General features: G+C 30.9%; 7 protein-coding genes and 1 non-coding gene across 11 annotated transcripts in view; 7 read left to right on the top strand and 1 right to left on the bottom strand.

Moving 5' to 3' along the window:
• LOC106776669 (CDK5RAP1-like protein) overlaps window positions 1–3,879 on the bottom strand; it is a gene marked incomplete at its 5' end in the record, with an annotated part of 7,214 nt that extends 3,335 nt beyond the window's left edge. The window contains 2 exons of the mRNA XM_014664146.1: window positions 2,213–3,270; window positions 3,596–3,879. Of these exons, the coding sequence (XP_014519632.1) occupies window positions 2,213–3,270; window positions 3,596–3,879 (1,342 nt within the window). The remainder of the gene's footprint in view (window positions 1–2,212; window positions 3,271–3,595) is intronic.
• Window positions 3,880–7,128: 3,249 nt separating this feature from the next.
• Window positions 7,129–13,996, top strand: LOC106777951 (D-2-hydroxyglutarate dehydrogenase, mitochondrial). The gene is made up of 14 exons (XM_014665793.2): window positions 7,129–7,709; window positions 7,834–7,935; window positions 8,049–8,096; window positions 8,611–8,681; window positions 9,076–9,194; window positions 9,448–9,543; window positions 9,619–9,728; window positions 10,355–10,435; window positions 11,474–11,574; window positions 12,119–12,227; window positions 13,052–13,157; window positions 13,339–13,424; window positions 13,502–13,627; window positions 13,736–13,996. Exons 1-14 carry the CDS (start codon window positions 7,263–7,265, stop codon window positions 13,823–13,825), a joined length of 1,692 nt encoding a protein of 563 aa, XP_014521279.1. The 5' UTR covers window positions 7,129–7,262; the 3' UTR covers window positions 13,826–13,996.
• A 3,050-nt stretch (window positions 13,997–17,046) lies between these two features.
• LOC106776419 (probable ubiquitin-conjugating enzyme E2 16) lies at window positions 17,047–21,465 on the top strand. Of its 2 annotated transcripts, XM_014663873.2 has the most exons (6): window positions 17,047–17,150; window positions 17,241–17,344; window positions 17,490–17,592; window positions 17,691–17,754; window positions 20,703–20,791; window positions 21,025–21,465. In XM_014663873.2, exons 1-6 carry the CDS (start codon window positions 17,121–17,123, stop codon window positions 21,118–21,120), a joined length of 486 nt encoding a protein of 161 aa, XP_014519359.1. In that variant the 5' UTR covers window positions 17,047–17,120; the 3' UTR covers window positions 21,121–21,465. The 2 variants fall into 2 exon arrangements, with proteins under 2 accessions (XP_014519359.1, XP_022631336.1); XM_022775615.1 differs by lacking the exons at window positions 20,703–20,791; window positions 21,025–21,465 and adding an exon at window positions 18,288–19,149.
• A 5,408-nt stretch (window positions 21,466–26,873) lies between these two features.
• On the top strand, window positions 26,874–29,549 carry LOC106776935 (floral homeotic protein DEFICIENS). Of its 3 annotated transcripts, none has more exons than XM_014664414.2 (7): window positions 26,874–27,374; window positions 27,493–27,562; window positions 27,666–27,727; window positions 27,827–27,932; window positions 28,755–28,796; window positions 28,909–28,953; window positions 29,081–29,549. In XM_014664414.2, exons 1-7 carry the CDS (start codon window positions 27,187–27,189, stop codon window positions 29,273–29,275), a joined length of 708 nt encoding a protein of 235 aa, XP_014519900.1. In that variant the 5' UTR covers window positions 26,874–27,186; the 3' UTR covers window positions 29,276–29,549. The 3 variants fall into 3 exon arrangements, with proteins under 3 accessions (XP_014519900.1, XP_014519902.1, XP_014519899.1); XM_014664416.2 differs by having other exon boundaries at window positions 29,124–29,549; XM_014664413.2 differs by having other exon boundaries at window positions 26,876–27,374; window positions 29,078–29,549.
• Window positions 29,550–32,152: 2,603 nt separating this feature from the next.
• On the top strand, window positions 32,153–33,772 carry LOC106777137 (probable LRR receptor-like serine/threonine-protein kinase At1g34110). Its single transcript, XM_014664664.2, has one exon. It carries the CDS (start codon window positions 32,510–32,512, stop codon window positions 33,752–33,754), a length of 1,245 nt encoding a protein of 414 aa, XP_014520150.1. The 5' UTR covers window positions 32,153–32,509; the 3' UTR covers window positions 33,755–33,772.
• Window positions 33,773–34,349: 577 nt separating this feature from the next.
• On the top strand, window positions 34,350–34,420 carry TRNAG-GCC. Its single transcript has one exon. It is a non-coding gene; the product is annotated as a tRNA-Gly (tRNA).
• A 7,374-nt stretch (window positions 34,421–41,794) lies between these two features.
• LOC106776972 (GATA transcription factor 5) lies at window positions 41,795–43,457 on the top strand. Its single transcript, XM_014664458.2, has 3 exons — window positions 41,795–42,065; window positions 42,196–42,488; window positions 42,574–43,457. The coding sequence occupies exons 1-3, from the start codon at window positions 41,951–41,953 to the stop codon at window positions 43,246–43,248; spliced, it is 1,083 nt and encodes a 360-aa protein (XP_014519944.1). The 5' UTR covers window positions 41,795–41,950; the 3' UTR covers window positions 43,249–43,457.
• A 22,779-nt stretch (window positions 43,458–66,236) lies between these two features.
• Window positions 66,237–70,083, top strand: LOC106776378 (cytochrome P450 84A1). The gene is made up of 2 exons (XM_014663819.2): window positions 66,237–67,275; window positions 68,855–70,083. Exons 1-2 carry the CDS (start codon window positions 66,331–66,333, stop codon window positions 69,476–69,478), a joined length of 1,569 nt encoding a protein of 522 aa, XP_014519305.1. The 5' UTR covers window positions 66,237–66,330; the 3' UTR covers window positions 69,479–70,083.
• Window positions 70,084–72,089: the final 2,006 nt, after the last annotated feature.

A 72,089-nucleotide genomic window follows, 5' to 3' on the forward strand; every position in this document is an offset into this window, starting at 1 on the left:
ATTGGATCCTCCTTTCAGGTAGGAGGGCCTTTCTCATCAAATTTTTGTGGAACTTGTCAGATGCAATTTTAGATATGAACTTGATCTGGTCATAATTCAACACCATATTTTCTTCTTTGATTATAATTACCATAATTGCCTTGACGACCTTGATTTCCCACATAATTCACCTTTTCCTTAGTATTTGATTGAACAACACATTGTCCATTTGGGTGATCACAACCACATAATTCACAACCTTGCACAACTAATTGATGTTGAGCCTGAGATACATTTTTAAGTTCTTTTGGTAGTTGGGAAAGTTTCTTCATAATGACTCCAACTGTTGAGTCATTATCTTATTCTAAGCCAATAATGCATCTTGGGATTGAAGCTCAAACATACCTTTCTTTTGAGTTTGACTTCTCTCACTTTGCACATCATTATCACGAGAAGCCATATTTTCAATTAATTCATGGCCTTCATCAGGTGTCTTCCAACTAATATTACTTCCAACTAAGGCATCTAGCATTAATTTTGTATGAGATTTCAATCCTCCTAGGAAAAGGTTAAGTTGAGTAGGGATATCAAACCCATGTATAGGTTTTCTTTCTTAACAAACCCTTAAATCTATCCCAAGTTTGGCTCCATGACTCATCCGGTTCTTGTTGAAAAGATGAGATCTCTTGTTTTCCCTTATTGATTTTAGATTGAAGAAAATACTTATGCAGGAATTTTGCTAAAACATCCTCCCAAACAGTTAGACTCCCTTCTGAAAAAGAATTTAACCAGAGTTTGGCATTGCCAGCCAAAGAGAAGGGAAAAAGGCTAAGTCTTATTTCCTCATCTCGCACATGAAGAATTTTTACCGTATTGCAAAACTCTAGAAAATTGGCCAAATGGGTATAAGGATTTTCATGTGACAAACCATTGAATTGATTACTTTGGACAAGATGAATCAAAGCTGACTTCATTTCCATATAAGCAGCATTAACCACGGGTCGGGCTATACTATTAAAATTAGAAGGTATTGAAACCGAAGCATAATCCTCCAAAGTCTGTCGACCTCTATCTTGTCTTTCATTTTGATTTCATGCCATTTCCTTGTCCTCTTGATCAGAAGAAGAAAGAGTGTTTGAGGTAGAACTCAAGCTAGCTTCCCTACTATACCATTTTGTTGTGGACTGATGTAAAATTCCTTAAGACAAGAATGAATGAAACACAACAGAAGAATTTCCTTAGCTTTGTCACTTACAATAATTTTAATTGTATTCTCAAATTGGTTCTTAATTTCATTGAAGACATAAATATGGATAATGAGTTGTGCTCCTTGAGGCAAACCTAAGCCTAACTTCCAATGGAATGAAGATGGCGATGATGGTGACAGAGAACAATGGTGATGTCAATGATGATGCCTGTGACAATGGCAAACATTACCAACAACAATGAAGGACAAGACAGAGCACAATTGTACCCACTGCGACACCTACTTGAATCAATAAGATGGAGGGAAAGTACTGTGTTTAACCTACATTGTTGTGTTTTTATTGATGTAAATGTAGTAGTTACAAAATAAGGTAAAACACTTACCTTAAACCCTACCCTAAAGCTGGGTACATACAAAAGAAATAATAATAATAAAATAACATTACATTTTAATACACCTCTAGCAGATGAACACTAGATGGGCTTATGAAAACAACGAGTAAATTGTGTATTCTAACACAAACAAAGCTACTCCCCAATTTGACAGAATATTGTGGCAAATAGTGCAAGTTCCCAATGCACTATAGGAAAAAATTTTAAAATGGGTAAATGAACAAAAATGCTACTTCTCAAAAACAACAATAAATTGGCAAAAGTTTGCAAATAAAGATTTATTAGCTCCTTTCATTTTGTTAAGAACAAACTATTGAAGGAATGCTCAATTATATGAGAGGTGCAAATTTTACAACTCCCGAAGATGAACACCAGATGGGTTTATAAAAATTCGAGTAATTTGTGTATTCTGAAGCTGAAGTGCTAGAGAAAATAAACTAGATTTCCTAAGAATAAAAGATCATCAAATACAACAAGATTATAAAATGAAAGGAACTATAAATGAGAAACTCTAGCACTCATCTGCTGAAATTAAGGTTCTCCAATTGTAAATGGTCAAATTAATGAATAACAAAAGAAAGTAAAAAAAAAAAAAAGGCAGGGAAAATAAATTAAAAAAAATAAAACATATTACCACAAATGAAATCACTGCTCAAAGCCACATCTGGAATAATACTCCGGATCTTTTGTACAAGTTCCAAGTAAGCCTCTCGGGTATATCCTCTTCTCATTCTCTCCAGCACTTTGCTACTTCCAGTTTGTGCAGGTAAATGTATCAGTTTGCATATATTATGTCTGTCTCGCATTAGATAAAGCAACTCATCTGGAAAATCCTTAGGGTGTGGAGAAGTGAATCTGAATCGAATCTCAGGAAATTCTGACGACAATCGATCCAGTAGATCAGAAAATCTTAAGCCCATTTTTTTTACCTTAGCCATACTAGAAAACCCTTCACTAAGTTGCCAATTGGACCCCGATTCAACCTCTCTCTCACTCCCAGATGCATCGTTGTAGCTGTTCACATTTTGCCCAAGAAGCGTTACCTCCTTAACACCCTCTTTCGAAAGCTCCGCTACCTCTCTCACAATGGACTCCACCGGACGTGACCTCTCTCTGCCTCTGGTGAAAGGAACAATACAAAACGAGCACATATTATTGCAACCTCTCATCACTGAGACAAATGCAGTAACCGAGTTCTTGGAGATTCTAACAGGATTAATATCAGCATAAGTCTCCTCAAGTGAAAGGAGAGTATTGATCCCTTTCTGACCATAGTCAACCTCCTCAAGTAAGCGCGGCAAATCCCTATAAGCATCAGGCCCGCATACCACATCAACCATTTTATCTGAATCAAGTATCTTCTCCTTTAACCTCTCAGCCATACATCCCAAAACCACTACTTTGGGAGGGCGCAGAGACTCTGCTCTTCCAGTAGCAACATTGCTCTTCCAATGCCTCTTAAGAAACCAAAAGTAATTAAGCCTCTGCCATACTTTCTGTTCTGCGTTTTCTCTAATGGCACAGGTATTGATGAATATTATTTCTGCACTCTCGGGAACACTCACAACTTCACTGTAACCGGCTTTTTTCATTATAGAAAGAACGATCTCCATATCATTAACGTTCATTTGACATCCATAAGTCTCATGATATATTCGACCAGTGGGAGGAACTTCAGCATCAGGCACAAGGCTACCCACACAAAAAAACAAATAACGAGTAAATAGATTTCATCCCTAAACCCCAATCCATCCAATCTAAAATTTGCAATTCTGCAAAGATGATAAGGGACAAAAATCGCGTCTTTCCCATGAACATTCTCATGTCATTCTTCCCCAGGTGACGACTAGTAATATTAAAAATGAAAAAAAAAAAATCGTCTTTTCATTCAATTCATCGAAACTGAAGTGAATCCAAAATACCCATCAAACAAAATAAAATAAAATTCCAGAAATAATGATATAAAAAAACAAGATAAAGTGGTGGCGCTGTTTGCAATCGCATCAAAAAAACTCACCGGGGTTGAGCTTCGGAAGCAGTGAGCGTGGCTTGAGGGATGAAATGGTGGCGGAGAGTGGTGGAATGAGAGAAGGTTCTGGAAGCGATGATGAGATTGAGAGGGCGAGAGCGTGGCGAAGATGTATATGGGTGTGGAGAAAAAACATTGTACTGGTGTTTGTGTTTGCGTTTGTGGTGGAAGATTGTGAAAGTGGCAAAAGAAGATGGGCGATGAAGTTTGAAGCGCTGAGCTATGTGAGGTTGGTTGATGACGGAGGATAGTGAAGAAGCCATTTCTCTCTTTCACTCTCAGTTGGGTTCTCTGCTGAATTCGCCCTGTTATTGGGTCGGATAGGGTCCTTGCGGTCACAAAACCATTTCCATTTTCATTTTTCGCCCTATCATCCAAAACCATGAAAATGTGATATTAGATTTCATATACTATTTAAAATTATCTTAAAACGTGTTTAACATTGTCTTGCCATTATATTTATAATTAATCATTTTTCCCTTCATTATTCCTCGCAAAATTAAACTATATTTAAAAATAGAATAATGATTATATAATTTACAACTACTCATATTCTCTTATATTAATGAAAAAGAGAAAGATGTTTTCTGCTTCGATCTTTATATTTGTTACTTCTCTGGTTTCATATGCAATTTTAGATTTTGAAAAAATTCTGATTCACTAATCTTGTCATTTTTCCATGAAGATTTAACTTTTAATTTCTTATTTATCTATAAATTAATTGCTCTCTGTTTCTCTCCCAGATTAATCTATGCCATATCTAAATACAAGTAATGCAATTACGGAGGATACAAATATTTCAGTAAATTATTTAAAAAATAATAATATATTTAATGTTATTACCCGTCTGAAAAAACTCAAAGCTTGAATCATTTAGGACGGAGAAAGTATTTCTTACTGAAAAATGTTTATTAATTATGAACAGTTTAGGGAAAATACATTTTCTTTAAAGAATATGAAGACAACATAAAATGAAATATAATATATTTGTATTGGTTAATTAGACGAGTTTTGCTTCCCACACCCATAATTGCTACTGCACCCCCAAAAAAGATCAAAATACCCTTAATTATAATTTACTCTAACTACTGGTTTTGTGCGTTTGCATGAGGGAGCTGCTCTCCACCATTGCTTCCGCTGAGTCGCGAATCGCCGCCGCCACCCACCGCTGAATCGCCACTTCTACCACTGCACTGTTCTTACCCAAAAACAGGTGAGTTCGTATTTCTTTTAAGTTCAGAAATGTATTTTCCGGAAACTTTCCGTGTTGATTATTAAGGAAGAACAATTGGAACATCATAGAACTTTAAAAGTGCAGTTAGCAATTAGGGAGGTGTAGAAAGAAAACGCTTAGACTTGATTTACCTAATTCCATCACCAAGTATAATTCAAATATTATAGTGAGTATTTTTTAAAATATTTTTTGTCTTGAATAAATAAAATATATATATATAATGATATTTTAATCCAAAAATCCACATGTGTGATTATAATGATTATTGTTATAATGTACTATGATTTTATATAGTTTATTTTTACATTTCAAAAAAAAACATTTTATCAAAAATTAAATTTAAAATATAACTACAAATTTATAAATATTAAAAGAAATTGTGTTAAATCAAATATTCATAAAATATATATATGACTGTAATTACCTATTTTATTCAAATTTAATTATTTAATATTATCGTTAATCAAACTAACTTGATCTTGCACTCAACATATATAAAAAAATGTGTGCTTTAAGGCAAATAGAGAGGTTGATATCAACATATTTGAAAAAAGAGGTTGTCTGAAACATGTTTTATAAAGAAAATATTTTAAAGAAAGAAAAAATCACTTAAATATATTTATTTAAAAAGACATTGTAATTTACTATTTTTAATGTTCTATATTTTTATTAATATAGAACATTACATTATTTTCCACCCTATCAATAGGAATAGTATATTCTAATCAAACTCATAATTTACATAGTTGATGTCTTGAGAGAATAAGTTTTTAAAAGGATAAGATCCTTCAAAAAAAATCAATAAAACTTGAGTTAGATTAGAATATATGTTATAAGGAACATAAAATCAACTTATTGTTATGTTTGATTTATAAGTAAAACTAACGAAAACATGTAAGTCAGCGAAAATAAAATCAACTTATAATGGCTTCCTAAGTTTTGCAACATGCAAACAATAGTTAGAAATAGTTTTATAAATATAATATTTAAAGTCATGTATTATTTTGTATATGAGCTTACTTTCGTATAGTCTAAGAGTATATTTAATTAACTAATTAAATATAAAATTTAAAAATTAATTATTACAAAAATTAATAAAAATTTTATTTATTAATTTATAAATAAATTATAATGTGATTTTCTTATTAAATATTATATTTTACTTAAGTGTATATATATATATATATATATATATATATATTATTAATTTAATAGAAGAGAGGGTTATAAACTCTAAGTTCCAGTTGTTGTTGACTTTATTAATATTATTCTTTTATTTATCTATATTTTACATCTCTTATTTATTTGATTATCTATTATTTACATTTTTATTTATATATTTGTTTATCTATTTGTGCGGCAACATAATCTGGATGGTAGAATCCAACCATTTCAACCATACAATTCTATGTTAAATTACAAGCGAGAGATTGTCACTGTACATATTTAAAAAAATATATATATTATTTTTACCTGTTTTTTTGTTCTGAGTGGGTGGAGTAACAGTTGTAGTTTGTGAACTGTGATGAATCCACTTTATTATACTTAAACATGTTTATTATTTTCTATATCCATCATATACTTAAATTTATTATTTTATTTTAAATTTTTATTTATATTTATATTATCACTATTTAAATATAACTTTTTTATCGTTAAAAAAATAGTTACATAATTGTTAAAAAAAGGTAATTATCAACAAATAATTCTTATTTCCAAGTGACTCTTCTTCATTCTATTGTAGAGAAAAAGGGAGTATTCAAACACAATTATCATAAAAAAAAATTAAAAAGTATAGTTGAAGTTTCAATATTTTATTCAATGCTTTATAAAAATTATTACTATTAATATTTTAACATTTGAATCCATATCTATATATAAAGAGGGTTTATGTTTTATGTCTATATTTTTTTTCAAATTTAATTTTTAAATATTTTTTAAACTAAAATAATTATTTTATTTTATTAGTAGTTATTATTTTTTATTTTAAAAAATAATTACCTTTTAAAAAATATATAATAATAATAATAATATATATATATATATATATATATATATATATATATATATATATTTATTAAACCATCAATTGAATTTAAAGTATGTTGTTTTAATAGGAAATTTTTTTAACTTAAAACTTGATATATTTTATTAAAATATAGCAAGTAAAAGAAAAGTCTTTCTAAAATTAGATATATATATATATATATATATATATATATATATATATATATATATATATATTACTTATTTATTTATTTATTTATATTAACATTATCACAACCCTCACTTCCCATAATCATCATCATCATGGTGTCGGTGTCATCTTTTTCACTCCAGTTTCATAGTAGCTAAACGTAACTAACTTGTTTTGACCCTTTCAAGTGCAGTTGTTCATCGCAAGCCACCAAACCCCAAACAATGGCTAAGCACAATAGCAGAGCCACACTTCAGTTCCTCTTACGCTGCTTCCCCCACCGCTCAAGGAACCCACCTCTTCTCCCTTCTGCAGGGTTGTCTACTCGCTTTATTTCGGGCTTTGATGAAAAAAACGGGCTTTTACAGCGCAATATCGTTCTCGGGGATCGGCGACTTTTGTCCCTTTTCAACCCTGTAAGAAATTTCGTTCAAACCAAACAATGGGGTGTTGGAATTCAGCGCAAATGCTATGGTTCATTGGCGGGGTTGGTTCAAAGGAACCCCAGATTCTCAAAGTTTAACGATGATGATGTTAGATACTTCGAGGGTATATTGGGTAGTAAAAATGTTGTTCAGGATGAGGACAGGCTTGTCACTTCAAACACTGATTGGATGCATAAATACAAAGGCTCCAGTAAGCTCCTCCTACAGCCTAGGACCACTGACGAGGTTCTTTTATTTATTTTTTTTGTCTCTATTGTATAGAATGAACAATTACCCTTCAGGAACTTGGTGCAGTAGCATTTGGAGTTTGGTTTGTTTACTTCTTTTTTTCGAGTGTTTCGTTTTGCAGGTTGCTCAGATTCTTAAATATTGTAATTCCAGATGCTTGGCTGTTGTTCCCCAAGGTGGAAACACTGGTCTTGTAGGAGGAAGTGTGCCCGTCTTTGATGAAGTATACTCCTCGATTCATTCTCTTGCGTGACAAGGGGTCAACCTTGAATATACTAGAAAACAAAGTCGTTATTATGTGAATACTGACAACTTTCTTATAATCTGATTTTGCAGGTCATTATCAGCCTTAGTTCCATGAATAAGATCATATCTTTCGACAAGGTAGACCATCTACTGCTTGAAAGGCATATTTGTTATGACTTATAAACTACCTCTTTCCTCTCTGTGTGTATCTTCTTGCGTTACTTGTTTTGAGAACGTTATTTTTGTTGAGTACTGTATAGCATATGCGTCATTTAAAAACTAGAATCCATCTATCTTAAACCATATCAACAATTCAGTGCCTCTCCCTTTCCTACAGTCTTTTGTTTTGTAAAAATATAAATGTGTTCGGATATTGGATAGAATTGGCTTGTAACCATTAAAAAAAAAAAAACGTTTCTGCATAAAAGCAAAGCCATGTGAGTCATCATTAACAATGGCCATATGCAGCACATTTCAATGCAGCAGTTTCTCCTCTTAAGAGGAAACAACATATAACTGTGCTAGTTACCTTGCAACAACCATTTGTATAAGAATTTTATTAATTATCTCCCTAGAATTAAAGTCAATGTCAAACATTAAAAAGACAGGTTTGTATACTTAATTCTGAAGTTTCTGCCATTGTCTTCTTTAGGTTAGTGGAATATTGGTATGTGAAGCTGGGTGCATATTGGAAAATATAATCTCATTCCTGGACAATGAAGGGTAATCCTTTTAATTTTATCAAGTTATTGTAATTTGGGTCAATTTCATCTAACTGTAACTTTAGGCTTTTTACTTTAAATTTGGATAATCTTATATACTTGCTATTTCTAGAAGAAAATTAACAATGGTCTTCTTTTCTTCCATATTGTGTATGAGTAATTCTGAGACAGAACTGTTTGGGTTCTGCACTTAAAAAATTATATTGATGTTAGAAAAAGGTTTGCTCTTTGGTTTGTTCTTTTCTTGAAGTTCTATGTAGTGCACCTGCGGTGTTATGACTAATGTCTTGAACATTTTATATCATCAGGTGCCCTTTCCATACGCATATTAGTTCTAAAACTCACAATTTTAATGTAGGCTCTCTGTATTTAAACTGTCTGCACTTTTCATTCAGATTTATTATGCCACTAGACTTAGGTGCAAAAGGGAGTTGCCAGATCGGTGGAAATGTTTCAACTAATGCTGGTGGTTTGCGTCTTGTCCGCTATGGATCCCTTCATGGAAATATACTTGGTAAGAAAATAACTACCGTGTTGACTTTTGTATATCAGCTGAATACTTCTAAAGTTAGTGCATCAGTGCTAGATTTTGTATCGATTTAGTCATTTGTAGAATGGAATACAGTTGAAAGGTGGAACAATTTTCATTTTGAAGTATCAAAGCACCAGAATTTCTCAATATATTGTGAAGTTAGGGGCATCTCAGTCCATTTTTTCTTTCGCTAGTGCTCTATTCATTCTGAAGCAAGCTTTTGATTGCCCTACAGGTGTTGAAGCTGTTCTAGCAAATGGTACCGTGCTTGACATGCTTAAGACATTGCGCAAAGATAATACTGGCTATGATTTGAAACATCTATTTATAGGTATGGGGTGAACAACACGTTGAATCTCAAAACAAGTAAAATGTCTGATTGTAAATTAAATTACGGATGATGTAGGAAGTGAAGGTTCCTTGGGAATTGTTACTAAAGTTTCAATACTTACCCCACCGAAGTTATCTGCAGTAAATGTGGCTTTTCTTGGTTGCAAAGATTATATCAGCTGCCAGGCATGATAAATACTCCTATTCTTGAATATGTTTAGTTTCATTGTTGCTCCATTGATTGCTTTACTGACTTATGTGGATTACCTTAATTGATCGCCATTGATATTATTTGGACAATACTGTATTGACTGATTGGGAAGAATTATATGTTTTCTTTTTCTTCTCTTTTTTCATTGATGAAGGGTCCTTCGTGCCTTTTTGGTTTGAGAAAATGTTTTCATTTTCCATTTCATTTTTATTCATAAATAATTCTGTTTTTGTTTTTGTTTTCTAGGATTTGTGTGGGCAACGGTGAAAATAACTTTTTTTTTTTTCAAAAGCATGAAATAGAAAAGAAAACCTTTTATTAGATTAAACATGCCGTGTCTTCCAAATTAATTTTAATTTTTTTTTTATCATTTCCTTACTACAAACACTTCTTTATAAGCATGTTTAAACTAGGTCTCTAATGACAGATAATAAATTATATAGGAACCTTCTTTTACCAATTAGGTGAAATTCTTGTATAAGCATATGTATCATACTCTTCATGTATAAGCTTTTGTATTGCACCAATACTTTTTTCCCTTTTGTTTTCAGAATGAAACATGCATTCACCTTATCAGATTGCTTTTGTTTCTCTGCTTCAGAAATTGCTACAGGAAGCAAAAAGGAAACTTGGGGAGATTTTATCTGCATTTGAATTTCTGGATATCCACTCTATGAATTTGGTAATATCAAGTGATACTATAATGAAATTAATCTGTGTGATGGTTGCTAGTTATAAATGCCTTAAAGTTGTCCTGATGCATGCTCATATGCTAAAATTTGATATAACTTTATGTTTAGTGTTAACTTTATGCTTGATATTACCAGCTACCCATGTACACGAGTGCAATTGATACTTTAGTAATTCTGTGTCTTGGAAATTGTTGAGGCCACAGTGCATAAGCATGTAGTTGTGTCTTTTTTGTGTATTCTGAATTTGTGAGATACTGAAAAAAAGAGTCGCAACTATGGTGAGGTGAGAATGAGATGTTTGGTACAGGAGTAAAAAACAGAACAATAACTATAACATAAAGTACACAATTTACAAAATTCAAAGTTGCTTGTAGTGATTTTAATACTTAGTAGGTAGATACGGAAGATAGAGACTATAGAAAAAACTGGTAGCGGGTCTTGTTGATGAAATTGCATTTTGATTGGATTTTTAGTTTTTCCTGCTATTTTGATTAGCTTTCACATCTCAAATAGTTAAAGTCCCCATACTCATTATGTAGGAAGTCATGCATGTGTTGTTTCCCTTTTGCCACTTGCATAATGTCACATACAGCAAAATATTTGCAGACAACAGAAGGTAGACGTAAAAGAAACTTCATAAACCAGACTTCGATAAACACAATGAAAATACATATTAGGAAGTTCTGGCCAATACTATGATATAGGCATAAAATGTTTGGAACTTGAGCATTGACTTTAATCTATGGTTTCAAAAAATGGCCTCCAAATATTTCCTTGTGTTGTCATGGAATTCATCATGAACGTTACATGAACTGGTTTGTAGTATCTGATCACTGTAATATTTACAATTTTCTGCAGCCATAACAATTCTAGTAGTTTAGATTGATTTATTTGTTTTAGATCTAGACAAATTACTGCTATAAAATCCCAGGTCTTACAACTGAGAAAATATTCAGAACTTTGTGACTTTATTTTCTTTTCCCCTTGGTTAGTCCATAGTCATCCTGATTTGATTGGTTTTCTGACAGGTGTTAAATCACCTGGAAGGTGCACGAAACCCGATACCTACGTCATTGCATAACTTTTATGTTCTGATTGAGACAACAGGCAGTGATGAATCCTCTGACAAGTAAAAAGTCTATGCATTTTTTTTGTGTGTGCGTGAATATAAATCCTTGCATTTTAACATGAGGCAATTATTCATTTAGCAGAGTAAATTACATTGATTTCTGCTGTTCTGACTTTTGATCATTCATGTATTTCCATTTAAATTGTATTTTAGCAACCTTCAACAATGATTAGTGTAATTTGTTACATTATTGGATTTGTTTAATTGTAGATTTTGTTCCTTCTCTTCTCCGGCTTCTACTTGCATTAAAAGCTACTTCTACTTTCTTAGGAGGTTGTGGAAGAATGAGTTGCCAGAGTCTAAAAATTAAGTGATTAGAGGACAGTTATTTGAAATGTTTAATCCTCTGTAATTTCAGTTACAGCCTCCTGAATTCATCTAAATGAAATTTTGTATGCTATGAAGTATGAACTTTAAAATTTGCCTGAAAACGGTCCTTAACTTATTTTCCATTTTGTTTTCTAGTTATTTTTTTTAAGTTATCAATATGAGCATGCAATTAAATACCTTCACATATGATGTGACTTTATTTGGACACCTGTAGACAAAAGCTTGAAGCATTTCTACTCGGCTCCATGGAGAATGAATTGATATCAGATGGTGTTCTTGCACAAGACATAAATCAAGCATCATCATTCTGGCTTCTACGTGAGGTTGACATTTTTCACTGCATTATTATCTTTTTTTGAAAATATGCTTTAGCTCTTTTCAACATTAAGCATATATCCCTGCCATGTTCTACTTTTATGTTTTCTTGGCTGGTTTTCTAATTTTTGCAGTCAGTATTTTTACCTTTCTTGAATTCACACTTAAATTTTGAAAATGAAAAAGCCTGACCAAGTTAGGTCAGCTATACACATCACATTTGGAATGTTTGTATCAATGCCGTATGAGATTATCTACTCGCTTTTACTATCCATTTGCTTGGCTATTAATGCTCTACAAGCTGTTTCATTTAGACAAGGTTTCGTTACACTACAAATTTTCTACATCATGTCTTACATTTACTCTTGGAATGAATTTCCTGCTAAATTGATCGTGCTAATATTCTTATTTTTCATTTCACGGGCCAAGTTGACCATATTTGTTATGATTTCAGCTGTTGTCATTCGACACTTGTGGGTGCTTTTTCAGTGTACACTCTTGATTACGGAATACATAAATAAACATATTGAGTGGAAGAAACATACTTGTGGGTGCTTTTTCAGTGTACACTCTTGATTACGGAATACATAAATAAACATATTGAGTGGAAGAAACATAGCTTCCACGCTGTAGATACTAGATTCATTTTCTTATTTTTGTAAGGAATTTGAAGAGGATGTCCCTCAACTCCCAAAAGTGTTATTCTTCTGTTTATTTTCAGCAATAATCTGTCATGAGTAATTTAAAATTTTAGTTTTATATGATTTTTAATCGTTTTATGAAAACACTATTGCTGAGTTTGGTTCTATTAGATTTTATCTACTGATTTCAGGGTATACCAGAGGCTTTGATGAGAGCAGGAGCTGTTTACAAGTATGATTTATCAATACCTCTTGAACACATGTACAGTCTTGTGGAAGAAATGCGCACTAGACTAGGTAAGGAACAGACTAACTTTGCCATTTAGTTATATTTTTGTTTTCTAAGTTTGTGGCATAGTTCAGAGGGAAATTAGCAGACAGAATGTAGAAAGTCTATGGTTTTTATGGAAGACGAGTTATCTCTTTCATCACAATAGTGCATGCAGGAATGACATTGTATTCTATTTTTGAATTGTAGGTAACACAGCTAATGTAGTTGGATATGGCCACCTTGGAGATAGTAATTTGCATTTGAATGTTTCTACTCCTCATTATGATGAAAAGGTAGCTCTAGCATAGCACGTAACTGTTTGGATATGAAAGTTTTCTTTCCATGACATTATCAGGGATAAAATTTGCAGATTTTGTCACAAATTGAACCTTTTGTATATGAGTGGACATCTAAGCACCGAGGGAGTATTAGCGCTGAGCATGGTATAGGACTAATGAAAGCCAACAAGATTTACTACAGCAAGTCACGGGAAACTGTATGTATATCATGTTATTAATTTATTATTGACTCTAGTTGCATTTTCTATTTCGTAATGTAAAGTTGTGAAATGAATGAATGCCTGAAATAGCATCAAACTGAACAGGTGCAACTGATGGCTTCGATCAAGAATTTGATGGACCCCAATCACATACTCAATCCATATAAAGTTCTTCCTCACTCTCTCACTTCGTAGTCATAAGCTCATGTGCAAAAGTTGATGTTTTTGCACACTTTCTAAAAGTGAGACAATGTTAAAAGTGTTCTGTTACATTGTCATAATAATTAATTGTGTTATGCAGTGAATTCGTAACACTTGTAATTTACCATTTTCTTATTATTTATTAGATTGATTATCTTTCCGTGAGATCCTTTACTTTATTAAACCTATCTTAAAGTTTCTGCTAGTTCTACTTTCAACGAGTTGCAGTGTTTGACCCAAAGTTTTTGCTAAAGCACAAACTGTGATGTAAGTTTTCCACTAATCACGCGTGGAATATGCTTATCTTCAAACCAGAAATTGCCATGAGAATAAGCATATTTTGGAGGCTGAAATTGCCAGTGCTCAACTTGGGAAAGTCAATGCAAGACGTCAACTAGGGGGAAAAATCATAAAAAAGATTCCCCAACCTCTCAACTTAATTAAGATTAATCAAGCTCCACAATTTTATTTTATTTTGAACAAGAGAATAACTTTTATATAATCAATAATATCTAAGAAGATAACAGAATAAAAGAGAGATATATTAAATCATATTGTAAAAGTATTGATATTTTTAAAAGGTTTTTGTTACAAAAATCAATGAAGAAAGAAGTGATAGACTATCAAATAGGTATAATTTCAACACTTCCATAATAATTAAGAATTGAAATTGTCTTTTTAGAAGAATCATTCAATCTAGTACATGGCTCTTGAACTTTATTTTCTAAGAAGAAGGATAAATTACATAATTGCTGTGAAATAAACTATATTTCTTTTAAAGCATGCAATTTATTCCTTTATAAGTATTCTCTGTTAAGAGCTTATTCCTGTTAGAGACTACAATGTTGCAATGAATACTCATAAACTAAAAATTACAAGAAAAAATATGGAATTTCAAGAATATGTATGATGTAAAAGTCACTATAATACAAAAGTTTCTTAAGAATGTTAGGTATGTGAAAGATCCAATTTATGATATTTATATTAATAAAATTGTATTTTATTGTTTATTATAATTAATTACTTATGAAAAATGATTAAAAGTAGAGATTTATTCTATAATATATATTATAATAAATATTATAATAAAAAGGCATATTTTCTCACAAATTAATCTAAATTGTTCATGGAATATTGATTTTAATTTCTTTGAGAATTTATAAATTTTAATTCATATATTTGTTAGATTGTTTTTATGAAACATTTTAAAATAATTCGAGGGACGCATTTTTATTCATGTGATTATTAATTTTAACTATAATAACTTGAAAAATATAAAGAGTACATTTGGAGGGAAAATTATTAAAGAAATCATACTTTTAATTCCTAACCCCAAAAAATGTCATTGTTTACTTTTCTTTTCTTTTTTAATAAGTCCATGATAAATTTAGTAACTTAGTGTTTAATAAATATGTGTGCATATTCAATAAATTCAAAATTGTCAATTGAATATCTCTTAATAACTTTCTTTTAACTTAGTTAGGTGAATTTTAAGTGGCTAATGGTATTATTTTTTTTTCCTGTCACAATGTTGGCTGAGTTGCCTCCACATGTAATTTTATTATTTTAAAATTTTATAAATTATAATTTTATAATTTATAATTTTATAATTTTATAATTTATAATTTTATAATTTTGTACCAATGCAATTAATTTTATACAAACTTTTATATATTTAAAATTAAAATATTACTCTTTACTTAATTTATCAACAAAAATGATATGCAAAGGAAACTTTTGCAAATATATGTGCTTGAAATTAAAGATAAAATATACCAACAAATAAAGTGAAAGAAAGTAGTAAAAAAAACAATTAAATATCCAAAATAAATTATTAGAAAAAAATATTGAAAAAATAAATAAAGTAAAAGAAGTAATCAAAATATAAAAAATGTAATAGATTGCAATAATGTAACTTCTTCCACTCTTCCTAAACATTTAATATTTAATTTAAATACGTATTTATAAAGTATAATCCTCGTAACAAAAAGTTAATCACAAGTCACATAACTTATAATATTTTATTAAATGTGAAAATTTGTATTTAGGTTACCCATCACTTATAAAAGTTTGTTGTATAATGTTTTATGTCACTGTGTTTAGGTGTAAGAAATTTTGTTTGTCTTAATCAATTAGAATACTTACCAAGTTCCTAATACAATGTTAATAAATGTTATAATTAATTTGTGTCAACCAATTTATTTAAACTACTATTTGTAGTTTTTTAAAAAAAAATTCTTTATGTCAATTTAATTACAGTCCAAACCTCTTGATTATTAACATATTTTGAAATAAAATGACTTTTAATATTGATTTACATCATTGGTCGCTATGATACATTGACAATTTTGATTGATAGAAAAAAGATAGTAAATAAAATGAATAAAAATTAGGAATGTTTGACTACAAATAGTCTTGATTATTCACGTTTTAATTGATAGTTTTTATTATTAAATTATTCATAAATAATATTTTAATTTTATTTTTCATCTAATCCAATATCATTGATTTTTTTATTAATAAATGTTAATAATCAAATATTTTGTTAATAAAAAGAGTAAACTCACAATCTGTCCCACTCTCTTTTTCTAACTTTATCATTAACTTACCTTATAATTTCTCTTCATAGTTTTAAACTTCCATACCTGTATATTACAAGGTAATTTTTTTTTCAAAATATTAAATAAAAACAATACTTTTATACTCAATTGAAATAAAGCACTGAATGAATTAATTTTAATTTATTTGACAAATAAAAAAAGTTATAAAACAGGATCAGACTTTCATTTAAACAGATTATAGTGACATTTTGGAATGTCTATTGGCAAAAGAACTTGGAATATCTTATGTGGAAGGGAAAACAGAAAGAAAAATTTACATCAAAATAGCACCTAGATGCGCGGTAGTAATCTAACCAAACTTTCTTTTTTCTCACCATTATTAATTATGGAGACCTTTGACTTTCCATATTTTCTAATGTACATAAACAAACAATTATTAAAAGAAAAAGAAAAATGTCCCATAACACTTATAATTTATTAAAATAAATTATAGTGTATAATGTTTTTTTAATTAACCAAAAGTGTATAAAGTTTTATGTCTGGGACATATCTTCATTTACATTTTACTATTTAACACACACAAAACATAATATATATATATATATATATANATATATATATATATATATATATATATATATATATATATATATTGGTTCAGTGGTGAATCTCTTCTTCTTTGTTAATTGAGAATTGTTCCTGTAGCCATTCGTGTACGCGCAAGAATCATGACTAGTTCCTCTGGTGCCGCTCGCAAGGTTAGCCCTAACCCCTTTCGTTCTTCGATTGTATTTCTTGGTTGTTCTTTTTCGGTTCTTAGGTTTGAATTGGGATCGTGGCTGTTTTAGAATCTCAGTAAGATTGCCTGCAATAGGCTCCAGAAAGAGCTCGTGGAGTGGCAGGTTAATCCCCCAACTGGTTTCAAGCACAAAGTCACCGATAATCTCCAGAGGTATCGGATTCTTCTAAATTACCCCTCATAATCCACCTAACTTTTTCACTTTTACACATGTTTTCTTATGCTTTGATTTTCTATTTCTCTTCTTCCTTTGCATTCTTTTTTCTTTCTCCTACTTTGCTTTCTTCCTCTCTGGAAGGTGGGTTGTTGAAGTCACTGGAGCTCCCGGGACACTTTACGCCAATGAGACCTACCAGCTTCAGGTCGATTTTCCCGAGAATTACCCTATGGAAGCTCCCCAGGTTCCTCTTTTGCCCCTTCCTTGCACAATTTAATATTTATTCTGCATCGGCGTCTGTTGTTCACGGCTATTATTATTCTATTGTTAACGGTTCTACAGGTCATATTCTTGCATCCGGCTCCGCTGCATCCCCATATCTACAGCAACGGCCATATTTGTTTAGGTATGTTTGTGTTTTTCATAGTTAACTTATTTTGAGTATAATCCTCTGGCACACCCTTTTGTTAAATGGTTGTGTTATTTGTTGCTTTTTATGCTTGTTTGTATTGTTTTTTGTGTTGTCGATTCTTTTGGACACTGACTGTTTTTTAACCTTCTTCGGGTTATAATTTTCCTCCTCGAAGACCCGACTTCGAAGTTATATAATTTCTTGTTGAGAACTATTGGGAAGAGGACTGCGACTGGTTGTTTACTTGTTTAGGGTTCTCCTAGTACATGAGAAAATCAATTTTTTCTGAAAGAATTCTCCTAATTCATTAATTGAAAATATACTATTAGCTAATTGAGACATTTGGGTTTCAATATAGTGAATGTTTTTACATTGTTGATGAAGTCTTACTGTTATAAAGAGGTATGAAAATTGTTAGGAACACTTAGCATAACCCAATTGAAATTTGAAAGCAGCTAACATTTAATAAATTAATAAACCATAGAGAATGCACGGGACAATAGTGAACGGCCATGTTAATTTTGCAGATGTATCAGTATGCCCAAGAATGTCATTGGACCACAATAGTAAATATGGTAGGAGTGTTATTTTATGGCTGTGAATTGTGATGGTCTCCTATATAAACTATTGTATGCTATATATGCCAGGAACAGAGAGAAGTCAGAAGTGTGGGTCCATCCTGCTAAGTGTTTTTCATTTTGGTGTTTCGGTGCCTTTGCATCTTGTTTTGTTTTGGTGTTAGAATGGAGCAATTCTACTTTCCCAGCTGATTTTAAAATCTAATAATTTGTTGTTTCTGATAAAATGTAGACGACTCTGAACTGTGATCCATTCTTAAATTGATGTGATTCTGAAGTACACAAAACATTGATATAATTCTGTGTAACAGACATGAAACAAACGATCCAATAATTTGTTCATTTTTTATGTTCCAATTTTCATGAGTCATAAAAACTTCAGAGAAGCTCAAATTCTCTAACGAAAAGAAATTGAATTAAGTGCACCTTATTTAATTACTCCATTCCTATGTTTTTCATTCTTTTGAAATAGGGGTTTCCCGTAGTCATTAAACCACTTACGCACTCTATTTGCTTTTTCTATTTCTCCATTATCAATCTTCTGCAATAGAAGCCTGGCAGTCACCTGCTTACTCTCTATGTTCCTTGTTTTGCTGCTTTGTTGCATTGTATTTGTTCTTTTGAACTATAGGCTTCAAGTAGTACGGTCACTCTATGAACCTCCTAAGGCTAAGGAGATGAAGGATGTTACCTCAGCTTTGAACTTTTTTCGCCAATACATTTTTGTCAGGATGAACTATCATTGTTAGGAGCACACGTATAGAATTATGACTTGTTACTCGGCTTTTACTGACATAATAGTATTATTGAAATTTACTTTTCTTTGCTGATGTGAGATTATGAACATTTTGATACTTTTGAGTATTATCCATAATGTTTTAGGTATTTAATATTAATATATTACTGCCTTTGGTTTTTATTATAAAGGCACATTTAATAATTTCTATTCAACTTTATATTTTATTTTCCTTGTTTAGACCTATTAAATATCGTAAGTATTTGTATTATGTATTAATTAATAATAATGAGAAGATAATTTTAAAAGTCATTAATAATGTGTATTAATTTGGTACAATGGTTATATTTTTAAAAGATCAACTAGACTATTGTTTTCATTATCTATGTGATTATGTTAGAAGTGTCTTACTTTAAGGAACAGAAGGAGTGTTTAGAATGATTCTATGGCTTATATTTCTAAAATTGAACAAATGATTATTGATAATATTGAACTATATTCCAATGTTCATATTCATCTTTTTCTCCCATTCTATTTGGGCTGAGCTGCTTCTGTTGTTTTATTTTTCTCATTTTCTGGGATGAATTGAGTTGGAGTTTGTACTGCATCATGAGTTAAGGTATCCGACTAAGAGAAACTTTACGTGACTGGTCAGACAAATGCGCGTTTTGTCTTTTTCTTTTGCTGGTTGGCAAATGGTTGTTAGTTATGCCAAGAAATTTATTCAAGGCCTTCCCGCCCCCCCCCCCACCCCCACCCACACACACACCCCAACCCCCATTTGAAGGAGGGTAGCAGTGGAGAGAGTGTATGATTGAAGTTAGGAATGCATTATTTTCTGCTTTATTCATTCATGCCAGGCTAGATATCCAACTATATTATAAATTACAATTGTACAATTTCTAGAGTGAGATTCTTACTCTTCTAACTCTCTCAATTAGATCTTCAGTCTGTACTCTCTTTTGATATTTGGACATTTCACATATATTTTCAACTAGCTCCAAAAGTCCTCTTAATCATCTAAAACTATCATTCTTTTATCTCTATTTTCCTTCTTTTAACCTGTTTTTCTTTTATTGCTATATATAAATTAAATTTCAATAGTTTGAAAGTAAATTGGTAATGATCTTTTATCACAACTAAAATTATTCAATTCAAAGTTTTATTGGTTTATTACGATTTTTAACTTTAATATATATATATATATATATATATATATATATATATATATATATATATATATTGAAATATTTTTTATAATGAACTTTAAAGAATGTAAAAGGGGTTTATCTTTTGCATTCAGGGGTTTGATGTTTCCAAAGTTTTACTTTTATGTAATCAATGGTGTCGTTGTTATTATTATTGTTTCTATATATGATATCTAAATTGAGGTATGATTCATTTCTCACTTCTGGGAATTTGATGTTTGTAGTTATACTTTGACATAATCGAAAATATTTTTCTTATTTAAATATTCGGTTTTTAAATCTGGAGTATCTGAAAACCCACTTATTGAAGTTTGTAATACTTGATAAATTTTCTTTCTTTCTAAATTTAGATTGAAACATGGTTAACTAGTTGCTACTTATTGGTGGTCAGCTGAGATTAATATGCTTGGAATTATGCAGATATATTGTATGATTCCTGGTCCCCTGCCATGACAGTTAGTTCTATCTGCATCAGTATTCTCTCAATGCTTTCTAGCTCGACCACAAAGGTGTGAATTTATTTACTGTGAATCTTGTATTTTCCTACTTATTCCATGTGCTGTGATAGTATTAATGGACACTTAGGACATGCTATATTTTTAACAAGGTTTTATTACATTTTGATTTGATAAATGGTTGGTTATATTACTTAAGATTCTACGGGTGAATTTAGGTAGGTCATTGATCCATATTGAAATGGTTGTCATGCCTTGATAAACTCATGACTTGATTTCTTTGGCAGCAACGCCCTGAAGATAATGATCGCTATGTAAAGAACTGCAGAAATGGCAGATCGCCTAAGGAGACTAGGTGGTGGTTCCATGATGACAAAGTATAAAAAAAAGTTTCTCTATTAAGTCCACAAAAGGTAGAGTAGAGGATTATCCTTTTGAAATCAAAATGAAATGGGAAAATGCATTTTGAGAAACCAGGATCCCTTTAAATTAATTGGATAATAACTCTGCTGTAAATTGTCATTGCCTGGTATTTGTAAAGGAAGGGGAAACTGTCTTAAGCAACTTAAGGAGCAAACAAACTCAAAACATCGTGGTTAATCCCTGAGGTCTTTGGATGTGGATATAGATGGTCTGATTAACCCCCGTATTGCTGACTTGTGTTTAATAATTCTCTTAAGAATTGTCCATTATAACTCATAATTGACTATATGCATTTCCGACTTTCAGTAATGATATAGAAAACAACTCCTCATACATCTTTGGTCGTAAGTACGGGGTGCTGTAATTCTCTTAAACTTGTCGATGCATCAATTTTGTTAGGAACACTAGAAAAATGCGACTTTACTTTTTGTTTTTCCTTTTGTATCACCCAGTTCTTGTTACTCATTTTCTTGGGTAGAAAAGCTTCGAGATGGGAACGATTAAATCTTTCTAGCCCAAAGGGGACGGTAAGACAAAATTGATTTTCAGTTTGAATTGCACTTGAATGATTCTGCATCTTTCAAAAAATAATATTTATTAGAAAAATTTTAGGCCTTTCAGACATTGAATGCTTATTTCAAAGTAGTGCTTTGTATTTCTAGCAGTCAAAAGAAAATGAGAGAACTCCTGAAAAAGGCATAGTTTTATTCATGCGACCCTGATGATAAGGATTTTCTGCAGCTAAAACTAGTGAACAGTTATGTATCTTTATAATAAATCAGCCCAATCATCGTACATTTACAAAATTGAACTATTAAAATATTGCTAATATTATCTACGCTTTTAGTTGAAGTTTCGCAAGAATAAAGATTAGTTTTATAAACAAGTATGCAAATGTGATTATAGTAGGAGGTGCAGTTAAATATAGAACTGTAGATAATACTTATCCAAGTTGGAAACCAATAGTCATACTGCATTTTTGGGTATGCATTTTTAGAATTCATCTTGAACCGTTAATTCTTTTTTGGGAAATTGATTCTGTTTGTTATGAGTTTGAAATGATGTGATTCTGTTTGTTATGCAATTTAACACAAAACATTCCTTGAAAACTAAGCATTAAAATTGATTTTGAATATATAATTATCAAAATGGATTATGAAATTGCGGAGAGCTGCCTTTCATACACATTAGTACAATGAACACAGAACAAAGACCACACCCGTAGAGCACGAATAATCAGATTATAATTGAAACAAATACAGAATGATATATATAATATAATAATATATCAATCACAATAATACATATTTATATTCCTCTATGTTCTCATAAGCTGCACAAGTCATACATCATCTTTTAAAGTGTCCGAAGACAGTTAATCATACCTTTCACATATGATAACACATTTTTAACATATTCTTTTAATGTCTTGAAAATATGTCAATCTTTTTATCCCAATAAATTAAAAATACCCTTTTTTTTCACATTAAGTATTTAACTATTACTTTTTAAAATTTAGTTCATTAAACATTGTCGTTTTAAGAAAATGATTTTGTTCTTGAGTATTTGTATAGCCAATTTGTTTGATTTGATAGCAGAATAGAAAGTGTAAAACAGAAGAGGTTCAGATTAAAGCGAGTACCATTATATCTCTCGAGGGACAGAATTGAGAGTTGAAAAATTTGACTTCAAATGTTGAGGCACATCTGGCATATGTGAAAGCACGTGATGAACTTTGAAAAAATTAGGAAAATAAAAATTTAACCTCAATATATAAAAAGGAAGTCGGTAAAAGTATTATTGTCACTTGTGGAGGTATTTTGTAATGTTTGGTTGCATTTGGGATAAAGTAATGAATTTGTATTTTCTATCTTGTGGGGTCTCATTTTTTAGGACTGTAAACTTTATATTTGCTATGAAATATATTTTAGGATGGAACTTTTTAGTTTGGATTGTTGTGTTGATTTCTAAATTTCACATTAAATAAAAATAAATAAAAATAATAATAAAATGAAAATGACCTGTAAATTTATTGCTTTTAAGTCATTGAATCTTCTCCCATCCACAAGAGATTGCAGTTATAAATTTATTTGATAGCAAATACTACAATAGGTTTAATAATTTGTTAAGATAATTTTATTAGTTTTGTAAATAAATATGATATTATATTAAGGAAAAATTTTAATTTTTCCTTAATCTTACAAAACCGATGTAAAATAGTATTTATATTTAGCTTATAGTAGATGGGATCTTTTTCTCCAACCAATTATAAAGTTAGTCTTATAGTTTAAAATTTTTCTTTTTTTGGTGTCACATCCACCTATACGTGATCTAATATAGTCAAGCATGGGTATAATAGGTTTGTACCTTATCAATAAAATAATGGTATAAGTCTCACTTAAATTATTGATCAATAAATAAATCATATTTAGGCTTTTAGAGAAATACATACTAATTACATCAAACACATTCATAACAGTAGTCATCTAATATAAGTCATCAAACATCTTCTCATGAAACACTTTATAATATATGGCATTTTTTGTAGCTATCATAAGATCCCTATTATTCACAATCACCTTTCTAATATTTACCACGCAATAACTCCCAAACATAAAACATTGACAAAGAAAATCATGTAATTGCATCTTCTTCATTCTCCATAGAATATGCACTAATTTAAACTCCATTTTTGTATTATCCATTGTGTAGGTTAATTTGATGTTACGACAACTTTTTCTTTAATAGCAAGATTGAAAACAAATTTATCATACTTTTTAGACGATAAAGGAACGTAATGATAGTAGAAATGTAATTTTTTTTAGTTGAGTTCATTAAATACTCAAGGTTAAAATGATTAATTATTCAATTGTTAATAAATCACATTTGGAGCTAATAGTTTTAGAGTATTTGCAGTTTTAAGTAGGAATTTTTTTGATATACCTAAAATTAGCCATTATTCTATCTTTCATTCTTCATTTTTATTGATATGACCTAGGTAGATGGCTTTAATGTGTCACTACAAGCGCATGTTAGTAATATATGACATTTAAAGAGAAAGGCCAATTTCAGCTACGAACTAAAAAACACGTTTTAAGATAATAATAATAATAACAACGACTTATTAATCCCCTTGTAGAAATGTTTAAAATTAAGTAAATTTTTGGGAAAAATATTTATCCTAATACTTTCATTATAAAATAATAACAAGACAAAAAATAGCAAATATGATCCCTACAAAGCAAAATAATCCATAATGTAAAAGGAAAAAAAATTATGAAGTAAAGTAACATATCATCATTTAACGAAAAATGTTAAATGATATTTATAAAGAAAATGTTCTTTAACAAATTTTTTTGACAATTTTTTTACAATTGTGATAATTTGTGATTAGTCCGTTTTAAACATATAAACTAATAAAATAATGACACATAATCTTAGTAAAAAAATTATTAAAAAAAATTGTTAAAATCGTGGGCCTAATTAACATGAAGCAACTAGGTGGAACAACAAACTTTATTTTTTTAACAATCTCTCAATGTATTTATTTTATTAAAAAAAATTATTTCTTAATGTATAGTATAAAACACTGCAAAATAGAGTGATATTCTCATAGTTAGCATCATCTCTAGCCATGAGTATTATCATGGTTAAGATTAAGTAGACCAATCCTACATTTTTTAAGAAATTCAAATATTTAAACCACTCAAAAAGATTTAAAAATAAAATAAAATTCGATTAAATTTTATAAGACAACATATATAATTGATTTCATATTTCATTGATTTTTCTTTTGATATTTTTTTTTATTTCATATAAAAAATAAATAATAATATGTTAATGTAAATTTTTTAATAACATTTTAATATAATATATATGTATTTTTTTCATTAGATTTAGAATATGTTAATATAATAACAAATATACAATGAATCAATAAAAAAAATACATGTTTATATTAAGAGATGAGAATTTGTGAAGTGAAGGGAAGTCAAATCCAGCAGACCTAGGCATAGCTACTGTGTCTGTGGGTCTCTCTGTGCATCAATCCACAAACAAAGCCACAACCAATCCATGGAATCCTGGTTGCTTGGTATTCATCGTGAAAACGGGTAAGAAAAGCTTCAACTATTTCAAACTATTTTCTTACATTCAAAATTCAACCTTTATTTTTAATGGAATTCTGTACTGCTCTTCAGAAAAATAATGCTTTATCTACCAGTAAAACAGTCAACAATGTCTCGAATTTATTGTTTTCAATCCTCTTTCACAGTTGTTATTTGTAAATACTGATATATAATTTGTTTTAGAGATATATAATACTATTTACATTTTTATAGATAGATTGAGACGATGGAATGATTGATTGATGAATTTGGAGCCTTCCCGAAATCATCATGCAGTCAAAACCTTGCAACACCTTAACCTTACACCAGTTATTGCACAGCAGAGACAGCAGAGGTTCATAGCATAATTAAGCTTGATTGTTACTGATATGATAATTTTTATATATTTACCTGTTTGTTGGTATCTCATCACGCACATGTCTCTGTAAGTAATTTTCTTACACCTCTCTCACGTAAAACTTATAGCATAAAAAGTATAATGTATGAGATTAGAGAGGTTGAAAACGAAAGAAAGAGTGGTGAAGTTAGAATGAGAAGGAGACATGTGAGTGAAGTGAAAAACAGGAATTAGACAGGGAAGGGTGTAGGAAGTGGGTTAGAGAAAGATGGGACGGGTCATATGCAACCAAACAACGTTAATATCTTCGAACTTTCTCCATCACATTTCCATGCCTCGATATTGACGAGAGATAAATAATTTGTAACTGGTATAGTACAGTACCGAGCTAAGCTCGCTACCTATGCCTATATACAATAATGACACCACATGCTCATACCAGTCCACTACTCACAACACCATGTACGTGCTGTAACACCTTTCAACATCAAACTCTTTCTTCTCTTTTCTCTTGCTTCTGCACTCCATTCCATTAACCTTACTAATATATCTCTTAATTATTTCTCTCTTAAACCTTAATTTGTCTCATTTCCTTCAATTTCTTCCAACTTATTACTATATATATATATATATATATACACACACGCACACACATAAATATATAAATATGTCTTTGTCTGTTTAGACAGATATACCTTTCTAATCTTAGTTGTATCCTTTTTAAATTAATCTGATATCTGATTAGCACTCTTTGCCAAAGTTATTCCTTTTCCATGATTTCTTGGATGAATACAAATGGAGTTGATGTTTCGTGATATCATATGTGGAGTAATTATAAGACTTCCACTGCACTCATCATGACAGAAATAAAAGCAATCAATCATGGTAAGGTAGTAGGTTTCTTGAAGGGAAAAATGACTAAGAAAACTCAAATGCGGAAATTTATGGTACTACTTAGTATTGAGAAAAAAAAACGGGACCAATTCAAGCAGTGATTACAACCTTAACCGCGTCATTAATCTTAAGTTCCATATGAAATGTGTAGTAGTTATTTAAGACTGCAGTGATATATAGTTGATTTGTACTTTCCCACTAGCTAAAGTTCAGTTTAACAGAAAATGAAGTGATGATTTAAGGAAGTGAAGAATGAATGTGGCATTGTTGTCCAATAAATTGAAGTATGAAGAGGGTCGCTGGGTATTAATTAAAGGGGTACCAGCTGTCGAATAGTGCGTGGGTATGCTTTCCACACAGTTTCACCAATTTGGAATTTATTCGGAGTTACACTCCAAGCCTACTTTTTCTTTGGCAGCTTAGCCTTCCCATTTGGGAAAGGCTCTTCACTGCTCTCCACCTTTTTCTTTTTTGTTTGTATGAGTTTCTATTCACTGAACTCCTTCTTGGCCTTATTACTGCCTTTGCTCTTCCCTCTATTAATATCTGTGGTTGGAAAGGGAAGCAAAAGAAGATCCAGAGCAGTGTAGAAGCTAAGCTAAGCTAAGCTAAGCCAAGCCAAGGTAAGGTAGGTTAGTTGTGAGAGAGATCCATCCATCGATCTCCAGATGGGTCGCGGCAAAATTGAGATAAAGTTGATTGAGAACCCCACCAACAGGCAAGTCACCTACTCCAAGCGAAGGAATGGTATCTTCAAGAAAGCTCATGAACTCAGTGTTCTCTGTGATGCCAAGGTTTCACTCATCATGTTCTCAAAAAACAACAAGATGCATGAATATATTAGTCCTGGCCTTACGTCCGTACCCTACTCTCCACTCTCTTATCTCTTTCTTTCTATCCATCCATCCAATATCTTCTTTCTCATCTTTTCCTTTTCTTTTCTCTTATTCCACTTTTTCTTTCTTCTCAATCAGCACAAAAAAGATCGTTGATCAGTATCAAAAGACTTTGGGGGATATCGATCTGTGGCGTTCCCACTATGAGGTTAACCACCCAACCACTCCTATTTCTCTCTTGTTTTTTGTGATTATGGTGCTGCTTACGATTTGCTTCCTGATTTTCTTATTATGTGTGTTATTGCAATCAGAAAATGCTTGAGAACTTGAAGAAGCTCAAAGATATTAACAACAAACTCAGGAGACAGATCAGGTAACATGTTAAAAAGAGTGATGTCTTTATTACTACGCGTCTTTACTGTTTTGGAATGGTTGAATAAAGCTCATTGCTGAGTTGTGTGACTTGAAAAAGGCACAGGATTGGTGAGGGTTTGGATTTGGACGAGCTGAGCTTCCAGCAACTGCGAACTCTTGAAGAGGATATGGTTGCTTCCATAGGGAAAATACGCGAGCGAAAGGTATAAAAATTCACACTTGCTTCTGTTAAGTTATTCATGGGCTAAAATAAATAAGAGAATATAATAAGGGTACTCCAACTCTTGCATCAACGTAAACAGTAGCTCAAATTTTGAATTGAATTAACATGCCAGTGTAAAACTGAAAAACAAAAGTTTGAAGACAGTCAAATCCTAAATCATGAACTAAGATGATCTCACCTTAATAAGGTTCAATAATCTGATTGAGTCAAACTTTCTACTTATAAACTAGAGCATTTGTATGAAATCAAAACACACTATGTGAATATCAACCATATTGTCATCAGGAATTGCTTCGGTTCAGACTTTTCCCTTTCACTAGATTAAGATAACTTCTTAAACCTCTAAAATTGAAAGCTGAAGAAACACAAGCCAGACATGAGTAAGTACAGGACCATACCTGTGAAGAGAATATGCAAAGAAAAGCAGGGTGCCAAGTTATTCATCCTTGCAAAATGAAAAAAAAAATATCTAGCTGGTCAGGATAATGTTTCTTTTGTAAACAATGGAATGGAATTTTTTTTTTTAAGAGTTTCCAATTCTTCATCCTTTTCATTGAACAATAAACTAGCTTTAAATTGGGTCTTTATGATATCAGAAAATGAATTAAATTTGAAAACTATTCGTCTGAGTTTATCTGCCAATATCTGTGTTTCTTTTCTGTTGTTTCTTCTCAAGAAAGAAAAAAAAAAAAAAAGAGTTATAAAACCAACTTTCATGTGAGGTTGCTAATTTAACTGCCAGACATGACTACTTATCCTTAGGCTTTCAACTGATACGTTTCTTGTGCATTTTATTTCACAGTTCCACGTGATCAAAACTAGGACTGATACCTGTAGGAAAAAGGTCAGCATTATATTGTAATGATTAATTAATGAAAGTAAGATAGTTATTAATCAACCTTTTTCTTAGTTATGGTCCAATCTTGATAATATGAAGATCATTGAATAATATACAGGTTAAAAGCTTGGAGCAGATGAATGGAAATCTTCTGCTTGAACTTGTAAGAACTTCGAATATGTCGGTAAATTAAGTTGAGTTGAACAGACATAAAAGTTAGATACATATACATATGTTGTTGTTTTGATTTGGTTTCATTGATGTGTGATTGACAATGGAATAATAAGAAGGAAAAGTGTGTGATCCATCCACAATTTCTTTTGCACGATGAAGGAGACGAGGAATCAGCAGTTGCACTGGCCAATGGTGCCTCCACCCTCTATGCATTCTGTCAGCACCATACTCATCTGAATCTTCCCTCACATCATCAACATCACCACCATGGAGAAGAACCCTTTAAAACTGACGATCTACGCCTTGCTTAATTGACTGCAACTTCAATTTGCATGCCTCAATCAGTAGTAACCCATGTAAATTATATTAATGTTAACTAGCTGCTACCACCACTTGTTATTTATGCATGCATGCTTTCTACTATCTTCCTATTGGACCTGTAAACCCAGAAACCTCTCTATCTCTATCCAGGTATAGAGAATTAACTACCCTATATATGGTGTTTGCCTAGAGTGTGGTCTGCAAAAACAGCAAGAATGTACTTTATTTGTTATTACTATAAGTTTACATTGGGTGTGTATGCTACTTTCCTTCGTTTTAACTATATATAATCAATATTTATTAAGAATTAAAGACTTATTATATAGACGTTAAAATTAGTTCCAAATAAACCTTATAATTAAAAGATAAAAGGGTTAAGCGAAAAATCATTTAAATTCAAAATCAGCCTATACCCTTTTAATCTTTCTCATGTTTGCATACTGCACACACATTTGTATGCAATTTGTCTCGTTTACTCCTCCAAAGTGTGAATAAAAATGTAAGCTTTGGATGAATTGAACCTTACGAATTTAGAAAATGGCGAATTTTTATAAAAGTTTTGACTTTTAGTTGTTTTTTAAAATATTCTGCTTTTATACGTTGTTGGGAGGCATGGGTATTATTTTATTATTCCAGTAAATTTTACACACAGTTTACATTTATTATTTTATTTTTCAAATTTTTTATAAATACAAAAGATAATTTTAAAAAATGGGTTGACACAGTGGGCATTGTTGTAGCAGAGAGTGGAACACTGAACATTTAAGAGGAGACATAAGATAGGAGGGTAGGTAATTAGGTATGTTGAGAACGTGAGAATGTTTGGCGAGGGAGAGAGAATCTGTACCAGATTAATGAGAATAACGCCGTTAAGATCAAAATATTCATATTCTATATATAAATTTATTTTTCTCATTTTGTCTTATACTTTATTCATAAATCCTGGGAATACTACACAATAATGGAGTTCAAAAACTACTTAATACAGGCCGGGCCTTCGACAGCTAAGCCCTATCCCCAAACGGGGCCCAACTGATCAATTTATGAAATGGGCTCCAAAAATTGAATCCTAACTTATTCATTTAATAGGTGTCAGTTAAATATAGACAGAAAAAAAAAGGAAAAAATTGTTACGTCGTTCAACTCGTGTCAAGGGATTCAACTAAGTTGATTGACGAATGTTTTGTAAAAGTTTCATTATTTAATGAATAAAATAAAAAGTTGTTTAACCGAGACAATATACTTAACGGAATGGATAAAGATATTTGAAAATATTTTATTGAGAATATTTTATTACATGATTTAAAATTATTCCAAAATTAATAATAATAATAATCATACAATCAATCACATATAATATGTAAATAGTATTAAAATGTTCTCAATATAACATAATAATTATTTCGCTTACAACAAGTCATGGATTTGATTTGACCATTTTATTTATTTTTTAAATAAGAAATATTAAAATAAGCTTTATAATCACTAATGGGTAGTTCAGTTATTGACATTCCAACACCTGCATAATTTGTTATCAATGTGTTGCAATATATGATGCTAATATTATTGTGAAAAAATAATAATTTATTTTACCTTTTTAAGTGAGTAATCCAAGGTTTTTTTTTCTTTTTGTGTTTTTCTATTTATGAACATGTTTTTTCTTTTGGTTTATGATATTTTGACTCGTTTTCATTTGACAACTAGCTATAATAATATAATAATACGAATATTTGAATTAATAAGATAAATAGTGATATATTGACAACTAATATTTATCTGTATAACCACTTCTTTAGTTACTTGTTAAAATATTAATACTGGTTGATTAAAATGTTACTACTATTATATTATTATTATTAAAAAAAAAAAAAGGTTGCCAATTGGCTGCATATAAAAAAATGGGTCGCCAAACCGTCATTCTCCTCAGAAGACAGTTTTTAAATGTTATATGCTTATAATATTACATTAAGGTTATTAAGTAGTTATATTCAGTGTCAAAATATTATTAGTGCTTTCTTTGTTTTTAAGTTAATACCATCAATTTTACGTTGCACAAGCATGTGGTATTCCCATTCCATGTTCCATCCCATCCCTAATTATAATAAAGCAATCATCATAAGTTTTTTTTTTTTAATTAAAAAATATAATGTTTTTTTATTATAGTAAAATATTTATAAGATTTTACGTTTTTATTTCATAATAAATATACATCAAAATTATTTATAAATCAAGTAAAAACAAAAAAGTGAAGTCTTTCTTAAATTTAAAGATAAATGGAGAAAAAGATAATACTTTTAAAAAATATGATAATTTGAAGCTCCATTATTTGTTATAAGTGTGAGATTTAAGTATAAGATAGGAGTTAAAAATAAGTTGGATTTATATATTGGTTGATGTTGAAGAAAAGGACGTACCAAATGCATGGACTTTGGGTGACACCTAATCTATGAAATAGTCTTTTTTTTTCTACCAATGGTTGGAAGCAACTACAGAGATTATATATATTTGTAAAAGATAGACAAGTGATTTGAGTGACTTTGCTGAAATTTAAAGCTATGATAAAAATGTCTAAACATATGTAACTAAGCTTAGCATTGGGACCCAAAGTCCAAACCAAAGGGAAGCACTTTCACAACTACCTTCATCGTTGCCTCAACATTCACCAACCTTACATTCTTTCTTCTATTTCACGACTAACCAACCTTTTAGGAAACCACCCATTTTAGCTTTTCCAATCCATTCATAAAATTAAAATATATTTAACCATTAAAAATTATGGTTAATCCTAATTATAATGTAACATTTCCAACCACAATTTATGAATATTTGGATAATAAGAAGCGGGCCCCTTGTGAGAGGAAACCACACATAACGGCTAGCCCAGCTAGATGACATATATTAAAATTAAAAAAACAAGTACTAACCCAAGATTCTACATATAAATACCCACAACACTCACTGCTCACTGTACAAGAAAAAGGTTGTCCTTTTCTTCTTTCTGTAAACAATAGAAATACATTAAAAAAAATAAAAAATTTCTCAATAGAGAAAAGGTTGTTGCATCGAACAAGCATCTGAGTTCAGTTCTGTCCGTGAAGCCACTCACCCAAAGAAGTTCTTTAACTACTTAAAGAGGAAGAATCCTACTCTTCACAAAAAAAACCCACCTTTCTCTCTTGCTGCTCGTTTCTTCCATCACCATCAAAATCAAAAGCTTCTTTCCAATGGGATCTCTCTGTACGATCTTCTCAATTTGGTTTCTAGTATTACTGGGTGCTGAATCAAAGACGCATTGGGAAGATGCAGAGGTTCTGAAGGAGCTAAAGCGAGGTTTGGAACCAGCTTCAGTCATCCCAGGCTCTTGCATCAGTTCCTGGGACTTCGCCGTCGACCCCTGCGACAACCTATTCGGCCAGAAATTCACGTGCGGCTTCAGATGCGACCTTGTCGTTTCCGGCCTCAGTCGAGTCACGGAACTTGCGCTCGACCAAGCGGGTTATGTTGGCTCTCTCACCTTCACGTGGAACCTTCCCTTTCTACAAACACTCGATCTCTCCAAGAACCAATTCTCCGCTCAAATTCCCGATTCCTTTTCGAACCTAACTCGCCTCCGCCGACTCAGTCTCTCGTCGAACTCCTTCTCCGGCGAGATACCCTCTTCCCTCGGCACACTCCCCACTCTCGAAGAGCTTTACCTCGACAACAACAACCTAACAGGAGCAATCCCTCAAGGCTTCCACAACCTTATAAGACTCGAACTCCAGTCCAACAAACTCAACACCTATCCATCCAACTTGGACTCCTTCACAAACCTTAAATACCTCGATCTCAGCGATAACTCCATCGCCGGAGTGTTGCCGGCCTCGCTCCCTGTTTCGCTGGTCCAGATATCCATTCGGAACAACAATTTAAGTGGTGTCTTGTCGAGTGAAAGCTTCAGGAATTTAACGAGGTTGCAGGTGGTGGATTTCAGCTCCAACCGAATCAGCGGTTCCATTCCTTCGGTTTTCTTCGAGCTTCCGTCGTTGCAGCAGTTGACGCTGTCCTTCAACGAGTTCACGAAGGTTGAAGCACCTTATAAGGGAGTGGAGTCCCGGAGCGGGCTTATCGCGGTTGAATTAAGCAACAACAAGCTGGAGGGGTTTTTGCCGTCGTTCATGGCGATGATGCCGAAGTTATCGTCGTTGTCGTTGGAGAATAACCAGTTCAGAGGGCGAATAGCGACCCAGTTTGCAGTGAAAACGGTGTCTCCCCAAACGGGAGTGTCTGAGTTGGGGAGGCTTCTGTTGGGGGGGAATTACTTAGTAGGAGGGATTCCTCGACCCTTGTTGACGCTGAAACGCGATTCTGCGAACGTGAGTTTAGTTGATAACTGCTTGTACAGGTGCCCTCACAGTTTCTTCTTCTGCCAAGGTGGACAACAGAAGTCATTGACACAGTGTAACAGATTTGTCTCAACCAGTCAATAATTTTACTTTATTTTTTTACTTTTCTTGTTCTTTATTTATGATGACACATCTTATCTTAAATGCTGTACAAATATATCACTCTATGCTTATTCATGAGAGCTTTTCGGTCAACGCTAAGATTTTGTCCCTCCTAGACTTCGCAACTTACAACCACGTGAACCATGGGGAATGCATCGTGTTCAAGACCACTTAGTCGTTGGGCCTAGTACGGAGAAGATGTAACCCATCTTCAAACAGCCCTAACTTCGGGCTTGGATCCACCTCAAATGGCAGTCCATTAACAGTTTGCAAACCAAAATGACTCGGATCCTTTTGTTCAAGGTCCACTTAAGGGTTTAAGAAAGAAAGGATAAATTAAAATGAGAGGACTTTTCTAATTATAATATGTGATAACAAAAGAAATATGAGAAATGTTAAGAATTTTAAATTGAGATCTGAATCTTTCATTGTTCATATATTTATTTTCAAAAGATAAAGTCAATAAAAGCATTCAATTTGTACAAATCCACTTAAGAAATTTCATTAACTTTAATATGAAGTATCTCAAAATTGTTATTTATATCTAACTATTATATAAGCCGCTTTCAAGTCAAAGGCACCAGTGGTCTAGTGGTAGAATAGTACCCTGCCACGGTACAGACCCGGGTTCGATTCCCGGCTGGTGCAGTTTCTTTTTCTTTTTTTTTCCTTAATACTGTTAGATGTGATGTCTCTGCTTCGTACAGTCTCTGTCTTGCTGAACTGTGCTTTTCATCCTATGTTGTGAACCACGTGAATGAGAAAATTTGAGTACGTCATATTTATTTTTATTATGAAACGTAAATACTGCAAAATGAGACAAAAACATAAAATCTTTATTCTGAGGTCGAAGTTAAAGTTTGTTTAAAACACCACATCCCAACCTTAGTTGTTTAAGTTGTTGGAAATGAAACATGTCCTGATATGGTGGCAATATTAAGGAGTCTCACTTTTCATTAAATTTGTTTGGTTACCATACTCAAATGCTACTACTACTACACCATTAATTTACGCCACTATCAAACAATCCGAAGTCTTTTCATTCAGAAGAGCGAATTAAATGTGGTATATGCACGGGACCACATTCCACAAAATTTCTAAATATAACTTTTACTTTCTTTATAACCAAATATAAATTAACTTTTACTTCGGATATTCATTTCATTTTTAAAAAACATACATCTACATAAACAAACTATTTTTTAATTAACAGTATTGCAAATAGTGATATTAAGAAAGTGATGAAAAACTCATTTTGGATAAGTTTAAAAAATGTTAGAACGATAATAAACTTTTTATAAAAAAAAGTTAAAAGACTTGTAAAGTCAGGCAAGGATAAGATTAAGGTTAGGTGGTTAGCAATTAGGAATTGTGTGAATACATGTTACACATAAGCATACATTCTTTTTTTCATTTTACTTTTTCTTTACTCATTTCACTTTATATGAATGGTTGTATTAGATGTATGCTATAACTCATAGAGATTGGAGAAAAAGAAAAAGTAATAGATATCTAGCTAACCATTAAGGGATTGCATGTTAAATAGCAAACCAAATGGAAGCTAATAGGTAATTCATAAAGCCAGCCAAGATGAATACTTAACAGTCTAATTGTATTATTAATTAATATTTTATATTAAGTTGGTTTTAGGACGGCAGGGAATCAATCGAAATATCAGATTAATCAAAGTAAAATGAATTGGTTTAGTTTAACATTTTTCATTGAATACATGATAATCAATTTCTATTACTTCATGCATTGTGAAAGATGAAGTTACTAACAATAACGTACATTTGTTCAACCAAAGAGTTTATTTGTTTCTAATGCTTTCCGTCCACATGTGTAGAATTCAATTTGTTTTTATGAAGAGTCGAGATCTTCCTATAATACCTGCTTTTCTTTTGGATCAAGATAATCTTGTTTTCTACTTGTCTTCTTGAATCCATTGATAAGATGGAAATATAAATGAAATGGATTCATATTAATGTGTTGAAAAGTGCCTTCAAAAATACTCTAAAATTCAATTCAATTAAGACATACGTAATAAATATAATAGTAAAAATGAATTAGTTTTATCCTGTAAATAATGTGTCCATTTTATACTATTTTAATGTGTCTTTATCTAGGTAGAATAGTACATAAGTTGGGTCTAATCAGGTCTAGAAATATTTAAAATATGTTAATCATGATGTTAACCTTTTGATTGTTCTAATATTAATTTTTTGATTTATTTTTATATTATTCTTGATCATAGACCAAGAAGATTTTATGAATCCAGATGATGTCTATCATGAGAGAAGGTGACTGACCACTTTCTTGTACACAATTAACTAAACTAATTAACATATATAAAATTCTATTAACATTTGTTAAAATAAATAAGAATGTGATTAACACTAATGTAAAAAGAGTTTATAATGTCATCATGTCTACGTAACAAGTAGTAAATTTCAACGTTAAAAATGTGTGGTGATATTTTTGTAAAATATTTCGTCCAAATTAATATTAAACCTACTCAGAAATGTCAATTTGCAATTTAGCGTCGATCCTAAAACCAAAAGACATTAAATGATGTCGAACTGTCCTAAGTCTGATATCATTTAACGTTCATTGGCTCTATGATCGATGTTAAATTGCAGATTAACATTTGTTGTGAGTATGTTTGAAGTCAATTTTCCTTTTAAAATTTCGGAAATAACGTCAACGTCGTCATCTTTCTTTTTTCGTTGCACGAAACTTTCCACCAAATAATAGCAATGACGCTAAACTTGTAGGAACAAGTTCTTCAACCTATTTCACTTCATCTTGTCACTGTGGTGCTCGTTTATGTTGAAGTTTTTATTCTTCTCAATTACATTTCTCATTAAGGTTGGTGTTTTCACTCATCGATCATTGTTGTGTATCCTAAAGATTGTGTTTTTGTGTCTTTAGTTTAACCTTAAGTTTTGTAAATTTTAAATTGTCATAACTTATGCTATGATCTTCGAACGAAAATGCTGGAAAACGGAATAACGAATTTCTTATTAGTTGTGTCGAAAAAATCTTATTAAAAAATCCATAATTTAAGGTATGTTTTTTTATTAGTTTTTATTACCTTTTTTCTATATTTTACACTTTAATTTTAAATATCCATACTACTTCTAAAATTTTGAAAAATTTTGTTTTATATTATTGTATTATATATTAATTTTCCGTTATTTTAGTAAAAAAAAATATTAACAAAAAAAATCCACAATTTTACGTATGTTGTTCTTAAACAACATTAATCGATATATGTTCATAAACAACATAACATATGTCAATTTGACATGGGATCTTTAATAAATGTCAAAAAATCTAAAATAACATATTTTAAAAGTTTTTTTTGTATGTTAGTGTAAGGTAAATAAATAATATTACAAACATATACTACATATTAAGGAGTAAATAATATGGTGATGAAGTGAGTCCTGATGTATAGATCGATCCATTAGTTTATTAAAATTTGACAGATTAAGTTTGAGTTTTCAACCTACCACTCAATTAGGTTCTTTTGATTGTCTAACAAATTAGGAGGCTAAGGCAGCTTAAGATGGGATGATCTATTGACCTTTCTTTTTTATGTTAAAAAAAAAAATAACGTAAATGATTAAAAATTTTATATTATATATACTATGATATATAATGATATTATAGTTTAAATCATTAACATTTTTAAGTATCAATTATTAATTATAACTCAATAATTTAACTTTTAAGTGTAATAATTATTTTAATATTATTTAATCAATTAAAAGTTTAAAAAGTATTTATATAATTACATTTATTTTAAATATTTATATATAAATAAATTTAAAAAATGTTGGACTAACACGTAAACTCACTCATTGGAAAGACAAATCAAGATTTTCGATCCGTCTTATTATAAGAAAATAATAATTATTGTACTAAAGTGATTATTTAATCTACATTAAAAAAGTTAAATTTTATAGATAAGGTTACGAACATATGACATTGAGTGAGGTTCCTTAACAGTAATAAATAGTTGTCCTAACTTTTCTTGCTCTATACTTCTCAGGAAAAAGCCTTTTTGTTGGAAACTCCACAAACTTCCGTATTTTGGTTTTTCTTTATCGCTATCTTCCTACGATCAACTCCATCTTATTTTCTTTACTGCTCATTCTTGCAATGTTACGCTACCAAATTTGTAAATTCCTCAGGGATGTATCATTGTACCTTTTCAAATTCTTATTTCAAAATGATTACTTGTGTATTTATTATTACATAAATATGTTTTCATCTATTTTATTATATCATCTGTAAGCGTATAATATTTTTTAATATATTTTGTTTAATATTACATAATATAATATGAGAAATCCCTCACCAAACTATTGTTAAACAAACTAAATCACGATGTTAATTAGATCTACATAAACATTCATCGATATGTACATATACTTAAATGTTTATAACAATATCTTGAAAGTGTAATCAAAATACTTACAACACAATATCGTAAAACATATTGTTCCGGTTAGGTTTAGGGGATTTTTATTCAAAACACTTCATGTTAACTCTAAGGTCGGACGCTCACAGTTCAGGATGGACAAATAATCAAAGTGGACGGATGTAGCTCAAAATACTTCAGGTTAAAGACTGGGAGGACCTTGAAGGCCGGATGAATTCACTGTAGACTGAACGGTCGCCTTGTTGTCCCAAGTTCATTTTTCTTCCATCTTCTCCAAGCTGGGTGGTACCTGTCAAAGGCACTCTGATGCTTAAGTCAGTAAAAATGACTGAACGATTATCACTATAAGTGATGCATGTAGTGTGCATAATGTGTAACGTGGTTTGAAATCATACATGAAACCTATATCTATACCGGTTGTAATTGACTTTTACCTTTCGTGGGTCTGATGACGGCTCAATCACATCTTAACCTCCATTAGGGGCCTTATTGAGTTTTTATTGTTTATAATCTAACAATATGGTTGACCAGTGTAGTTGACATAATGGTCGATCAGTTTGGATGGTCGATCTGGATGGTCGACCTGAACGGTCAGCCAAGATGATTCAGAAGACCATACCATACACATATATTAAGAGATTGCAGAAGTAATATTTCTAAATATTTTTTTTGGGAAAATTTCTGGTGATATTTGTATTTTTTTTTCCTCTTTTGTCCATAATAACGTCATACGAGTGTTTCATAAAAATAATTATTGCTCAAGGCATTTAGTTACTTGTTTTAATTGTAAAATTCAACGAATATGAAAAAATAGTATGGTTTTTGTAATAAGAAAACTAATATGAAGTAACATAATAATAACATGAAAACTAATATAAAACTTCAAGAGGTTGATTAGACAACGTAAATAAAAAGAGAAAAAAAAAAAGACCTAAAAAGGTGACCTCGAAGTCGCATATTGGTGGAGAAAGTCAGTTATCAGTTCGATGCTGAATCATAGCAATACACGTACATATAAAACGACTTTGGCTATGTGGGTCAGCTGAAAACAACTTAAGAGTGGAAACCTAAATAATTATTATTTTTTTAATTAATAAAAATATATTACCGTTTTTATTTTTTTACCTTTCACCTAAACTTAATATTAGTTCCCTTGATTTTAGTTATGTCTGTATTTCTGTTTTTTTATAGTGTTATTTAAAGTAATTATATTTTCTTTATTTTTTATGTACAACTATGATAATCAAGTTTGATTGTAAATTTTTACGTCTTCAAATAATTGACCACCTATATAATAATAATAATAATAATAATAATAATAATAATAATAATAATAATAATAATTTTCATTAAATTACAATAAATGCATTCTAACCAAATTCATGAAATTAAATAAACAACTATAGAGGTTTTAATAAACCAAGTTACTCAAAATTTGACTTTAGTATTGTGTTAGGATGGAAAATTTTAATTTTAATTTTTAATAGCTTAAAATATTTATGGGAAAGTAGGTTATTTGTAAGCTCTTTATATCATTTTAGATTTTTCTCTCTTTTCACTATTTACCTGTACATCCTCTAACATTTTTTTCCTTTTTTTTTATCTCTCTCTTCTTTCAGTTCCACCAGTCTCCCCCTGTGATGTTAATTATTATAATATTGAATTTAATTATGTAAAAATTTAATTTAATTCAAACGCGTATTATTTTTTCTATAAAATCCTGACAGATGTTATTAATATTATAATAAATGAATGTGTGTTTGTGGGCGCGTCTATTAGGATGTAGTTCGTTATATATTTATAGGCATGAAATGATTGAAGAGTATTCATTTATCAAATCACTTCAGACTGATATTCATATTTTATTAATTTTCTTTTATTTAATTTAGCTATAAAATTTTAATATCAATTACAAATGATAAAAAAAATAACAACGTTACAAGAGAAATTCAACAGAGTTTTAATAAAGGAAGAATATTAATTATATTCTTGATCCGTATTATGTTTTAAAGTAGATAGATAAAAGAAGCAGAGAATTTCTTTTTTTTTCCTAAAATGTGTGGTTTTTGAGACGAATTTTAGTTAGTTTGGGTATGAAATATGAGTGGTATAAAAAGTTGGAATGGATTTATTCTATGATTTAATTAGTGAAGGTAATTAAAATATTTAATGATGGTGAATGAATGAATATTTAGGCATGAGAGTATGATTATTATGGATTAAATTAGGATGGGGGTGAGGAATAATGTCAGTAGTGTTACTGAGAGACAAAAGCTGATTTGGTGTCATTGCTGGGCTCACTTTTTTTCACTCACTTTGCTTCTAAGTCATGCCATGTCCCAAATCCAAACCCAAACTCTATCATCACCATCAAGGCTACAATGGGAATTTCAACCACTTCACTTTTACTTAATTTATCAAATAATTCATTCAAATTTCCAAATACCGTCTTCCTTTTTTCTCTTAGTAAAACCTTTTCCACATATATTAAAAAATTCAATCACTAATAAATTTTTTCATTAAACTATTCTTGCACTCTTCTCTATATATTCTCTATAATTATTTTACATTAGGGATTACTCTCATCTAATCGGTTTTCAGTTTGAATTGTCTTTTCTTTCTGATAATTAAGAAAATAAGATGCAAACTAGCGTAAGGTCGAAGGATGTCATTTTGAAATCAATTTTATTTATTAGAGTTAGAATAATGTTATCTTTGTAAATATTTTAGAAAGGGGAATTAAATAAAATAATACATTTAATTTGAAATATGTAACAAATATTTAATATATTTCATCATTTATTGTCACTATTTAATATAAAAAAAATCAAATATAATAGTAATATTAATAGTAATAAAAGGAAGATGCACCAATAATCGTAATCCTAGAAATAAGAATTTCATTGTTTTATCCAATACTCATGTGAAGTAAATACAGTGATTGTCGGAACATTTATATGTTTGTGGACACAATTATTCTACCTTCCAATTCAAATTTCAAACCTTAAACTCTTTAAACGTAAGCGGGTTAGTTTTAAAGCGAAAAAACGGTGTGGTTTAATTGGTGAAAGAATATATTTCTTAACATACGTATTAATTAGTGTATAGATAAATAAATAATGTATTTGACGAGGCAAAATGAAAATTGTATTAAGGGGACATGAAAAAATATGTAAGAGCTTAAGGAAAAGTTCACGTGTGTTTTGAAATAAGATTAGAATGTGAATATGCTTTGGCCTTTAGCCTTTTATGGATAATTAGAAAACAGAGAGCGGGAAAAGTAACGTTAGATGGAAAACAGCCAAATGCAAAATGAGCGGCGATAAGCAATCAAAGCATAGACGCAGCCACTTAAGGCAGGTATTTAGGTTAATTTATATTCACGTTTTCTACCACAGAGGAAAACAATAAGTTAAAAAGAGAAGGGTTTCCTAGGTCTTCACGAAATTTGGTTGTATTACATGCTATACACCAAACTTGTCTCAGTTCTTTCATTGCTGTTGCATACTGGTAGTTACTGTGGGAAATGTTCTACCCTATTGGAAAATTTCTCTTATTTATTTATGACCGACCACGTATGTACGTTATGTGTATAATACAAAATACAAACGTATTTAAAACGTATAAATACTTTAAAGAAGGAAAAAGTAAATAAGAGAAGCAGTGGAGAATGAGAAAGAAACGGGCGCTTTTGGTAATAATACAGGGACGCTTTTATCCCTCATTCAATGCTTTACCAAACTCCCTATCCTCAACCTTTTCAATTTCATCCCTTGCCTTCTTCTTCCACCTCTCTTCTCCTCGCAACCTCATTCCTTCTCTCCTATCTCTCATCTTCCTCAGGTATTCACTATTTAATATCTCTTTCTTCAATTTCATATTTTTTTTTCCTTAATTCTTCAAAACAGATAATGTTCCTGCTCTTTCTTAAACTCTATCTTCTTTTTCTTATTTTCCTGTTAAACTGAAACAGACATGGAGTGCATGGAGGCAGCTTTGAAAACCAATTTGAGGAAAGAAATGATGGTACAACTCAGTCCAGAAACCTTCATGGAGGAGTTCAGTGTGCAAAACGGAACCACTTGCGACGACTTTTTCGTCGACGGCCTCCTTGACTTCTCGCACGTCGATGAAGAACCAGAACAACAGCACAACGAACAACAAGACTCGGTTTCTCTATCCCTTCAGAAAGAAAACCCAAGCCAAGAGCCCTATGCTTTCAAACCCGATTATTCCTCTGTGCCCACCACCGAGCTCACCGTTCTGGTATTTTTTTCTTCTTCTCAATTTTATTTCTTCCAGGGTTTGTTTCTTTTGTCTCGCTGGTCGACGAAAGTTGGAATTTTTACAGGCGGATGACGTGGCGGACTTTGAGTGGTTGTCTCATTTCGTGGAGGATTCCTTCTCGGAATTCTCTGCGGCGCTCCCCATCGTAACGGAGGCCAACCCGACGGGCCATACGGCGAAAGAGCCGAAGCCAGAACCGGAAAACCCGGTTTTCACCTTCAAAACCCCGGTTCAGACCAAGGCGAGAAGCAAGCGAAGCAGGAACGGTGTTCGTGTTTGGCCACTCGGTTCCCCTTCCTTCACCGAATCTTCCTCGAGCTCCACCACCACCACTTCTTCATCTTCCTCCTCCTCCCCTTCCAGCCCCTTGCTAATTTACACCAACTTCCCCCGTAACCTCGACCACGTCAACTCCGAGCCCAAACCAAATAAACCGAAGAAAAAACACTCTTCCGACAGTGCGGGCACCCTGGCGCCGCGACGGTGCAGTCACTGCGGCGTGCAGAAAACCCCTCAGTGGCGAACTGGGCCCCTCGGCCCAAAAACACTCTGTAACGCATGCGGGGTTCGGTTCAAATCGGGACGGCTCTTACCCGAATATAGGCCCGCTTGCAGCCCAACATTCTCCAGCGAATTGCACTCAAACCATCATCGTAAAGTACTGGAGATGCGGCAGAAGAAGGAGATGATGACTGGGATTGAAAATGGTTTTACCCCTGCTCCCGTTCCCAAATTTTGATTTAACTTTATTAATTTTAAAAAAGAAAAAAAAAACTAGGTAGAGAGAGAGAGAGAGAGAGAGATTAGAGAAGGTAGGGCAAACTTTAGAGGCGGTTGGATGGGAGCCGGTTTAGTGTATATTGTTTTCCTTGTATTGAGTGGTGTAGGTGTTAGGCTTTGTAACTGATTAGGTGACTTTGATATTGAAGTGTTTGTTTTACCTCTTAATTTGATTTTATTTTAGTTTACTTTTGTATTGTGAGCCGTAGCATAATTAATGTAATGGGTGTGGGTATGGTTGAGAGGCATGAAGATTGTGAAGGAAAGAAGCAAAAAACGCAGAGAAGTAGTTTGAAAAGTGCAGAAAGAATGATGGTGGCGAAATGGTTGCCATCATCATTCTTAAATTTGAAGTTGATTTGGATTTTTATGGGACACTAGATTTTGGACTGCCCTATTCGTGGGACACCACCCTTTATTTATCACTCAAACTGCTTTCCTTCCCCTGCAATCACTGTACTTCTCAACTTCATTTATCCTTCAAACACGGACTATATTCCATTTCTTACCATTTCTCTGTTGTTAGAAAATTACCCCTTCCGAATCAACAACACAACGCAAAACCAGATTTTTAAGTATCACCCGCCATGTCTGCGGACCTACAAAAACAACCACAACAACATGGCAATTTCGAATCTCAATAATGTAAAAATGTTCCACCAAATAATGACATCTTAGTTTTCTTTATTTTATTTTTTTCTTTATCGAGTATAATTATGGAGGAGTAAGAAGGGAAAGCTACACACACAAACACCTCCATCTGCCTCTGATCCCACCCTCTCCAACACGTTATCTTTCTTTCCTACCCAATATAGCATGCTATTCAACACCCACTCCTCTGTATATATGGAAAACAAACACATCTATTAATCAATTTTTTTTCCATTTTAATGCAACATTTTCCTACTCACCAATTATACAAATCTATAATATCAATTTTTTAAATTTGATATCAAAACTTATATTCATGTTGCACCATCGCTTTATATCAACTTCTTTTTTAATTATTAAAATACTTTTTATTTTCACTTTAAATTACTAAAATGTTTTTTAGTTGCTTATATAATGTAAACAGTTTAAATTTATTGTTTTCCATTTCATTTGAGAAATCTTTCTTTTAAATGAAAATTTGAATTTTATCAAATTAATTGATTATTTTATTGTCTTTTAAGAAGGCTTAACTATCAATTATGAGTATTCAATACTACCCACTGTTAGTTTATTAGGTAACTCTTTTAAGGTTTGACTTATTTTATGTCTATTATTTTTACTCAAATTCTTAAGATATTTTTATTTTCAATCTTTTACGAAAAAATAAAAAGTAAATAATAGATATTATGGTTGTAATAAAATTTTAATTAGATATACAATTATTATTTAATATATTTTTTTTGTGATTTTTTTTAAAGAAATCAAAATTAATATGAGAAAAAGAGAAAACAGTCATGGACTTGATTACATCTGTACTGGTTACTCGAGGTACTGTATAGAAGCCGGAAAAATTCTAAATTCTAATATTTTTATGAAATTTAATTTTTTTAATTTGCAGTTTAATTATTTTTTAGATTTTATTTTCAAATTTTCTATAAAATAACATATTTTATTATAAAAAATTATTCTAAATGCCATCTTTAACATACTTTTTCCTTGCGATAAAACACTCTAGCTATACTAACCTATGACTAAGATGGATTATGTATGAGGTTATTTCCATTCACTTCAGCTTATGATGTTACAGAAAGTCAATCAAACGAGTAATGATAACACTCCACAGTCTGTGCAGCATTTCAGTCACAATTACAAGAGAGATAGATATTCCACATTTTCTTTTCCATTTTCTTTTTTAGTTTGTTTTTTAATATTTTACTCTCAAATGTGTTATATAAATATAAATGTGTGTTATTTTATTATTGTTTCAACTTTATTATAAATAAAATTTTGATAATAAAATACTGTTTTCCTTGAATTTAGAGAAACATGACTGAATAATAGGATCTATTTAAAGTGTGAAGTTAGTGTTAAAGAATTAATGATGGGATTATGAGGTAAGAAAAGAAAGATAAGATAAAAAAAGATGGAGGTTTGCACATTGTTTTCGAACTTAATCAAGGTTTCTTCATTGAGTTTAACTTTAGAGTCTCATAAGAGAATTTATTATTTGGAAGGGTATCTGTATTTGGTAGCCTTTGTTTTAGTAGGTAATCTTTCAAATTTTAGTAATTAATGCAACCAATAATCTGGTGCTAATGAAAAAGGTTATAAAAATGGAATAGAGTAACGCCAATGTGATTTTTTTTAATACAGCTAATATTTAACTAGTTAAATAGTAAATAGTATACGAAAAAATTATAGAACAAATTAAGATATAATTTATAATCTGCATTTGAAAAAAAAAATATATATATAATTATTATATATTCTTTCATAATCATTATTCTTAATATCTACAATATAAGAAAATATTAATACTAAATAGATTAGAATATTCTGAAATACAATTTAAATTCCTTCTAAAAATTACATGAAATTTATTTTAAAACTTGAATCATAGTTTACATGCACAACGTATCTTATTGGATCATATTCAGAAAATTTCAAAAACCTTTCTATTGTTTCATCTTCGCATTTTCAATGATTTTATTTTACAATAAAAAATAATCTTACAATTTTTTTATTGGATTTCAAAATCCAAAAAGGAATTTTTCTTCATCAAATTTTGATGAAGGATTCTTCAAAAATTTTATCAAATTTTGAAATCTGATAAAAAAAATGAAAAATCTTTTATTAGATTTCAAAATTCGATAAAAAAAAATTTGATCAAATTTTAAAATATGATGAAATATAAAAAGTGAGATGTTGAGTTTTTTGAAGAACAATTTAAAAATTTAAAAAATGAAATTGAAAGTACAGGATCAAATAATTGAAGGTACAGAATAAAAGCCAGATTTTTTTCTAAAACATTTTCCGAACTGATCATTGAGAAAGCTATTGCAAAAAATAAAATGGCCATTTTAAAATTTACAAGGGTGTAGCTAGAAATTATGGGGTGCAGAAAAAAGGTCATGAGAAATGGATGTCTGTGTATCTTGGATTTGCTAAATATGCTTAGCCAGCGTCGATGAAATGGAAGGAATTGGCGATTTTTTTAAATTTTATTTTAATTTTTTTTATTAAACTCAGATCTCTTTCTTATACAAATGGTCACAAACTTCCAATTCTAAACAATAAAGAATACTCCTTGCAACCAATTTCATTTCATACAACCGAAAACGAAGGCAATTTTTAAACTTTTATAATATTAATAATTTTTTTTTCATCATCCAATGACGCATCGATTTAGTTTAGAACATAAACTTGAAAAGAAAAAAAAAAATAGAAGGAAACCTTCAAAATCTGAAACATACTTTTACTTAAAAATAGAGTTTTGTTTTACTCTATTTTTTTAATATTTTAAGCAAAACCCCCATTGTTATCAAAAGAAATAATTTTGTAATATTATTCTACTTTATAAATATTTCTTAAATTTAATCTTATTTTGAATTTTAATCTCAGTACACCATATATAAAAAAGATATGTATGTTTCCACACTATTAGAGAATTGTTACTAATTATAAATGAATACTCTATTATATTTTCGTATTTTTAGTACACTACTTATTTTTGCCATGAAGTTGCAGAAAATAAAAAATAATTAATGACTCATTAAATAAAACGTGAAATTATAAAATATTATAACTTTTAGTGAAAATTATGTAGTGATAAAGAATGTATTTAGAAGAAAGATGAGAGAATAGTGGAAATACTCTTTAATTGACTATGCCTATTCAATTGCTTTCTGTATCCTATCATTTTTCTTTCTGAACTCATCAAACATAGGAAATGTCAGAACTAACCTTTTAAAATGGAAAGAGAATTTGGTATATCCGTGTCCTCTCAACACATTGTTTTTGTTTTTTTAATTTGCTTGCAGAAAATGTTAAATAGATTCAATTTAATAGATAGTTCAAATTTAATTTTAAATATTTTAAATATAATTTAATAATAAAATAATAATAACACGTTTGAAGATATTTTTGGGTAGAAAACACTTTTGAAGACATTGACAAAATAATAGGTTTCTAATAGTAGTTAAAATCGTTTGTTATACTGGTGGTGACATGATTGAAGCAACATGCTACAATAATAATAAAGACATAAACTAAATATAATAGGCAGATTTTATTAGCGTGGATTCCAGAAAATTATTGTGTATTATGGAACCGAAAGTCTAGTTCATTTGTAATTATACTTTGTAACGAAATTAGACAAAATAATAAAAAAGTCACATATGGTAAGCATTGTAATTTTTAAAATACCTATCGTGATTGGTTATTAGTGTAAAACTAAATACTCACAGTGCAAATAAATTAAAACTGAAAATAAAATAATATAAATATTGACCTCACTGATTCATGGTAAGCAAACTGGTTTCATGTTTTACACTCCATTTAGTATTCTCATAAATATAGTTTCCTTAATGCGAGAAGACGTACAAGTACCGGACATGATCTTGAACAACGTTTTGCGAGTGTCTTCGCTGGCCCAATAACTTCCCGTTTTAGTATCTGGGCCGTCATTCCATTGGGCCCGCCCCACTACAGGCGAGGCCCTCACGTTCAAGGGCGTTGTTCCCTCCACCTCCTCATTTTCTCCCTCTACCTCCCCAACTTTCAGTTTCTTTCTTTTTATTACAACATTATCCTTTTTCTTTACTTTTTTATCCTTTTTATTATTTTTTTTTTACTTTTAATGTTATTTAAGAGGGTAACCACTGAACCCTAATTTTTACTCTCTTCAGAGCCGTACCTCCCCCTTAGTTTTATTCTGCTGACAGCCCACCTCCCCCAAATTTTAAGTTTCGCCTCTTCTTCTTCCACATTCGTGACTTTTTTTTTTCTCTTGTTGACTTCTCTTTCAAACACTTTAAACTCTAACTTTGCTTTCCATAGTGGTTTGGTGCGGTGGTGTTGGGGTTTCGGTGGTAGTGGTGGGCATTGGTGGTGCGTGGTGTAGTGGTGTTTCTGCACAACACATGTCTTCCCATGAACAACGTCTCTGAAGCTGCATATGGGGCTGCAAGTTTGAGTACCCTTTTGAAGGGTCATGAACCCTCGACCCTTCCATCTACTTGAAGGTTAAGAGGTTTTTTATTTGATCCCATGAAGAAGNTGTTTCTGTTTCTGCTGTGGTTTTCGTTTATGGCGTTTTGGGGGTGGTGGAGTGCTCAGGCAAGGAAGTTAAGAGAGCCTTGTGAAGCAAAATGGTAATTCTCTGTGTTTCATAGAATGAAAAAGGTTGTCTTTTGAAGTTATGATTTTTTCTTTTTTGTTTATAAATGAGAGACAATATTCGGAATGTAATAAATAAGGATATGTGTTGCTTCNTCTCCCTTCATTCATATATTTTCTCCACTTTAAAGATGGGGTGCTTGTCATTCAACTAAAAATTTATGGTATGGGGTGGGAGATTTGAATTTCTCGGTTAGAAGTTGGGTTTGATTTTATTTGTGAAAGTGTAATTGGATGTCTCCAAATGAATAAAAAAAATTGAAACAATACTTGTTTTATTGCATATTTCTAGGTGCGCGTTGCAACTTTGCATTTTAAAATGTTGACATCCGTTTTTATCTGGAACGGAAACTGACATCCNTTTTTATCTGGAACGNCTATTGACATNCGTTAACGGATATTTATATTTGTTTAAAGATTTTACAGATTGAAATTCTTCACTCCTTCAACAATTCTTTTGAGTAACATGTTACCATGAAAGAACAATGAATGTAAAAGAGAATGAAATATCTTGTATTCTGAAACTGAGTAAAAATTATTAAACTTTAACTCTAAAAATAAAAAGGGTAAATTAGGAATAGAAAAATAGAATGAGGGATAAAAAAGGAAGGGGGAGGTGGAGGAAGAAAATGGGGGAGGTGCAGGGAGTAACGCCCCACGTTCAAATCGGTCCTACCGAAGCTGAGAACAGCCGTTAGATTAGGATCCAACGACGCATACTCTCTGATCTCATCACCCACGTTTTCCCCCACTGCCACGACGGCCACAAGGTGACTGTCCGCCACCAGTCCCCGCCGCTCAACGCTGTGTTCGCGAGTATCATCCCCACCTCGCCCACGTCGCGCACAACGGCGCCCTTCTCTACGCTCGCGTTAGGCCCTCTGTCACAGACCACTGATGATACGAATCCAACGGGCTGTTATGATAAAGGAGATGAATGTTTTGGAGTACCAGACTGCAATGCTGCCTGTCGGGGAGTTATGCTTCTTGCTGAGTTTATTGCCGGATACTGTGAGGTTTATCGATATATTTCCGGGTTGCTAAGATGTTGAACTTATATGCTGCCGAAACTTCTATAATGTCTGTTGGAAGGTATAGTTAGAAGGATGTTTTGATGCATGTGTCAGTTATCGGTGACCACTTAAGTGGTGAATTGAGTTTTATTCTTTTTGGACATTGTTTATGAGACGACATGGTACAACTCTTCCTTAATCAATCGCCTAAAGGGTAAGGTAGGGTTCATTTGAGTGATTTTTTTTTTTATCATTGAACTTGTTGATGGACTTAACCGGCCAATAAGATGAGCCCAACATTGAAACTGAACTTTTAAGATTGAAGTGGACTTAGATGTCGAGGCCAATATGTTGAGGTAAATGGTTGAGCCAAACGAACCGTGAAAACTGAAAGATTGATAAAATTTGAAGCTAGGTTGAGGTCAGACAATTAAGGTCGATCGAGGTAGAGGTCAAATGGTCGAGTTATCAAAACTAAAAAGTCAACAATTTCAAATTAAATTGAGATTGAAGTAGGGATGATAAAACGGACCAATTAAACTCTCCAAAAACACACCAAAGCGAGTTAGCCTTCCAATAAAAAATAGGTTGAACTTTACAATCTAACATGACCTGTTGGTGGTGGTTTAACAAGCTAACCCGCTTATTCTTTTTAATGTCATCAAAAGTCTAATATTACATGGACTAGTTGACGATGCATTAGGTCATTAAGGTTTAGTTTCTTAAACGTTTATTCCAGGTACAATCGAACTGGAAAGGAACTTTTGGGATCACAGAAGACATGAAGAATGAAGCATACCAAATGACAAAAACATTCTCAATTGAAATGTTTTACATTTAAAGTTTTAGGATTAATTATGTTTTTGCTTCCTAAATTATTATGTATTTTTTGTTTTCATTCCTCTTCCAAACTTTGTTCTATTTAGGTCCTTATATTTTTAGAAAGTAACCGATTTAGTCCTTTATGATCAATGCTGTTATTTTTTTTTACATGGCAAACAATATGTCATGCCCTCAACCCGTTTAAGATATGTGTCTCAGGTTGACAAGACATCCAAATAGTTTGGTGAAAAATCCAGATAGGTCAATAAGATGTATGGAAAACTCAGATAGCTCAATAGAAAGTTTGAATAACACGACAAAGTAGACCGAGAATTCAAATAGCTCGATATGAGATCCAAGTAAATCGATAAGGTACATGAATTCTAGTTTTACTTAGACGCTAAAAAGTTGAAATATACTTGTTATGAAAAAAAGATAAATAAATATTTATTATGAAATATAGACATGATAAATAAATAAATACTTCCATATAATGAAACATAGACAAGTTATAATTATTATAAAAGAAAATATAAATAAATACATGAAAGTAATAAGTTAAACCACTTGTATTATTTTTTAATGAATCAAAACTAAATTAATTAATTTAGATACTAATTTTCTTATAGTCATGACAACTAATGTTAAATAATCAATTTAGTGACTATTTTGTTATAATAACTAATTTAGACACTAATGATAAAAATTATCAAAATAATTTTTAATTTATAAATTAATAGTTAAATTTGATTACTACCATGATTAATTATTTTTTTTCACAAAAATGCTCTTTTTATCTAATATTTATTTTTGAAAGTTTTGGTAATATTTAGTAAGACACAAGCATAGGTATTAGAAATCCATATTGACACATTCATTTCATTTTTCTTCTTTTTCCAAATTTTATTATACATTTTTTTTCTCTCTGCCGCAATAAGAAGTCACTCTATTGTAATTAATTCATCAATGGAGAAGTTGTGTTAGTTTAAGTCAAAACAATTCAGATATCAACTTTCACAAAAAAAAACATATTTACCTTCAAAAAAACCATTCATACGAAGATAGTTCAAGATCTTGTCCCAAATGGCGTTCAAAATTTACTACTTGTAAGGGTTGATATAATAGTTTCTCAATCTATACTCTACATATCAATATCAATATAGGATAACAAATTGAATGTTTCTACCTTAAGTTCTTTTAATAATCAGTCATTTAATAACATTTAAAACATCCATATTAGTTTCAAATTGAAATATAGAAAAATGACTATAATACAAATAATTTTTTCTACATTATATATATTGAAGTATTATCCTAACAACAAACTTATCCTACCTACCTAGTCAATTATAGTGTGTGGACAGAAAGAAAATCTGATAAGAGCACTGTCAAGGGGCGAATTGATTGACATTCATGCTAATATGGATGTCTAATTCTAAATTCATAACATTACTGCTACAGTATCATCCATTTTATTGTCCCAACTCTGAGGTCACACTGACCAACGCATGAAGTAAGAACACCCTTTAGATCTTTTTGTTTTTCTCAGCCCCACCATAGTCCTCATACTTCTAATTAAATCATTTAGCTTAAACCCCTTTTAAGTTTTGGTTAATTTCTCTCATCATGCTAATTAACCAAGGTTATTTTTCGTCACCTTGTAAGTAATATGAAAATTATGTGATTTGAACTCATCAATAATTTCGTTGGATATAGATTGGTGTTTCATGGGTCGCTCTCATTCCAATTGTCATGATGAATTCGTAGTTAATTTCTATCAAAATTAGTGGCGCAGATTAAGACTCTTTTATCAAGTAAGTCAAATTAAAATCACGGATTGATGTATATAATTGCAGAATTAATAACCAGTTATTTATTTGCTTCAACAAGTTTCGGGTGCTAATTAAGAATACAACATGGCTCTAATCCTATAGGGTTTGGGTCCATCTTATGTTTTATTGACAACGAGACGTTAAGGCAGAATAATTAAGAGATTGATCTCATCACAGAAGCAAGCTTTGCAGCCAATTTGACCAGCATGCTTGAAGTGCAAGAGTTACAATTGAATTTTACAGTGAGAAGAGAAGAGTTAATTATTGTAATAACCCCTCCTTAATTAGTTGAAAGAAAAGTATATTAATTGCGATTAAGATACATACCAGAACATTAACTTTCATTGAAGCTATTGCATTTTAAACAGAAACATGTACTGTTATTCTTGAAAGTTAAAGGCCTAAGTTCTTCTTTTTCCAATGAACTGTGCCAAATAGAAAGAGATAAATATCTTCCTCTTTGCTTTAGATACAATAAAACAAAAAAAGAAATTCACTTTGATTTTATATATAGTTATTTTAATTCTTATTTCTCGAAGACGCTAGAATCTGCTAGTTGAAGTATGGGGAATTGGGTTTTGTAGACCAAAAAAAATATCTAGTTACCACAAGATATTTTAGTATCATAAAAAAGTGACGAGTTACGTTAAGTAAAAATTGAAAACTGAATAACATTTTAAAAATATATCATAAACATTAAATCTTAATATTTTAATTGAAAATTGTATTTAATTTTTTTATATAGATAATAGATGAATAATCTTTGTAATTTATTTCATTATTTTTTTTAAACGTTTATATAATCTAAAAGCAGTTTTGGCATAACAGGGTTTGTTTGAAACAAAATTCATAAACAGATAATAATGTGATAAAAAGATAACCTGCAAAGTAAGAAAGGTGGTAAAACGACAGCAAATCTTTTCCGTGAGAACATTAATTAATACGAAATAAACAAAGCTTCGAGGATGGCTTATTTAACTCACCAAACACGACAGCGACATCTTCTTCGTCATCGAATATGATGCTTAGGTAAAAGTTTCTTTGACCTCAATGCGTAGCCATTTTAAGTGGAGTTTGATTCTTTGTACATATGTTGATAAATGCAAGATTTTATCTGTCATATAAATTCGCGAAAGCAACATCAGCCATATTGTCAAAAGCAGGATGAAGTAAGATTTAATTATATATGTGAACTCTTAGCGACTAACATGGAAAAATGTCTTTTGAAATTATGGTGTAAAAAAGAACAAGAAAATAATTATTTATTCAGTCAGATTTATATTAACACTGATGTATGTATCTTACGTCTGAATCTAATCAGAAGGATCGGGATATGAACCCATGAAAACAATTAATAAAAGGTACGTAATGCTTATCTCACCTAAAACCTAAGCTCTTTCATCGCATTACTTTAAACATAGCGACACAAACATGTTACTTGAACTCGTATGCTGTGGTCATTATATATATATATTGAAAAGTTTGTGAAATTACTAAAAGGATTTGCCCAATAATCACAAAAAAAAAACTAATACATCTTATCACATATAAATTAACCATTATATTACTAATAAATGATTAAATAACTATAAAGTTCTAAGTTGCATATATATTTTTCAATTACTATGCTTTTATTATCCTATTTTTTGTTTTATTAATATTAGTTGAGGGCTCTTTTTACAAGTTCATATAATTATAAACGGTTTTTTTTTATCAATAATAAAAATTAGATATAATATAATAGTGATTTCAGACAGTAAAAGAAAGACACATCTTAACAAAGAAAAAAAAATAACAATTTTGTAAACATCATCTCAATCCTTATTAAAAAATATGTTTTTTTTTTTTTTTTTTTTTTTTTTTTTTTTTTTTTTTACGTTTATATAACATCATAAGTAACTCTTTCTCTTTTCTTCTTTCTCTCCCATGTAAAAACACATTATAACTTCATGGTATAGAAAATTAACACATGATCTTAATATTATGTTATTATCAAATTTATTAAAAGGAGATTATGTTAGATTATCCTTCAGTGTTCTAAAGATCTAATAGATTGATGACTCCAATCCTTGTTTTCTTAATAGTGTAGGATCTAATTAAATTAATGACACTGTATCACTTTTTTTTGACTCATTATTCTATAACCTATCTTTCTTTATAAATTTAGAATAAAAAGACTTGTTAGAAGACCTTGTTTATGCATTAGTTGTTAACGTAAATATAAATTCTATTATTTTACTATGTCCATCAAATAACTGTCATTATCATAATATTAGTCCTGCAAAGCCCGATTATTGTTTATTATTAGTTTAGATACTTATTTTCATTTTTAATTAACAAATCATATGTTTCATGAGACATAAAACTTTACATTTACCACATATTACAAAATTATTATTATTTTTCTCTTACGTTGTGCTTGAGCTAAATGAGATAAGAGGAACTTGACACAATAATTAAGTACATCCAGTAGTTCCGTTTTATTTTAATTCTAACTATTTTATTCCTTATTTCGTAATTTTTATTGAACAAATAATATTTGCATGGATAATTATTTAATCACAATATACAATAAATTATTCTGATTAGGGTTTGCGAATATTTTTTTCAGCTAGCTTCCTGTTAACTTTTTTTTTTTCTCACTTGTTAAGTGTGGGGAATGTTGCTTATTAAAAAGTTGTTGAAAATGTTACAAAAATGTATTATAATTAAGAATAGGATAACTCAGAAGAAAATGAGTTTGGTTGGCTTTAGACAGAAGTTGGATTTACACCAAATGACCTAACTCGTTGAATATCTGTACAGCTTATAAAAGATTTGAATAGGAGAAATGTTTCTTCATTATTCTCTCATCATAGTACTGTTGTAAAATCTATATGTGTGTGAATATAACTTGAGTAAAGATAAAAGAATTAAATATTATATAAATATATATATAAATTTTGCAGTGTTAAGGTTTTATATTTAAGATAATGTTAGTTTTTATATGTAAGTGGACTCACATTTAATATATTTTCTCGAAATCTTCATCACACATTTCAATAACAATCCTTTGTATTTAAAACTCATCACACACTCCATGGTTTTGCTAGAAGGTTTTTTGTGTGTCGTTTGGTTTTATGTTTCAATAAAGAGCATATCACATAAGAAATTGTAGAGGTAGAGAAATTCCTATAAGAAAACGCACATCACCATAGTAGATATAAGTAAACCTAATTTTTGGAAGCTGTATTCCTCATCAAATTGTAATAAATGTTTAAAGTGATGAATTGACCATTTCAAAAGTCCGGCGGTGTTTGTTCACACTCATCTGTATTTGTTAGCGTAAATGGTTTAAAAGAGAATCTTTGATAGTTCATACCAACCATGTTTTTTTAACACTATTGAAATTTATCTTTATTTCTATATATCATTGGTTTCTTTGACTTGTGTTTTTGGAACATATTCAATTTTTCAAAGCAAATAATAAAGATAAAACTAGGAGCAACTAAGTACCCTAAAAAAAGACGCAATAATAACTGTAAGAGCAATGTCGAAGCACAGTAACTGGTACTCTCTTGTGGAACAAATTACATTGTTTTTTCGTAATTCTTTATTCGTAAGATTACATTCACCAAACTCTCCATAAAACCCAATTACCAGACCATCCCAAGTTGTAGAAACCTCTCCGCATCACCAACCCACTGTTCTGCGTTTGCAATGCAAATTAAGTTTGCATGATTATATATAGTGCAGCAAAGGTATACAACTCTGATTGAAGTGTGACAAGGAATACTTGCAGCAATGTGCAATATAGTGGCTAGATATGCGTTCATGGTTGGTTGGTTCGTAGACAGAAACCACCACTGTGGGGTAGATGCTAAAAGAGTTGCTTATAAGAAATTTTAAGGATGCTTGTTTTCTGGATCTTGTTGGGATGATGATCGTTGCTCTACTATGAGAGAAAACACCAAGCTTTCCTTCTCTTCTTTTTTGGTCGTCTGTAATATCGGGAGTTTCAGCATTTTAGTTAAGTGGTGATTTGTAGAATATTCCTGGATTATAGATTGGTCGTGACTTGGAGAACTTGGTTTCATGGTATGCTTGCTAATTTACTCTTTTTAAACGATTTTAAGAGTGGTCACATCTTTACAACTATGAAATTCTATACTACCATCTTATAATTTTTTTTTAATAATTTTTATAGTAAATATTTTACTATTAAAAGGTTGTCAAAGAATTTGTTTCCTAATATTAAATATTAAAAAAATAATGTTTTTGACATTCGAATAATTATTTGGAAAGTAGTTTTTAAAGATAATATAGTTATTAAAAAATATTTATAACTGTAAAATAAAATAATAAAAGTTAACATGATGATATAAATTTACCGGTTCTTTAAATGGTATCTCTTTCAAAACATTTACGTAATGGCAAGACAGAGAGAGACCCAGAGAAAGAAAGATAGAACTTATCGCAGGTTGATTAGGTATCTATTATCTCTAGACATTTAGTATAATACCATATGAGTGATTGATGCAAAAATAACATGGATAATCTCAACAACTCTATATCTTTCATGATTTATTAAATTGCAGCGGATTACGAAACCCATAAATAATCTTTTTAAAACATTATATATAAAATTATTATACTATTTGTTGCCCATTTCAATATATACTTTTATTAATTTATGCAATTATTTATATTTATAATAAATATAAGTCATCATTATCAAAGGCTCACTTTTATGTGTCATGCAAACTTACGATGAGGTGGTGCCCTTCAATTAATTTCAAATATACTATATTTGAACAACAGAAGTGAGATTCAATAAAACAACAAAATTTTAAAGCATGGAGTTATTAATTCCCAACTGGTGTTTGAGACTGAAAGAATTAAAAACAATAAAAAAGACAGATAAAAAATTGATAAAAATTGAATTTTATTTTAAATTTCACTTTTTCTCTTTACCGAAAAGTTTAATTCAAATTTTAACTTAAAAGTAAAAAAACATAATTACACTATCATATTTGAATATAATTTGTATATTTAATATAAATTAGTATGCCTTTTGAGGATTATTTTATAATTAATTATAGAGTACTTACAATAAATTTATACTTATCAAAAACATCAAAACGACCAGTCTATAAAAAGAATTACAGCACAGTCCTACTTGATTTAACATAATGGTTTAAACATCTTTTTCGTCCTTAAGTTATAAGCGGATGTTCAGTTTAGTCCCTGTTTTTAAAAATGTAAATCTTTGGTCCCTAAGTTATAAAAAATGTATCAAATGAGTCCTTTTTTGACTTGAAATACTCTTTTTGGTTGTTTCTTAACAACTGCTACATCTTTAGATTGCTCTGATTTGTTTCTTAATAATAACAGCACTTTATATTGCTCTTTATACTTTGACCATGAACATCAAAAAAGGATTCATTTGATACATTTTTTATAACTTAGGAATTAAAGGTTTACATTTTTAAAAGCGGGAACTAACATCTGTTCATAACTTAGGGACCAAAAAGATGTTTAAACCTAACATAATTTAATAATTTGACAAAAAGCATCGACCAACTCACAAAACAATGCTTGGTTGAACGTAGAAAAACAAATACCAACATAAGAAAGGTGGTAATGAATGACAACCATAAAAAACTTAACTTCATTTGATACCATACTAGAAACAAAGTTTAACTCTTCATCCAAGCTATAAAAGGACATGAACAAAACTATAAAGAGAAAAGAATATAACCGTTAGAGAGAAAAAACTCTTTTAAGAGGTTCTAAATCCTCTTTATTTTATTTTTAATTTTTAAACTTAAACCTTTTTATTTTTAGCTTTTAGAAATATGTGGAGAATTGTAGAACAGAAAGAGTAAACATGAAATTAGCGTTTAAATTGTTGAAAATACGAGTGAGAATGATCAGATAATTTTTTATTTTTTTTAATGAGCTTCATCTAAAGAAAAAATAATAATTGAAAAGGTGCATTATACCATATATATTAAGTTGTGAGTATTATTCAGCCATCCATATTAATGCTAACGTTGGTGGCTGATCTGACTTCGACTTTGCAAAGCAGATATAGATCATCATGAACCAAAAGACGATCGAGCTCATATAATATGGACCAAGTTTCTTTTTCATGGATCAAATTTTGTCAGGTACCCTCGTTCCAAACAATTATCCAAATTTCACCAAAATTTCATTTTTAGTTTAATTTTAAAGTTCATCGTAAATATGTGTATCTTTTATTGAGTTTTTATGAATTTTTTTGTATTTAAAAGTTTTATAATTTTTAATGGGTTATCTTATTTTATTCTTCTATTAACATGAGGAATATTTTATTTCGTCATATTCTTTATATGTCTTTAAAAATAGAGAGTAATATTTTGTTATTAATATGAAAATAATATTTGTGATTATTTAATGAATGATTTTTAATTATCTCATTAAAATTTTGTTGAATAATCTCAGTATTATTTTATATTAATTATAAAGTCTCACAAAATCTTTTTAACATTGAGAAGACAGATACGTACAGCATGATTGGACAATGTAACAATCATCTCACAGATCAATAAAAAAATTAAATAGCATAAACTAATTAAAAAATATAAATATATTTTGAATATGAAGAAAGAAATTAATAAAAGTTGGATTGAAAATATTCAAACCGCTATAGATTTAAAATTTAATTTAACCTACATTTGTTTTTACTCTTAGTTAAACACTCCTTTACATTTAGAATCAGAATCATGTAGGAACTTAGCTAACAAATGTAAACAATGGTTGGTTAATCAAGGTAAAAAATGCCTCAAATAAATAATATAAAAGTTTTTTTTTTTTTTTTTTTTTAGGAGTGATGGTTTGGTGTTCTGCTGTATGATACATATGAGAGCTTGACAATTCTTGTATATTTAGATAAGGGACTTTAGATTGATGTAGTTTAATGTGGTCGTCATTGAAGTGAACAATTAGCGTACTTTCCTTGTTTATACTTTGCCGACAATTTATCTGTTTTACAAGGATTGAATGTTGGTTGAGTTGCAGCTTGGAATAGCATCAAGTGATCACAGGAATACGAGAATGTTTTCTTGATATATATGCATATTAGGTGCACTGCGTGAAAGGATGTTGATTTGCTTTGGACAGGTGAATTGTTTATGATCTTTTGTTGGAAAAGCACAATAGATTAAATACTTATATTTTTTTTTATAATATAAAAGATTCATAATATATATGGCATTTATGATTTGTTTAAAGTATCGGTGGGTTTGATTTGTTTTTGGAGAATTTTGTTGAAAGAAGCAATGGAGTTGTAAGGCTAAATTCTCTTTACATATAAAGTTTGTTTTGTTTGTATATAAATAGAATACCTTTCATTCAGAAATTTGAAAGCCATTATGCAGTTAGATTATAACTGAAATATATCCTTTTAACTGGTCAAAATCTCATTTTCGTCTTCAATTCCTTGATAGACTTCTCAACTTCTGATATCCAAATTAATCTCCTACTTCGTCGCCTTCGACTGATGCTTGTCACAACTCATTAATAATTTGGTTGTCAGTTAACTCGTTTTCTCAACTCATAAGCTCCATTTTATCTTTGTTTATTCATTTAATATGTTGAAAAGTGAAAATTTATGTGTTCTAAAATTTGTCAAAAAAATTTATGCACCATGTTAATAACTTTTTTTGACAATAAACTAAATGTTATTATTTTATTCTTTTGTATATTTAAAATAGACTAATCACAAACTATCTTATAATCTGTTATAAAATAAATTACTAAAAAATCATTTTCTAAATTTTGTACATACACTAATTCATTTTCATTTTAGAATTATGATCCAATCTAAAGATAAGAAATTCACACAGTTCCCATCTACCACCTTAAACAATAAATTTATAATACTTTTTTCATTATATTTATTATTATTTAATGTATCACCTTGCAGTCTTTTAAGATGCACCACTTCATATAAACTCCTATGATGTCTTGTTCAATTTCTCAGAACCGACTTAGCTGGTGCACATTGACATTGAAAGGGAAAAAAATAAGAAAAAAAAGAGAGGCATGTCTGCTTTACTTGCACTCCAAAAATGCCTGTGGGATGATTGATACGGCTGGCTATGATGTCCATGTCCCTGTGTTCAACTCCAAACTACATTTCATAATTTGACGTGGTGAATTTCATGGTGTACCACGATGCCTGGTGGGTCCATCAAACTATCCCAAGCAGTTTTCACAGTCTGGTAATGAAAAACACACTCATCAATCTCCAATCATTTACTCCTAGCACTCAAAATTGCACATCTCGCTCATCAAATTCGTAGCTATTTTGACACAAGTGGTTAATTATCACTCCCCTTAATGCTTTGAGGGACATCATGACAGAAAGTTTGCAAATACTTGTTGCTTTCATAAAAGAAATGCTAAAACACGCAATACGTATATACAGTGGACGAATTCATGGTGTGCTGGTTATAGATTTCAATATTCTGAAGATCAAGTAATTATCATGGAAGAAATATATGTGTAAACCCTGTTTGTGGCTTTAATGCTAAGGGAGAAAAAAAAAATCAGCAAACAAAAATAAAAAATAAGAAAGCAAAATTTAAAGAAATATTGGACTAAATGGTAAAACGAAACCGTCAATGGTTTCGATATCTAACTAGTGAGAGCGACGTGATGAGTATAGAATTTTAGCTAAAAATAAGGTCCCATATCAAATCTATCACCTTTCAGTGCCGCTCATAGATCACAAGCTTCAACCTATCTTTATACTTCATCAACTACATTTACATTTGCATGTAGAAAACAACAAGACTCGTAATATAAGACAGTTAAAAACCTTTTATTTATTCATTTCAAAATATCAAATCCTTCTCTCAGTTAAACACCATTTTTTGTCTTCGAGTTTTCAGTTCTTTTTCAATCACTTTTTCACTTATAAAGTTCAAACTTTTGTAAAATCAATTTCAATTCCACTCATTAAACTTCACGTACGTGACACTGATATGAGTTTAAAATATAACAAAAAGTTATGGAGCCTCATTTTATTGCGTTTGAAAACATGTTTATAATCAAGTTTGACTCTAAAAATTATGTTAAACAATGCAATAAATGCAGAAATTGTTATTTGTGGCCCAAAAGGAACATATAGGTAAAAAATGTAGAAATATATGATTACATACCAAATTCGTGGATAATATGTGTTTATTTGTTACTTGAACAAGAGAAAAAGCTCTCTAATAAGGCATACCATTTGTATATTTGTTGGAAAACATTAAAAAAGAAAAATTCTTTATCATAGTGTGACACTTGGAGGGACATGGTCAAACTTAAGTTATTTCAGCATAGAAAATGTTACAAAAATAGCATTGCTTATTTGAGTTGATGGGCCGTATCATTTATGATTTATAGTTGCAGATTGAAAATGGTGGATTTAATTGGAAATGAAATGATGAACTAAGTTGCATGAAATACGAAACGCACCTAAACCCTATAAGCGTGTTTTTCAATTTGAGTGAGTTTGTGGCTTTTAGCCGCTGCTGCCAAATTAATTCATCAACCGTCAGTTGCCGTTGCCGTCGGCAACTCCGTTCTAGGGAGTTAGGTGGCCCAATCATTTTCTTCAGATCTTTTTCCGTTCCTTTTTTTCTTCGTTATAGGATAAATTAGCAATTTAAGAAATAAACTTGTATAAAATAATTTTCAAGAATTAAACATTTTTCATTGTATTCCACTAATTTTTGAAAGCTAATTCAATAGATTTCTCTAGGCTTAACAAAATATTTAGCATAATAATTATTTATTACGCTTCAATAAAAATTTAAACATAAGTCAAATGATCAAGTTGGCTTAACACGGGATGAGACAAAAGTTTCTGTATTGGGCATATCTCTGCAAGAAAAATTAATGGTAGATAATTATAGATTGATAGTTAAAACACTCCATAACAGATTACCATCTAATGGTCATGATTCTATAATAAATATATGAAGAACATTGATTACAAAATATTGAATTTCCTTAATTTACTATTATGATGAAATACATTGAAAAGTGACACATTTTTCTTTTGCTTTTACTATTTTAGTTACATTTTAATGATGTTTGTTAACATTTCGGAGTTGGCATTTACGGGTGTCTGATTCCCTTTTTAATTATTTTTATTTTTGTTTTCAAAATTGTATTTTTAGAACAAATTAATAATATTAAAAAATAATTTCTTATCCAAAATCGATCTGTTTAATAAATAAAAATCGAGAAAAAGAAACTGCCCAAATATTTTAATTTTTATAATTTTTAGTCGTGTTGTGTTTGAGTATTTTTCGGACAAATGTTAAGAAAACGAAAAATGAACTCAAGGGACAAGCAAGTTGTTTTTTTTTTTTTTTGTAGAAAAATGTATTGTATTTAAATTTAAGATTTAGGATTTAGTGTAAATTTACATATAAAAAATATTTAATTTTATAAATTAAGTATATTATTTTTTTTTATAAATGAAGAGCTACATTATTTTGATTATTTTTATTCATGTTCATTAGAGATTATGTTTATATTTTAATTTGCTCTACGGTATTAATGGAATCGTAACGATGTATAGAATACCAAACAAATATTTGAACTTGAAGTAAATAGTTTTAAATTTTCTGTTCCTTCAAAGAGTGTGGTTTAATTTTTCTTTTCTACAAATGAAGAAATACAATAATTTTACCTTATTTTATTACATATAAGTAAACTAGTTAAACATTAGATGAAGAGAAAAAAAAAAGTATAAATAGCATAAGAAAAATAATCTTGTATTCAACTTTGAAAATGAGATTTAAGTAGATTTTTTAAAATGAGATACTAAACAATGTTAGAAAAATCAATTTAAATCATTTATATATTTTTATTATAAAATATTTAATACAAAAATCGAGGTAATGTAATGAAAACTATTGATTAATGATGAAGTCTAAGATCTATCAAATTTAAGGACAATAATTTATCAATAATTTATATTTTTACAATTATCTTTATAACATTTAAATATGCAGTTGAATGATACTTCGATATCATTTATATCCCAAATTAGGTTAACTGAGAAACTTTGTTATAGATTTCAAGTGTTTATTGTCTTGTTAGTAAAAACATGCATGTTAGTTAATATAGGGTAATTTAGAGAAAAATAATAATGCATCTTTCAATTATAAAAGGGTCTTGTAATAAAGATTAATTTTTTTTTTCATAATAGTCTTAAACATAGGGATGGAGGGAGTATATTCGTTTATAAATATAAAGAGAGAAATTAATTTGAGGATGAAGTGGGAAAAATTATTTTATCATTGAAAGGTGAAAACAATAATCAATCTAATTTTTTTTAGATGACTAAAATGGCAACCATTATTGGACCGCGAGAGTAAACTAAAAGGTAAACCACTACCGTTATATAATCTTTAAATTAATATATATATATATATATATATATATATATATATATAATTCTTACCACCTTTGAAGAATATTCATGTAACCTTTAAACTTTTTACAAAGTATAATTATCAAGGCACAATATCAATTAAATTTAAAAAACTAGCGCAACAAAAGTGCAAAGTGCAAGAAAACCTAATTAGATGAAAATAACCAAATTAAAGCATTTGTAATGACACAAACCAAAAGGGAGACACTACAGTGATAAAATAAACCAAACAAGAAATACAAGTGACAACAATAGAAATTAAAGGAAAACGCAAGTGTCACATGAAAATTATTTTCAGAACCTCTTCAATACATTCATATCATGTCATATATTTATACTTTTCTATTTCTTAAAAGAAATTAATTTCACTTTTAGGTATGATTTTAGTTAGTGAGCCAATTGATTCCATTGTGTAGAAACAGTGTATGATTTTAGCCTTATTATAAGTTCTGGTTGAGGCAATTAAACTCTCACATGTAGCAATTATTTAATTCTAATACTTCTAATGCATTAACGTGATATTTATTGGAGGCACACCTATCATGTAACATTTAAATGTGGACTGTCATATTAGCCTAATAATTTTGGCATGTCATCATGGTTTTTTTACTATATTTTGATGACGGTTAAGGAGAATTCGAAACCAAAATAAACAATCGATTGGCTGTCAGAAAAATACTAATGAGAAAAGGTAAATATTATTAATGGTCAATTAATATATTTAATAGCCATATTAAATGTTGTTTCAATATAGGATCGAGCTCCAAACCTACACAATTTCTTCTTCCCGGACAGTCTGCTACCCAACTCCACCAGCGTGTCCGATGCTTAAGTTAGTTTTGTTATCCGATCGGGCCTTTTAATTCAGAGTTAAATGCGTAATAAATGAACCTGCCTACCTGGGACCTTTGACATGTATTTATAGTGATGGACATGGGCCTGGTATTAAGGTTGCCTTAATCAAGGCCCAATTATGGCCCAATCACCTAAAACACACGATTATACAAATCATTCTGAACTTACCTTAATCCTGACGATTAATCGTCCGTGACCGTCCGGCCTTGCTACCTACCAACCGCCTTACCAAATAACCGTACCTTGCAAGCGGATCCCGTAACCGACCGTCCGGCTATAATCCCACCGGACAATGGTCCTCAGTGTATCAGTAATGGCGGAAAGTGGAATGATGTGAAGGTTGAGTCGTGGCATTAAATGCTGGGTCTGTTTCAGGGCAAAACCGAGTCGTGTTGTTCTTCCACTATTGTCTATTCTCCACCGCCGGATGACGATGCCCGCTCGGTCTCCGCACTTGTCATCCTCACGCCTAAATCCCTAGTGTTCGAGGCCGTCCGGTGGTCCCTAGTTCCTGCGGCCGGGCGGTGGTCCTTAGTACAAATGTGAATATACGCTATTTATGAGTGATTGATAAGTCATTTTGCATAAAAAATATGTATTAATAGCCAATTAATACACTTAATGGTCATATCAAGAACAAATATACAGTACTTATATAAGTGATTGATAGATTATATTAGGAAGAAATATATTGTATTAATGGATGATTAGTGAGCTAAATAATTCTGGAGTTTATAAATATAAGATTAATATCCAGGTAAAAGAATTTTTTTCCTAATTGAAATAAACTTTCTAAAATAATATTCTGATCTGGTCATCGAAGTATTTTACACAAATAACTCACCGATCGACATAAAAAGATTAAGCTAAGGCAGAAGAGAGACGAACGATCGGAATGAATCCCAGAAGTTGAAGTAAAGAGAAGTGAGGAAAGAAGGTCTAAGTCCCAGTCCCTGTTTAACTGAAAGAGTCTTTATAATAATAAGACATGTATAATGTTTTTTTTTTTTTTCTGTAACTTTCATGATTATGTAATTAGAGTTTTCCAAATTTTATAATTAAATAATTTCATTCTCCTAATACGAATTTGGCACGGTGATATGGTAAAATTTCACAAAGTAAGTATTATATTACGAACAAATATTTAATAGATTTATTAAATTTTTTTAAAAATTTAAATACACTATTTATTATAAATATTTAATATAGAAACATCAAATATACTTTTTACAAGTATTTATCGTAAAATCAAGTATAACAGTAACATTGATTGCATTTATGATTAAACGTACTTATTAAAATTACAAATGATACTAGAAATGTCTCATTTGATATACTTAATATTGTATATACAATTCAGGTAATTAAATTGAGAATGTATAAGATGATAGATGTGTAACAGTTAGAAAATAAAAAAGTGCAATTAAGTAAAAAGAAAGAAATGAATAAAAAAATTAATGTATGTTTGAAACATGATTAATGGGGGAGATTTTTTTAAGAAACAGCAGGTGGGGGAGCAGGATTCCAGTCCTTATCATCTTTCTCTTCTCACTCCCATATTTTAAAAAATAATTATAGCAAAAAACTCCACGTTTTTTGTAAATATCTAAGAAGCCCTATACTTGCAACAAAGTGTATATATAAGTCCCTATAACACTCCCTCAACTCAGCAACAACAATTGCTGTAACATAAAACTTAGATTTGAGTCACTGAAAACATCAAAAGCGACATGGATTGGTTCCTAAAATCATCGGAAGCCATGTCCAACCTTAATCCATTCAACATCGCCATCTTACTCATCCTCCCACTAACAACACTTCTCTTCGTTTTGCTACATCGTACTCGTCGAAGAGCACCGTATCCGCCGGGACCAAAGGGCTTGCCCATCATAGGAAACATGCTGATGATGGACCAGTTAACCCACCGCGGTCTCGCCACCCTGGCCAAGCAATACGGCGGCGTTTTCCACCTCCGCATGGGCTTCCTCCACATGATCGGCATCTCCGACCCCGACGCGGCGCGTCAGGTTCTCCAAGTCCAAGATAATATCTTCTCCAATCGCCCCGCCACCATCGCCATCAGCTACCTCACCTACGACCGCGCTGACATGGCCTTCGCACACTACGGTCCCTTCTGGCGCCAGATGCGCAAACTCTGCGTCATGAAACTCTTCAGCCGAAAGCGCGCCGAGTCCTGGCAATCCGTGCGGGACGAGGTCGATGCTGCAGTCCGCTCCGTCGCGGCTTCCGCCGGAAAAGCCGTCAACGTCGGCGAGCTCGTTTTCAACCTGACGAAAAACATCATCTACCGCGCGGCCTTTGGGTCGAGCTCGCAGGAGGGGCAGGACGAGTTCATTGGGATTCTGCAGGAGTTTTCGAAACTCTTTGGCGCTTTCAACATCGCGGATTTTATACCCTACCTCGGGCGCGTGGACCCGCAGGGGCTCAACGCGCGCCTTGCTAGGGCTCGCGGCGCGTTGGATAGCTTCATTGATAAGATCATTGATGAGCACGTAGAGAAGAAGAAGAATGAGAAGGGTGTCTGTGATGGAGAAACGGACATGGTGGATGAGTTGCTCGCGTTCTACACCGAAGAGGCCAAGTTGAACAATGAACCCGAAGATTTGCAGAACCCTATCAGACTCACTAAGGATAACATCAAAGCTATCATTATGGTATCTATGGATCCCTTTTTATTTATTTTTTATAAATTTCTTATTTTTTAAAACATCAATATTTTTTATTTTTTTTATTTCTCTTTTATTATCACATCCTAATCTTTATTAAAAAAATTATATTTTTAAGAATTATTTGGTATTTTTTTAAGGGTGCAGGTATCATTTTCCATTTCATAATCCATGCTATCAAATATTTTCGCATGTCACTATTTTGTCTATAGTGTAATTTAGACATCATTCCTGTCTAACAAGTATTTTTAGAAAAATTTTATTCGAACAAATTATCACCCTGCTTGGATTGCTTTCTACTTTGGTGGAATTTTCTAGTTGTGAAATATAAAACTGCTAGGTGTTTTTTTATGCAAGATTAAGAGGATTGGTTATAATACAAAAACTGATGAAAAATTGAACTTTTAAATGCTAGTGTTTGTTGGGAAATTAAACCAGAATATCTCTTATTATATTCATCCTTGACAATTTACACCACCTTAAATAAAGTGTCTCTGCTTGAGTTTAAAGGGAATATAGGTGTAAAATTATCCACTTTCTTAACTATAATAATATATTATTTTTAGAAGTAATTTAAATTTATAATTTCTTTAAAGGATGTTTCGTGTCTTTTTTCTGGAAAATATATTAATATTTTAATGTTTTTTGCAATAAATAAACAAATTTGTAGTTTTAGACTTTAGTTAAAATTTGAACATGTTTACATGTTACATGGAAATACATGCTAACTGTTAAAGTATGTGTCTCTCTGTCTGTCATGTTGAAAATATATACATAGGTGTTTGTTAGAGAGGCTTCTATTTGTCAAAAGTTGGTTTTTTAGTTTATTTGCTGAATTGTCAAAAGTTGATTTGCATGTCTTTGGTTAGAATTTTACATATAAGAATTTCTCCAATTATATGAGCACGTAGCTAACACTATAAATTAAAGTATTTTCTAGAACACGCGATTCGTTTTTACTTATCAAAGTAGGTTGAGTTATTAGAAACATTGCAAATTATATAAGAAATGTATATTATTACAAAAGAACATGGTCTCCAAATCAATGATGATTATTCTTGCTGAAATTGAAAAAGTAAATGCAAGTTTATTATTTATTATTGTTATTGTCATTATTATAACTGGAGATGAAGAAATAAAGTAGATAAGATTGAGAAGATACAGAGATACACCATCTGGAAACATAAGCCACCACCAAACATAGTGGGTTTAATTTGGGTTGGTAGCATTTCCCCCTCCATATCTACACCTTTTTCCTTTTCTTATTTATTTTCAATTAAAGTTTGGTTTCGAAAGCAAAATTCAATGGTAAATTTTTATTTTGGCGTATGATGGTGGTAAGTAAATAAAAAATTGATATTATTGATGATTGGGATGTGGGCATCAAATCACTTTTCGCATTTATTTATCTAAAGTTATGTTCAAAAATAAATAATTTAGGTTTGACTTTAAAATAATTATTTATTTTATTGTTTTTATTCTCTTTACCAGTTTTAACAGCATGACTTCTTTGAAAAAATTGAATCCAATAATTTTTCTCTGGTGACTGTGTTGTGCTTCAATACAGGATGTGATGTTTGGAGGGACGGAAACCGTGGCATCGGCGATTGAGTGGGCCATGGCGGAGCTAATGAGAAGCCCAGAAGACCAAAAGAGGGTCCAACGGGAGCTCGCGGATGTAGTGGGCCTGGACCGTCGGGTCGAAGAGTCCGATTTTGAGAAACTCACATTCTTAAAATGTGCCCTTAAAGAGACCCTACGCCTCCACCCTCCGATCCCGCTCCTCCTCCACGAGACGGCCGAGGAAGCGACGGTCAGCGGCTACTTCGTTCCCAAGAAAGCGCGCGTGATGATCAACGCGTGGGCAATTGGGAGAGACGAAAACTCTTGGGAGGAACCCGAAACATTCAAACCCGCCAGGTTTTTGGAACCGGGCGTGCCCGACTTCAAGGGTAGCAACTTCGAGTTCATTCCTTTCGGGTCGGGTCGCAGGTCCTGCCCCGGTATGCAGTTGGGGCTGTACGCGCTTGAATTGGCGGTGGCTCACCTCCTTCACTGCTTCACGTGGGAATTGCCAGATGGAATGAAACCCAGTGAGTTGGACATGGGTGACATTTTCGGACTCACCGCTCCAAAAGCCACGCGACTCATCGCCGTGCCAACCAAGCGCGTGGTGTGCCCTCTCTTTTAAAAAAACAAAACGACAATTTAATCCCTTTTATTTTCTTTTTTTCACATTTTATTTTCATCCCAATTATACATAATGATCATAAATAATATGAAGCGAGAGAAACAATAAGAATGTGGTACATGTAGTTGTTCTCTCTATTTCGAAAACAAAAATTAAAAAACTCTTGTTCTGTTTCTTTTTGCCCCACTTGCGTCTTTTATTCTTATGTGTAATACACCGAAATATAAGTGAAGCAGGCACTAAAAAGAGTGAGTGGCCATGGTTGAAATGTGATAATCTACTTTCATTCTTGGATGCGACGGTAAATATTTTGAAATGCGTATTTAACAGTGTTTTATAAGCAAGTGGATTCTAGAGGCGAAAATGCAGATGAAGTTGAAGACTTTTGGGTGTGATATGAAAATGTAGCTATGAAAAATTGAACATATAAACATTTTAAAATTGCATTGATTTTATTGAGTTAGATTTGGCGGAGCAGAAGAGTGGCGTGATTTGTTTGTATACGGAAGTGAAACTGATGAAAGTTGTATGTAGAAAAAGAAAAAAAGATGGAGTGTTTTAGGTGAGTGTAGAAACGAACGTGAAATTCAAAAATCACTACCTAAAACGTGAAAGTGACACTCTTTGGACCTTTGTTTTGTATTCAGAAGCCAAGTCAAACTGGTTGCAAAGTTTTAACACCTTCAACTACTTTGTGACCAAACACAGACTAATGTTACATTTGTGTTCGACTGTGTTTGCTTCTGACAGGAAAATCTAGCATTCACTCAGGATTGGTCGGCGTGAATATTAGTGTTGTTTTCACACGTTAGAATAGATTTTCATTTGTTAGGGTGTGACAGTTATTATTATTTTATTAAACTTTGATATGGTATGAATATTTTGAATTTGGTGCCTCTAACCTAAACCACTAGGAGCCCTTTTATGGAGTCATGCTCCCATGCCAATGATTTTTTGTTCTTTAAGAGAGACAACTCAATCTTTAAGTGAGAACGATGCCTTTATTTTTTTTATTCTGTTGAAAATTGGAGTACCAAGATTTTGCATATTAATAGGGTTAACCCCACAAATTTTGAGGATAACCATCATTACAAAATAAATATTTTTTAATTATGACTGAAAGTTCATATGGTAGTGCTCAGAATTGAGTCTTTAATATAAAATATATATTTAATTGAAAAGAATGTTTAGTTATTTTCTTAGAGGGAGAACTTATTTAGAAGGTGAAAAGTGTTATTATGGTACAATATTTTTTTTTTTAAATTACTGAAATGAAACCGGTTTTAAAATATATTACAAAATCCAGCAAATAGTATTAAAATCACGCAATTTTATTTTAAAAAGTTGTGTCAAGTTAATATAATTTTAGTTTAAGCATTTTTAAATTTAAAACCGCGTCAAGTTAATATCACTTTGTTCAAAACATTTTAAAATAAAGTTGTGTTAACTTAATATAACTTATACTAAAACTGAATTAAAGTTGTATTAATCTGGCGTGACATCTATTAAAACATAACTTAGTTATGTTAATTTAACACGATTTCAATTTAAAATGTACTAAACTGAAATTGTGCTATCTTAGTACGATTTATTATTTTTGTAAACTTTTTAGATTTGTTTCATTTTGATACTTTTGAAAAAAAAAAATTACACCATTTTAATATTTTGTTCGTTTCAAATAAAAAGAAAGATGTAATAATTGTCTTTGTCCGAAATTAAATAATAGTGGTAAATTTATAAATAGCAATAGTAAATAGGTTTATGATCTTACCTTTAAAATTTAAACCATATTATATTTAGTATCTTCTAATATTTAGAGATGTAGAATACTAAAACTTAAGTTTAAGTACAAATAATTGATTTCGTCAGGAACTTGGTTAATATACTTAATTTTACTAATCTATATTAAAAATGATTTTGTATGAAGTGAAACTTATGATAAATAGCTAAAATTATTAAAAGCATAATCTGTATATTAAGAAAAAAGTATTCCAGTAACAATATCATCAAATAGGTTGGTCAGATTTGCTTATAACTAAAAAAGAGTAGCTACCAATTAATATAGGTAAAAACATTTTATTACCTAAGTAGATTCAAAACTGTGTTTAGACCATGTGAAGCTATTTGTTGGTATGAAGTAAACTACCATTTATTTATTGTCTTCAGTAACTAGAAAAGGATGATTGCCTTCCAAGGAACAAAATTTTCAGAGTTGTTTACTGTGGTCTGGAAGATAAATTTCGAAATAATAGGATGGAAGGAGAAATTTGATGGGGGTGCAAATAGTCTGATTTCTTTTATTTATCAGTTGCAAGGCTTGCCGTCATGTACTTACCCAAAAACAGCATAGAAGTAGGGTATTTCTTTCTCAACCTCAATATTTTCTTCCCTCCACCGATAGTTTAGTAAAACTACTTAATTACCATTTATTTAAAAGCCCTGATACCAAATTTTCCTACCCTACAACCCCATTGCCTCCATTTTGGAGAGCTTCAACTGGTGCAACTGGATTTTGGTTTTGAGTTCCATTTTTCAATGTGTTTCGAAGTGTAGGGGTCTTAAGCTTAATTTGAGGTTGGAAACAGTCAAGGAGTATTGTAGCAGATTGACC

The sequence above is a fragment of the Vigna radiata genome, chromosome 11 (genome assembly GCF_000741045.1).
Source record: "Vigna radiata var. radiata cultivar VC1973A chromosome 11, Vradiata_ver6, whole genome shotgun sequence".
In the NCBI taxonomy this organism is placed as follows: domain Eukaryota; kingdom Viridiplantae; phylum Streptophyta; class Magnoliopsida; order Fabales; family Fabaceae; genus Vigna; species Vigna radiata.

Excerpts from the sequence above, each read along its gene's own strand:
- LOC106776972 (XM_014664458.2), top strand. The coding sequence starts at position 41,951 with ATGCTTTACCAAACTCCCTATCCTCAACCTTTTCAATTTCATCCCTTG. Across the intron at positions 42,066-42,195 it reads CTATCTCTCATCTTCCTCAG|ACATGGAGTGCATGGAGGCA; the intron begins GTATTCACTATT and ends AAACTGAAACAG. Across the intron at positions 42,489-42,573 it reads CCACCGAGCTCACCGTTCTG|GCGGATGACGTGGCGGACTT; the intron begins GTATTTTTTTCT and ends GAATTTTTACAG.
- LOC106777951 (XM_014665793.2), top strand. The coding sequence starts at position 7,263 with ATGGCTAAGCACAATAGCAGAGCCACACTTCAGTTCCTCTTACGCTGC. Across the intron at positions 7,936-8,048 it reads GTGTGCCCGTCTTTGATGAA|GTCATTATCAGCCTTAGTTC; the intron begins GTATACTCCTCG and ends CTGATTTTGCAG. Across the intron at positions 8,097-8,610 it reads AGATCATATCTTTCGACAAG|GTTAGTGGAATATTGGTATG; the intron begins GTAGACCATCTA and ends TGTCTTCTTTAG.
- LOC106776419 (XM_014663873.2), top strand. The coding sequence starts at position 17,121 with ATGACTAGTTCCTCTGGTGCCGCTCGCAAG. Across the intron at positions 17,345-17,489 it reads GTCACCGATAATCTCCAGAG|GTGGGTTGTTGAAGTCACTG; the intron begins GTATCGGATTCT and ends CCTCTCTGGAAG. Across the intron at positions 17,755-20,702 it reads CAACGGCCATATTTGTTTAG|ATATATTGTATGATTCCTGG; the intron begins GTATGTTTGTGT and ends GGAATTATGCAG.
- LOC106776378 (XM_014663819.2), top strand. The coding sequence starts at position 66,331 with ATGGATTGGTTCCTAAAATCATCGGAAGCCATGTCCAACCTTAATCCA. Across the intron at positions 67,276-68,854 it reads ACATCAAAGCTATCATTATG|GATGTGATGTTTGGAGGGAC; the intron begins GTATCTATGGAT and ends GCTTCAATACAG.
- LOC106777137 (XM_014664664.2), top strand. The coding sequence starts at position 32,510 with ATGGGATCTCTCTGTACGATCTTCTCAATTTGGTTTCTAGTATTACTG.
- LOC106776935 (XM_014664413.2), top strand. The coding sequence starts at position 27,187 with ATGGGTCGCGGCAAAATTGAGATAAAGTTGATTGAGAACCCCACCAAC. Across the intron at positions 27,375-27,492 it reads TATATTAGTCCTGGCCTTAC|CACAAAAAAGATCGTTGATC; the intron begins GTCCGTACCCTA and ends CTTCTCAATCAG. Across the intron at positions 28,797-28,908 it reads CTGATACCTGTAGGAAAAAG|GTTAAAAGCTTGGAGCAGAT; the intron begins GTCAGCATTATA and ends AATAATATACAG.